Raw genomic sequence first — 71890 nt, 5'->3', positions numbered from 1 at the left:
ACTTCCAAGTACTATGCTTTAGTTCACGAGCCATTGGTTGTATGTCTGAATACAAGAGATCTATTGAAGAGGAGCTGGAAAGTAACTGATGATAACCACTGTGAGTTGTGTCCTGGTAGAGATTATGATGATCGTCAACATCTGTTCTTTGAGTGTAATTTTGGCCAAAGAATTTAGAATTACCTTCAGATTAAGTGCGAACCAGGAGATGATGTATTACAAGTGGCTGCAAATGCTAGGAGAAGCTTTAGCAAACTTTTTTTTTTCGTTGAAGTGGCTTTTATAGCTTGTTGGCACGTATGTAAATTGAGAAACGGGAAAATCTTCAGAGATGAAAGACCCAGATTTGCTGCAGTAATTTCATCCATGACATGATTTTACATGTGCATAGGTTCTCAAGCTAAATTGCTGATGATGTAAAGGTTTGATTATCTAGCTTGCCTTAGGTTTGTTGTTTTTCTTTCTGGTTTTACATATAGTTCTCTCTTTAATAAAGTTTGAGCTGTGGGGCTTTTGCCTCACCGTAACCGTTCCAAAAAAAAAAAAAACTCAAGTCACGAAGATGTCTAAATCTATTGGGTGAATGTGGAAAGCGTCAATATGAGCCCAGTACTCTGTCCATGAGGATCTGCTTACCAACTTTTCTATGTTGTACACCATACCTTGACTGATTAAAGTAAGATTTTATATTGACCACGGTCCCTGAAATATTCAAGAAACAAAATGATATTCTATGTTGGTATAGTAAGTTTTTTTTTCACATCTTTTTTGTAAGAAAATGTGTTGTGTATTAGTTTTACTGTTTTGTAAGAAAATGATATTCTATGTTGGACGACTCGAGCTACAGCTGCCGATCAATTTGGAATTAGAGAGTTTCTTGTAAGAATTTGAATTGTAGAGGGTGTCTTTGTAAAATTGATTTAGCTGAATCGTTACAGATGCTTGTGACAAGCTTTTTGGAATGGCGGGAATCATTTTGAGTCACTCCCTTTTGCAAGGCCGAGAGGGTTTCACGGTCACGTTCGGCTACGTTACCGAAAAATTTGGGTTTCCCATTTTGCCCCCGTTCGGACACGGTGTCGCCTCTCTCACCTCAGGTCGCATTCTTCAACTCTCCTCCAACGCTTGCCTCGGTCCTCTCCCTCTCCAACGCCCGCGTGACCGCCGTCCTCTTCCTCTTGCATCGTCGCCTCTCCCACGCTCGTCTAACTACCGTTGCCTGCGCCAGCGAGGTCGATCGAGTTCAAGATGCGATTTTTTTCTCCGGCTGCTGGATCAGCCGCAGCGGTGCTCGATCTGTCGGGCCAAGGGCAGGGCCGAGCTCGAATCGTGGCGTTGTCCGGCGGGTACTACCAAGAATGCGCGGCAGTGGAATCCGTGACAGGGAGACGCGGGGAACTGCTGCCCGGATGTCTTCGTGTTCCTTGGCTCCCGTGGTGGCAAGGAGGCCGCCGCGTACTGGCGCGTCGACGTCAACGAGGTCGAGGGCGCCAGGGTACTGGCGCGTCGACGGCAACGAGGTTGAGGACGCTCATGGTGGCTGCCGACTGGAGGGAGAAGGACACCATGGGGTGGTGGGGGAGCTCGCCATCGCTGGCCACGTATGTGCCTTTTTTCTCTTGCTTGTTGACGAGTAAAATCCCCACTTATTTAGAGATACCTGTGCGATCCAGGATCTAGCAAATTAAGCTTGATTTGATTTCTGATTTCTGAAAATGCTCGCATTATATTCTTATAAGCCGCCAGTCAAGATTTGTACCCCGAACTTGGAGTTGCCTTGCTGGTTTTATAGAGGTGCCTTCTACTCCATTGTTCATATCTCTTGTGCATAGTGCTATGTGCTTACTCATGCTTAGAGTACTTCGCAAAATACCGCGCTGCTAGTAACTTAATTTGGCTGTGAAAGCCCTGAATTTGATCTCAACTACGTACAAGGAGAAAAAAATGGCCCATCAATACACTGGCACTATATTGTGCCAAGCATGTTAATTCTAAAGTTCAGGTTTGGCCTGTTTGACATCCAGTAATATACTTTTTTTACTCTATAAAAAAATAGACGTCTAAAAAAATCGGTTAAAATTTCAATTAGCTCTCTTTTACTCTGTTTAGGTTCCAGATGGTATTGTTTAGGTTTCAGTTAACTCTTGTTTTTCAGAGACAAGTTTAGCTTTTGGGAAAAGAAATCCAGTCACTAGTAAAAATTATTTCCCTTTTCACTGTATCAGCGGTTGCTTGGGTGGTCTTTTAAGTTGCAACTTGCGAAGTCCCTGTATCCGTGGGTTGTTCTTGTCTTGGTGATTATGATATTCTGTTTAATCATGCAAGGTGTAGATAGGCTTATTCTGTGTAATCATGTTTTATTGACTCGATACTGAACTAATTGTACTGTTGTTGTTGCTAATGTGGCAGAGGAGAAGCTGCTGTTGCTGATGGAGTGTTGGGGCAGAGGAGAAGCTACTGCTGTGGCGGCGAGGAGGCGAAGCCGGTGAGGTGCTGCTGCTGCAGATCGCCGGCGGCAAGGTGCTGGGCGAGCAGGAGCATGTGGGGCGGCGAAGCGATGGGAGAGGTGCTGGCCGAGGTGCCTAGACGAGGAGCACCTAGGAAGTCGGAGGCGTCTGCATGGATGCAGACAACAGCGAGCGGCGGTCGGAGGCGGGGATGAAGTAGAACTGTAGAAAGGCGGCGTTGATTCTGGGAGTGGCCGCTCGATTCGGCCAGCTAGGAAGGAGAGGAAGAAGCAGGGGGCGACTTTGGGGAAAACTGATCGATCGATGGGGCTATAAAAGTACTTTCGGAATGTTTTGAGTGAGGGCTGTCGGAATTTCGTTCCCGGCCTTACAAAGCTGAACGCATGAATGCCTTGTGTCACACTTGTAACAAATTACAACAAAATGCCACTGCAAGATTTTTTTTTCTTCCGATACCAAAACTGGTCAGCACGGTCCTAGGTCCTCTCAGTTCCTTCTGGTACCTGAAAGTCTCTGCGCATGAGGCTATCTAGAACAGATTTCCCTTTATTGCTTGTTGTTACTACTTCAACAAACTTGCTAATTCTATGCTAACGAAAGAAGTGTTGGAGTCTTTGCAGTCTGGTGTGATACCGCCAGGGTGGAATGAGACTGCTATTATTCTGATACCAAAAATAAATAATCCTGAGTTGATCACTCAATTTAGGCCGATAAGTCTGTGCAATGTTTTGTACAAGATCATATCTAAAGTTCTTGCAAATAGACTGAAAGGGATACTGCCTGAGGTAATTAGTCTTGCCCAAAGTGCTTTTGTCCCAGGGCATTTGATAACTGACAATGTGCTAGTTGCCTACGAGTGTGTTCATACGCTCAAAGGAAGGAGACAAGGTAAAAACGGTTATTGTGCTGTAAAACTTGATATGCACAAAGCATATGACCGTGTTGAATGGAGCTTTCTGAGGGATATGATGGCAAGACTAGGATTTGCAGAACAATGGATAAATATGATTATGTCTTGTGTTTCTTCAGTCGGTTTAATGACGAGGAGACGGATACTTTTGTTCCTACTAGGGGGCTGCGGCAAGGGGACCCACTCTCGTCGTACCTTTTTCTGCTATGTGCTGAGGGTCTCTCAAGCTTGTTGACACATGAAGAGGCTAGTGGCGGTATTCAAGGAGTCAGAGTGTGTCGCGGGGCACCATCGGTATCTCACCTACTTTTTGCCGATGATTCTCTGATTCTAATGAAGGCGGATGTGCCTAATGCTGCTACTGTTCGGAAGGTGTTAGACTTGTACTGTGCCAGTTCGGGACAGCTGGTGAGTGACCCAAAGTCGAGTATATTTTTTAGCCCCAATACAAGTGCAGAGGATAGGGAGGTTGTATGTTCAGCGCTCCATATAGACTCAGAAGCTCTAACCGAGAGGTACTTGGGCCTCCCCTCACATGTGGGGGTAGATCGATCTGACTGTTTCCAACACTTAGTGGACCGTGTGTGCCAAATTATTAGTGGTTGGAATCTGAAGAACCTGTCCATGGGCGGGAAAGAGATTTTGCTGAAAGCTGTCGCTCAAGCTATTCCATCATATGCTATGTCTGTGTTTAAATTGCCAAAGGGAATTTGCAAAGCAATAGCGGCGGCAATAGCAAGGTTTTGGTGGGGTGAGAAAGATGGCAAAAAGGCTATGCATTGGTATTCTTGGTGGAAAATGTGTACTCCAAAAAAGCAAGGTGGCATGGGGTTCAGAGACCTACACTGTTTTAATTTGGCTATGCTTGCAAAGCAGATATGGAGATTAGTAGAAGCACATGAATCTTTATGTGGTCAAATTCTTAGAGCAAAGTATTATCCATCTAGGGATCTGTTGAAAGCAGAACTAAAGAAGGGGGCCTCCTTCACTTGGCAAAGCCTGATGGCGGGAATGGGGACATTCAAACGAGGCTATATATGGCGTGTGGGGAATGGCTCAGAAATTAGTCTGGCATGACCCGTGGTTGCCAAACAACCCAGATAAGAAGATGTCTACAAGACAAGGTGGTATCATGATTGGGAAGGTACATGAGCTGATTAACCCAACGACAGGTACATGGGATGTCCAGCTACTGGAGGACAACTTCTACCCAATCGATGTGAGACGAATCCAGGCTATACCCCTACCACCTTGGGAGATTGGGGACTCTATTGTATGGCATGGTACCAAAAAATGGGATTTTCTTAGTAAAATCGGCTTATCATATGGAGTGGCAACATCAATATGGTAGCAGGACTAGGAGAAGAGATGAGGCAGGGAGCTCTGCTATAAACCCTGTATGGGACATTTGCTGGAAATTGATAGTTCCGGCCAAGGAGAGGATCTTCACTTGGTGGGCTCTGCATGGAATCATACCATGTATGTGTACCCTTGCTAATAGACACATTGGTGGATCTGGTCAATGCCATGTATGTGATTGGGGTGCGGAGGACATTGCGCATATGATGTTCAAATGTGATCGTGCTCTTGAAGTATGGGAGGTGCTCGGCTTAACTAATATTATTCAGAGTGCAGCTCTAGAAGACCGATCAGGAAGTGTGGTTCTGGAACACCTTCTTCGGTCGAGACAACCAGCTATCCCAGGTCTGAGCGGATTAGAAGTTAAAGAGGTGATTGCCACAGCGGCTTGGTTCATTTGGTGGCGGCGAAGGGAACTCAAGCACAACGGGACAGCTCCTATTCCCAGCAGACTGGCGCTATCAATCAAGGCGATGGTGTCTAACAGCCTCCGGGCAAAAAAGAATATGAGTGGAATGATAAGAAAAGGTTGGACTAAACCTCCAAGTGGAAAAGTTAAGCTAAATACTGATGCGGCTATTAACCTGGATACTAGGACGGCCTCGACGGGATGTATTATTCGTGATTTCCAAGGTCAGTTCCTAGCTGCTTGTAGAGTGGAGATCGAGGGTGTTATTGATGTTGCAACTGCTGAAGCTCAGGCTGTGCGTGATGGACTTCGGTTGGCTGAACGCATTGGTTGCAACAATATTGATATTGAAACAGAATCTCTCGAGGTGGTTAATGCCTTCCATAATCCTTTTGGAGAACATAATTGTTGGAGGGGCTTTCTTAGATGAATGTCGGATTATGATGGCAGGGTTCAGCTCTACGACCATTGGACATTGCCCCAGGGAAGCAAACAAAGCAGCGGACCTCGTAGCTAGGACAGTAGATTGTGATAATGTAAATTTCTGGCTTGAGAGCCCGCCTGTTTTTCTGTATCCACAATTAGTGGATGATGTAACGCTACTGTGATTGTGGAGCAGCAGGTCCCAGATGCACTCTTTTCCTTCCAGGGTACCGAAGGGGACTGGAAGGTTTTTAATGAGGCAGCCTGCTGACTCAATATATATTTGTTCAAAAAAGGTGAACGCATGAATGCTTGTTGTTACTACTTCAACAAACTTGCTAATTCTATGAACAAGGAAAATTTTGTTGTTGTGTCGGGCTTCACGGGCATATCAGTTGGAGATATATCGGGACGGGAATGGAGCGGCTTGCCTGCTCCGTGGCTCTTCTCTGATTCGTGCTCCGCGCTGAAAGCACCGACTATCAAATGATCCCATTTGCTTCCTCCGGATGCATGCTCTTTTCTTGGTTTCCTCCAGAGGCATGTTATTTTCTTGGCTTCTTAGCAGACATGGTCCGAGACATGGTCTGCGGGGGAGAAAGCAAAAGGTCGGAAGGACCTTGCAGTCCACAGTATGGTCGATCTGCTCCTGGTCCGAGTTCAACCAGGAAAAGAAAAGAGAGAGCCGGCCGTTCACGCCTCACATTTTTTATTCCTTTTCTTTGCAAGGAAAAGAACATGCGGGAGACGAAAATTAGACAGACCGTTCGATCGGCATGCGGGAGAGGAAAATAAGAAGGACCATTTGATACGATCGACACCTCGCTAATCGGATGCCGCTGGAAGCCGATGAAGTCACATACCGCCAGCCACTATCGCACCACCTTCGATCGCAACAACGACATGGATGACTTGATGCCGCTAGCACCAGCCATGATCATGCATGACTTTACGCCTCCTGATGAGACGCCCTGCATACCGCCGGCTAGGCATGACTTTATACTTCCACATAAGATGTCGTGCTTAGCACATGCTCAGACGAATCGAACTCAATCTAAAAGTGGAGGGCGCCTCTCATGCCGTTGCTGGCCTCGAAGCTTAGCGGTCTCAGAAGAGGGTGTCCCATACCTTTATAGTCCCCCCTCGCCCCCTATACACTAGTAGAAAACATGCCTTTGGTCCAAAGCCCCTGGGAGCTTTAGTCCCGGTTAAAAAACGAACCGGGACTAATGGGGGGCATTGGTCCCGGTTCGTTTGGCGCGGGGCGACGCCACCATCTAGTCCCGGTTCGTTTGAGGCCTTTGGTCCCGGTTTGTATTACAAACCGGGACTAAAGGTCTTGCGTCAGGCCACGCCACGGCCCGTGCACCTTTAGTCCCGGTTTGGCTTACCAACCGGGACTAAAGGCACAAGAGAGGTGTATGTTGCTTTGTTCTCTTCTTATGCACAAGAGGTGTTCGATGAAATGCCTAAGAGCTTTTGCCACTTGAATTCACACAAAACAAACCACACTTAAAGCTTGCTCCTGTCTTTTTCCTTCTCCATCGAGGTTAACAACTTTATCCTTTCATCTGTCATTGATGAAATGCATGTGTATATATACATCGCTTCACTAATCATGATGTTTTGTAATGGTTTTTGATAAGCTTAATTATATCATGCAGATGAATCGGCAATGGATGTACATTGACCGACGCCTTCACGAGTTCACTTCGGGCCTGAAATTTTTTATTGATGTGGCTGAGGAAAACAAACGGGGTGGTTTTATATATTGTCCATGTGTTAACTGTCAGAATATCATAAATTACTCTTCCTCGAGGACCATTCACACCCACCTGCTGCGGTCCGGTTTCATGCCCCACTACAATTGTTGGACCAAGCACGGAGAAAGAAGGGTTATGATGGAAGACAATGAAGAAGAAGAGGATGATGACAACTATCCCATGTTCGCTGAATACGGTGATACTGCAAAGGGGAATTGTTTTCCATCAGAAGGCAATGAAGATAATGAAGCAGAAGATCAAGATGCATCAGATGAGCCTGCTGATGATCTTGGTCGGGCCATTGCTGATGCAAGGAGAGACTATGAAACTGAAAAGGAAAGGTTGAACTTCGACCAGATGTTAAGAGGATCACAACAAATTGTTGTACCCAACTTGCGAAGATGACCAGAAAAAGCTAGGTAGCACCGGAATTGTTGCAATGGAAGGCAGAGAACGGTGTGACTGACTCGGAGTTTGAAAAGTTGCTGAAAATAATTAAGAAGCAGCTTCCAAGGGGCAACGAATTGTCCGCCAGTACGTACGAAGCGAAGAAGGTTGTCTGCCCTCTAGGATTAGACGTGCAGAAGATACATGCATGAATTAATGACTGCATCCTCTACCGCAGTGAGTATGGGAATTTAGATGCATGCCCGGTGTGCACTGCATTGCGGTATAAGATCAGACGAGATGACCCGGGTGATATTGAGAGCGAGCGCCCCAGGAAGAGGGTTCCTGCAAAGGTTATGTGGTATGCTCCTATAATACCACGGCTGAAACGTTTGTTCAGAAAAAAAGAGCACGCCAGGTTGTTGCGATGGCACAAAGAAGATCGGGTCGCAGTGGAGAAAAATCGATAGAAATTACCCGTACTTTGCAGAGGATGCAAGGAACTTAAGGTTTGGTCTAAGTACAGATGGCATGAATCCTTTTGGAGAGCAGAGCTGCAGTCATAGCACCTGGCCTGTGACTCTATGTATCTATAACCTTCCTCCTTGGTTGTGCATGAAGCGGAAGTTCATTATGATGCTAGTGCTCATCCAAGGCCCGAAGCAACCCGGCAACGACATTGATGTGTACCTGAAGCCATTAGTTGAAAAACTTCTACAGCTGTGGGCCATAACATGTGTACGTGTGTGAGACGAGCACAAACAGGAGGAATTTGACCTACGAGCGCTGCTTTTCGTAACCATCAACGATTGGCCTGCTCTTGGTAACCTTTCAGGACAGTCAAACAAAGGATACAATGCATGCACGCACTGTTTAGATGAGACTGACAATGTATATTTGGATAAATCTAAGAAGGTCGTGTACCTGGGGCACCGTCGATTTCTTACGCGTACCCATCCCGTAAGAAAGAAAGGCAAGCATTTCAACGGTGTGGCAGATCACCGAAAGAAACCTACCCACCGTGATGGTGCTGATATATTTGGTATGGTCAAGGATCTAGAAGTAATCTTTGGAAATGATCATGGCGGACAGTCTGTTCCGAATGACGCTGCCGGACACACGGCCATGTGGAAGAAGAAATCTATATTTTGGGAGCTACCCTATTGGAAAGTCCTAGAGGTCCGCTCTTCAATCGATGTGATGCACGTGACGAAGAATCTTTGCGTGAACCTGCTAGGCTTCCTGGGCGTGTACGGGAAGACAAAAGATACACCAGAAGCACGGGAGGACTAGCAACGTAAGAAAGACCCAAGCAAACTGCATGAGACAGATAAAGGACGTCATTACGCTCTTACAAAAGCAGAGAAGGGAATCTTTTTTGAATGCCTGAGCAGTATCAAGGTCCCGTCTGGCTTCTCCTCCAATATAAAGGGAATACTAAATATGGCAGAGAAAAAAAATTCAGAACCTGAAGTCTCATGACTGCCACGTGATAATGACGCAATTGCTTCCGATTGCATTGAGGGGGCTTCTACCGGAAAATGTTCGAGTACCCATTGTGAAGCTATGTGCATTCCTCAATGTAATTTCTCAGAAGGTAATCAATCCAGAAAGTCTACAGAGGTTGCAGAATGATGTGGTCCAATGTCTTGTTAGTTTTGAGCTGGTGTTCCCACCATCCTTCTTCAATATTATGACGCATCTCCTCGTTCACCTGGTCGATGAGATTTCTATTATCGGTCCTGTATTTCTACACAATATGTTCCCCTTTGAGAGGTTCATGGGAGTCTTAAAGAAATATGTTCATAACCGTGCTAGGCCAGAAGGAAGCATCTCCAAGGGCTATGGAACAGAGGAGGTCATTGAGTTCTGTGTTGACTTTATTCCTGACCTTAAGCCGATTGGTGTTCCTGAATCGCGGCACGAGGGGAGACTGAGTGGAAAAGGCACGCTAGGAAAGAAAGCAATGATAAGTACGGACGGACATTCTTTCACTCAAGCACACTACACAGTTCTACAAAGTTCCACCTTGGTGGCTCCGTATATCAATGTACACAAGAATTTTGTACGCTCCCAGAACCCAGGGCAGTCGGCCGACTGGATTATACGTGAACACATGGAGACTTTCGGTGGTTGGTTGCAAAAACATCTCATGAATGACACCACTATTGGAGATCAGCTGTACTTGTTGGCCCAGACACCATCTTCGACTGTATTGACTTTCCAATGGTACGAGATAAATGGGAATACATTTTACACGATCGCCCAAGATAAAAAGAGCACCAACCAAAATAGTGGTGTCCGCTTTGATGCAACAAACAACAAAGGCCAAAAGGACACATATTATGGTTACATAGAGGAGATATGGGAACTTGACTATGGACCTTCTTTTAAGGTCCCTTTGTTTAGGTGCAAATGGGTCAAGATAACAGGAGGCGGGGTTCAGGTAGACAAGTTGTATGGAATGACAACAGTGGATCTCAACAATCTTGGGTATAGAGACGAACCATTCGTCCTAGCCAAGGATGTGGCCCAGGTTTTCTATGTGAAGGACATGTCTACCAAACCGAGAAAACAAAAAAATAAGCAAACGAATACATCATACGATGAGCCAAAGCGGCACATAGTTCTTTCAGGAAAAAGAAACATCGTGGGAGTGGAGGACAAGACAGACATGTCAGAAGATTATAATAAGTTTGATGAAATTCCGCCCTTCACAGTGAACATTGACCCAAGCATCAAGTTAAATGATGAAGATGCTCCATGGTTACGGCCGAAGCGATCATAACAAGGGCATACACGAAGAAGGTTCATGGCACACATGTGTATCTCAATATGGCAATCAATTTCCCATTTTTTTTGTAATAATGTAATTGTATGTAATATATTAACAGTGGAGATGGTTGGCTTGTTTTTACTAGTTAAATAGAGGTTGTGACGTACCATAGGGAGATTCCCCAACACTGTTAGAGGAGATGGATGCTTTCACGGGCTTGCAGGAAAAAAATTCCGAGGCGGAACTTCCGAAGATGTCCTATGGCGTGTGCACCAACGACATCTTCGAGAAACTCCGCCACAGGAGATTTCCCAACCCTTTCCCCCACACTGTTAGAGGAGATGGAGGCTTTCACGGGCTTGCAGGAAAAAAAATCTGAGGCGGAACTTCCGAAGATGTCCTATGGCGTGTGCACCAACGACATCTTCGAGAAGCTCCGCCACGGGAGATTTCCCAACCCTTTCCTCCGGCTATGGGGACGAAACTCCCTACCTTCTACGTTGGCTTGTTGAGCTGCTTGCCATGGTGATTATCGACGCTCCTTTTATAGGCACGGCGCCGCTTCTCCTTTGTCTTGTTCCTCCGACAGGGCGTCATGCGCTACATGCCTTATCTCATCGAGCAGTGCGTCCACCCATGCGTCCTTATCCTGCCGACAGCTTTAGTCCCGGTTGCACCCACCAGCCGGGACTAAAGGTTACCCACACGTCCTTATCCCACCGACAATTTTGTTAGATGACACAAAAAACCACCTTTAGTCCCGGTTGCACCCACCAGCCGGGACTAATGGTTGCCCACACGTCCTTATCCCGCCGACAGTTTTGGTAGATGGCTTTTTAAACCACCTTAGTCCCGGTTGCACCCACCAGCCGGGACTAAAGGTTAGATGGCCAGCTCTGGCCTCCTCTTCTTCCTCCTCGTCATCATCATCGGCGTCATCCACGATGAAGCCATCCATCTCGTACTCGTTTTGTCCCTCCTCTGATCACCACCAGCTCTAGCTTCCTCTTCTTCCTCCTCCTCATCATCATCGGCGTCATCCACGATGAAGCCATCATTCTCTCGTACTCGTTTTGTCCCTTCTCTGGTCACCACCAGCTCTGGCTTCCTCTTCTTCCTCCTCCTCCTCATCATCGGCGTGATCAATGGCAAAATGGTTAATAGTTTGAATAGTTAGAATAATTATTTTAGAAAACATCAAATGCTTTTAGATTAATTGTCCAAATTCAAACACTTTTCATGTTGAAAACTTTATCGGAATAGAAATTATGCAAAAGATATAAATTAATACATTTTAAATTAGAAATAACAAAATGGTTAGTAGTTTGAATAGTTAGAATACATAAGTACTTTTTATGTTGAAAGTTTTGTCACATTCAAAATTATACATAAGTTATTTAAATTCATATTCAAATACTTAACATAAGGAATTTAAATAATTAAATGTTCATAATGAATAAATTATACTTTTATTACATAGAAATTTCTTTTCTGAACATTTTGATATGCCATATGTTATATTTTGATTTGAAATAAGGCGGGAAACGAAATAATTTGAAAATACCAACCGGGACCAAAGGTAGTTTTACGCGCGCAGCGGAGCATACACGGCGAAAATACCCCTTTGGTCCCGGTGCATGCGACGAACCGGGACCAAAGGTTCCTTCCCCTATAACTGTAACGCCTCCTTCTCCGCGCAGATCATCGCGCGGAGAAGGAGTTAGCGCCGCCAGGCTGCCGAAATCCCCTGCCGCCGCCGCGCGCCCTCCACCTCTCCGGCCACGCCCACGCCAACGCCGGCCTCTTCCTCCCGCCGCCACGCGCCCTCCACCTCCAGCCACGCCCACGCCACCGTCGTCCACCTCCGGTAAGTTTTTTTATTTTAGCAAAAATTAGTACTGAAATTTATATGTTAGAAAAATTAGTAGTGAAATTTATATGTTAGAAAAAAAATTAGTATTAGTATGAAATTAATATGTAGTAGTATTAGTAGATTTTTTTTTAGTATTAGTAGTGAAATTTATATGTAGTAGTATTATTAGAATTTTTTAGTATTAGTAGTGAAATTTGTTAGAAAAATTAGTAGTGAAATTTATATGTAGTAGTATTATTAGAATTTTTTTAGTATTAGTAGTAATATTTGTTAGAAAAATTAGTAGTGAAATTTATATGTTAGAAAAAAAACTACTACTACTAATACTATATATATTAGTAAATATTAGTAGTAGAAATATTTAGTTAGAAATATTAGTTAAAAGAATTTGTTAGAAATATTTACTTACTAAATATTAGTAGTAGTATTAGTTAGAAATATTAGTTTATAGAACTATATTCGTAGTATGTATATATAGTTAGTTTATAGAAATATTATGTTTGTTTAATTATGTTAGTATATATATGATTTAGTTTTCATAGCTACGATGTCGCGCCCGCCGCGTCGTGGACTGGGCTCTGGCCACGTTCTGGACCAGATTAGGATGACCGAAGTCCGGGACTGGGCTCCGCCGGGCTGGCACTGGGAGGTGTTACCTTCCGGGGCGCGCACCTTGGTGCGGAATCCGGGTTCCGTCGTCGACCCGGATCTTCTTTGGTGGCGGTCACGTGGGCCACGATCGGTGCGGAGGGAGCTGGCCCCCAAGGAGGAGGTACATCGCCGCATTAGAGAGGAGGACGAGCACGTTCGCCGTTACATGCATGTGTTGAGCACTACATTATCCTTAATTAAAAGCTATATATGTAACTCCAATCTCTGTTTTGTGCATTATACTTAATTATTATCTATATATGTGATTATATGATGGTTCCTATAACTTGCAAGTCGTTGCAGAAACTATGGACGCTCACAGAGACGAAGTACAAGAAAAATTGATGGCGGACCTCATAGCCGGTGGAGATGCCGATGTCACCGCAACGTATTTGAATGACTCCGGTGAGGGTGCGGAGGATCTTGAGCGAAGAGAAGATGATGGCTCCGGTGCGGGAGAAGATAATGGCTCCGGAACCTTAGTTATTTCAAAGTCCACCAAGGTATATAAATTAAGCCGCTGCTGACTAGATGCATTAACTGATTTGTATATATATATTGACGATGAATTCTTTCTTTTTTAGCCCTCCGGATCGAGCCAATCTTCTGTAAAGTCGAAGAGAGGCCTGGCCAAAAAGTTGACCGATGGTGTTAGGTTCGACATCATTGAAATCGCTAATAATGGCCGACCGACTGCTCCCGAGAAGGCGGAACAATTATTTGTAAGTCAATGCGGAGTGGTTGTTAGGGACTGCATCCCGATCACCGTTCGAGACTGGCACAAGCCAAAGGCTGAAGAGGTTGAAGAAGGTACTTATGTCGATGATATATCCAAAAACAACCTTTGGCGTCAACTCATGGCACATTTCAACCTACCTCCAGAGCAGAATCCCGATATAGCCAGAAAGATGGAGGAGAAAGTCAAGGAGTTTGCTCTAAAGAAGATGGCCGAACAATTCATGAACCATAAGAAAAGATTGTACCGGTTGTTTGTCAAGCAAAACAAGACTCCGGACTTCACTGGAGCGTATGAGAAGTTAAAAGATCACTGACCCGAATTCGTGAAGTTCAAGCAGTCAGATGAAGCTAAGAAAAGGTCAGAAACAAATAAGGCAAATGCTGCGTTGAAGAAATATCACCAAGTTACAGGTCCAGGTGGCTACAAGGCTAACATGCCTAAGTGGGAGAAAGCTGAGGCGGAACTGATCAACAAAGGGATCAGTATAGGGACAGAGGGTTGGGCCGAACGGGCGAAGGAGTGGTTCTACGGGGTTGGGGGAAAGTTGGACCCAGAAACAGGGAAGTGTATTTATACAAAAAGAACATCTCAAAAAACCTGTTGAAGACCTTGTAGCTGCACATAAGGACGTGCGGGAGGGGAGGTTCCATCCCGAAAGAGAGATCGCCGAGCTGACACGCGCCCTTGGGAATAAAGAACATGGCGGACGAACACGAGGCACAACAGGCTCCGTTCCGTGGAAGTATGGCTTCCCCGAGGAAAGGAAGAGATTTCCTGATAAAAGCCATGAGAGGAGAAAGGCAAGGGAAGCAGACCGCATATCGTCCTTAGAGGAATATGTGAGCGCCCTTAGAGCCGAAATTCAAGAAGTACTTAGCCAGCGATCTCAGGGCAGCATGAAGATCCTGCTATCGACCCGCAGCAATCTCAGCACCGAAAAAGCAGCGTGGCTTCCACGCAGCTCGACGCAGGTGATGATCAGGTGATGTTGGCTCCTCGCTACCCCATGGATGATATCACAGAGAGCCATCCTTGTGAGCTGCATGTAAAAGTTGTGAACATATCCATGAAGGCGGCGGTCGGCTATGTCTTACCTACAACAACTTACCATTCCCGTGCGGTTCCAGATGGCTATGCTGTTGCGGGGGTGGATGAAGTGATGGCAGGATATGAGCCGGTGATGCTTGACCATCATGCAGGTGAAGATAGGGAATTGACTGAACTGGGAGAAGCCATTAGAACCACCGTTCTATGGCGAAAGGAATACATTGTGTTTCCAGGGTCGAAGCCAAGCACGCCACCTCCAGCTCATTCTCCGCCGCCTCCGCTGTCTCCACCGCCTCCGCAGTCTCCTCCGCGTGAGCATACTCCGCCGCCTCCTCCTTGTCAGGACACTCCGCCGGCTGTGCTGCCTAAGCAGAATCGGCAAAAGAGGAAGACTGCCCCGAAGAAGAGATCATCAGCTTCGAAGAGATCTAAGACTCTTGAGTTCTTACCGTACGAGAGGATCGATGAGCAAACCGATGAAATCGTAAAGGCCTGTGCGAAGGAGCATTTTGCACCGAAGAAGCCTCAGCCAAAGCTGTTTATACCACCGAATACAGTGAGGCACTTTGCCGAGACGAGAGCAAAGCAAGCTGAGTTGGCAACTGATTATGACCGCTCTCTTGGACAGTCCTCTAGAGCGGATTACGAGAGAAAGTATGGAAGTAGACCCTTAACAGGGAGAACAATTGCCCAGCTCGGACAATAGGAAAACCAATCGCTACCCCCCTTGGTCGTGCACCCCTATGATGATCCGGAGACTAGAGAATTGATCGAACGGTCGGCTAGACATCTTGGAGCAACCGTTCAGTATGATGACTACTTCCCCATGGCTGAACCCACATACAAATACAAATACGGTCTGCCTCTCGTCAGTAATGACAAGCTCCCGCTTCTACAAACTCAAATGCGAAAATTGCATGACTGGTACATGCAAGCCTCTACTAACTCGGAGGCCTTCCTCATAGTGGGAATTAAAGATGAGCATTACTTCCGGGGAAACGAGGAGATAAACATTGAGTTTGAAGAACTATTTCAGTTATTCAATCAAGACGCCCTCGACAAAACTCTCATGAGTTGCTACTGTCTGTAAGTGATTTATTTATGTAATTAAGTCTCTAGCTCAGCTCGTTCAATGCACTAACAATTATCCTCACTATATTCTTTTATACGCTATATATTATGCAGAATGAAGATGCTCGAATGCAAAAGAGGCGGACTCTATGACATTGGGTTCATTGACCCAAACACCGTTCATGAAGTTACGGTAAACAAATTCCCCAAGGACATAGAGGAAAACTTGCTAAGGTTTTTACAGAAGCAAGAAAACAAATCGGAAATATTCTTTCCTTACAACTTCGAGTGAGTGTTATAACTGTCTTACATACATTCGATTTCGCTTACTCGATGTGAAGTCTAACTAATCCGGCGAGTTATGCATGTGCAGCTTCCACTATATTCTCCTAATCATTCAGCTTGACAAAGGAGTAGTACTTGTCATGGAATCGAAACGTAAAGAGCATGGGCAATGGGTGAACCTGGGTGCCATGCTCTAGAGGTATCTTCTGTTCGGCATCTTCTGTTCTCATTTCATGATATCAACTAATTAATAACTCATTTACTCATTTTTTTCTTTGCCGGGCAGGGCTTGGAAACGGTTCATCAAGACTGCTAGGGGTGAATGGAAACCGGAGCTTATATTTAAAGATCATCCTGTAAGTAGTACTATAGCTATGCCCGCGAATCTCTTTGTTTTTTTGTTTCATTACCATGCATTATCATGCTTGATTATTAGTTTGATCGAACTATTTTTCGTAAACTGTTTGAAGCAGGAACCTGAGAATAACTTATGTGGATACTACGTCTGCGAGTTCATTCGCGAGATGGCCTGTCACCGGGAGCCGGAAAAGATTTTACATGCCCTTCATGTACGTGAACAATATTTCACAATCTTATTTTATTACCACCAATTGTATTGAGTTCCATTCATATATATTGATCTCCTTTTTTTCAAATTAGATGGAACGCGTGCGGAACTCTCTCCTAACGGAGGATCGCATACAAGCAATTCAAGAGGAAATTGCGGGATTCTTAGTTAGGGAGGTCACAGCTCCAACTGGAGCATACCATCGGGAGTTCATATATGACATTAGAGATACAAAATAGAGATGATAAAGAGAATCAACTTTATATTGTAAACATGCATTACGTGTACTGTATTTCATGACGATGTTGTGGTTTCTTGAATGATGTATGCATTGCAGATTTGAATGAATAACATAAAACCCTGTTTCTCTGCCGCGGCAGAGAAACGCTACTCCACCCTAAACCTCTGCAGCGACAGAGAAACGGCCAGTTCCTCTGCCGCGGCAGAGACCCTTTAATCCGAGTTCGTATGACGAACCGGGACCAAAGGTCCTCCACCACGAGCCCCCTAGCCGCACCACGTGGAGGACCCTTTAGTCCCAGTTTATTTTTGAACCGGGACTAAAGGGGGAGACCTTTAATCCCGAAGGCTTAGTCCCGATTGCAAAACCGGGACTAAAGCCCCAAATGCACCGGGACTGAATGTTCGTTCTCCACTAGTGATATCTATATATAGTGGCCAATTGGGAGGAGAAAAATACATAATTAAATAAAGAAATCTCTCTCTAGTTTTTTCTCTTCGTGCGGTTCTCCGAAGAACTGCACATGCACAGGGAGGGAGACAACCCTACCAAGTACGAGGGAACGCTACTGGGATCTGGATCCGGAAGATCTACTTCCGCAACTTCGTTGGAACGGAGCCGGGAGCGTTGTTCAGTACCGTACGTGTGCAAAACTACAAGGTGCTAGACTTGCGGCAGTCCACGTTGTACGAGAGGACTTCTACTCGACCTTGAGGTCGGCGTCGTATACGAATACATCATCAACATTCTAGCGGAACGTTTACCGCTCATGTTCCTGACGTACCACTGATAAATAGAGAGAATCACCAGAGGGTTGATAGCTGTCACGAAGGTGAGACTACATCTTATAGACAGTACTAAGGCTCATAAACTCATAAGCAAACTGAGGTTGAACACTCCAAAAAAGAACTTCAACAACCTTGACATCCTCATCACACCACTTAGTATAAGTGGCTAGATCATCAACAGGCACCAAGGGCATCTGAGTGGGAAAATACATGCTGATCATAAGTCTCATCTGTAGCAGTCTTGGTTGCATCCTTAGTAGCCTGGGAAGCATCAGCAGCAAGGACCTATGACATGGGAGGTGTAACAGCCATAAGAGCAGCAGGGCGCGGTGGACAGGTGACAAGGGTTTAACTTGTCAATGCCTACAGATTGTAGACTAGGGTTTCGCGGAAAGTAGAGGGCAAGTAGATCTCGAAGGTTTCAGCCGAAAAGGTGCTCGACTGCTAAAAACTAGGGTTGTGTTGACAATGAATCGATCCTCTCTTTCTCCCTCGACTCCCCCTTATATAGGAGGCGGAGCCGAGGATTTCGTGATGTACAAGTTACAAACAGCGGGAGACACTTTGAGTTCGTCCCGTATAATTACAAGTCTGATTCCTAATATATCTCTAACTTCCATATCGACGCTTTATTGGGCTTCCAAGCTTCGTAATCTTCGAGTCGTGGGCCTTCAGCGAACCCCGGGTACCTTCTTCGGCAGGCCCATCCGGGATGCCTATGTCAGTAGCCCCCGAGATTTTGCTCGAATCGTAGAATAGAGTAAAATCTCCATTGTAGAAACAATCCATAAGTTCATCGGATTTCTATAATATTTTGCTCGAAGTATTTATATCTTGTACAAGGATAACGGTAGATGGGGCTGGTTCATCTGACGGATCAGGTACCAGTTAACTGCTCTTGTGGCAAACCCGCAAAAACCTACTTCAAGGTCAAGTCCCTGGACTCGACCTCGGGATACTGGGGTAATTCAACATGCGTCGCTTAAGGTCTTACCATATGCCGAATTCCAGTTGAATTTTATCGAGTACCTAACGCGTCCGTTAGGATTTTTCTTCGCGTCTGTTGACACGGATGAAGTAGTAGAGCGCATTCGGGTGCGATACCACGCCGCACAGGACGGATCCCGGGGACTTACCTTCGTAAAAGATTACGGCATTCAGAAATTTTATCGTGGCGGACGCGTTCTGAGAATATATTGTCGAGCGCCTTTTCCGGCTGTTGGAATGGCACATTTATTCGAGTCATATGATGACATAATATCTTGACCTCCCGATGGGAGTATATTTTTGAGTTGTATGAAACTCGAGAATGTATTGATCTAATGTTTCATCGGGTGCGCGACCAGCGCTCCCGATGGGAGTAGCCCCCGAGGCTACGGCCAAGTGCTTGTACTTGGTCGTAGGCTCAAATTGTATTGCCTTTGTCGCTATTTTTATTTCTCTCTATCTCTTTTTTTTACTTGATGCAGCTCCTTCTCTTTTTCTTCAATTTAATCGGGTGCGCGATCAGCGCTCCCGATGGGAGTAGCCCCCGAGGCTACAGCCAAGTGCTTGTACTTGGTTGTAGGCTCAATCTTTGCTATATTGTCACCAATTTTATCTTGGGTTGCTCTCCCTTATTCTCTTATCAAGTATGAACAACACTTCTGATAAGAGTAGCCCCCGAGCATATGGGCAAATGCTTGTATTTGATCATGGGCTCTCGAAGTTTCTCTGCTGTTCCACTCGAAAGTTTCTTGTCGCTATATTTGATCGAAGTACTCGAGGTTTTTTCCTTCAGAGTGATATCATTGCTGATGACAACCACGACCTCCTGCTCGAAAACCACGGCTCCTGTCACGTTTCTGAATTGTGGGTCCAAAGTTCTGCACGATCGACACGTTGCGCAAGTGGGGAACACGTCCTCCGTAATTACCGGCACGCGCGCAGTAACTCCATGTCCAGTAACTTCCTGCTGAAAAGACGATTTTACCCTTGTTGACACGCGTAAGGCACGGGATTCATTTCCTCTTCATCCAACGGTGCGACGGATCATCTGCCCGCTATAAAGCTGCCTCTTCATCCTCATTCTCCCCCTTCGTTGCGCCGTTCATCTCTCTCCTCTCTCCAGTTCTGCCATTGGCATCCCCAAGTTCTTCACGCTCGCGCCTCCAATCACCTTCTTCCTTCACCAAAGCTCGTTTCCATGCCTCCGCGAACGAAGCTGACCAAGCAGACCGCTCCAGGGACCAACACGCCGGAGGAGATGGAGATCTCCGGATGGGAGAGATCCAAGATCTCAAACCAAGATCAAAAGATCCTCAAGAAGCTCGGGCTGATGAAGAAGGATAACGCCCTGATCTTTCCTGGCGACGAAAGTTTCCCAACGCCTGGGATTGGATACCGGGTAACTTTCATCGACCACCTCATTCGCGGCCTTTCCACCCCCATCCACGAGTTCCTTCGTGGACTTCTTTTTGTCTATGGGATTCAGCTACATCAGCTGACCCCTAACTCCATCCTCCACATCTCGATTTTTATCACCTTGTGTGAGTGCTTCCTCGGGACCCATCCTCATTGGGGCCTGTGGAAGCGCATTTTCTATCTTCGGCGCAACAGCTCCCGCAATGTCGCCTACAATGTGGGCGGCGTTGTCATCTACGTACGTCCCGACGTTGACTACTTCGACGTCAAATTCCCCGACTCCGTTCAAGGGTGGCGCAGGAGATGGTTGTACGTTCAGGAGGAGTACACCAACTCTCAAGACTATAACATTGCTCCTTTTGATGGTGCCGCAAAAATCCTCAAGCGCCGATCCTGGGACGCTGAAGCCACTCCCGAAGAAAGGACGGCTACTGAAGCTCTGATGAAGCGCATCCAGCAACTCCAGAACACCCATGGTAAAGAACTGTCGGGTGTTCAAATCACTGCTTATTTCCTTAGGATTAGGGTGCAGCCTCTGCAGGCTCGCAAAAACCCCCTCTGGATGTATGCTGGCGTGAAAGACGTTGATCGCGTATCCAAAGATCTCTCTATGAAGGACTTGGAGAAGCTCATTCGACGTTTTTCGTCGCTAAGCAAAAAACACGAGGTGCCAACCTCTTGTCGCGTGGAGCCGTATAGTGGCAGCCACGCCCTTCCCGAAGTAAGTATCTTTTTTCTTCGAGTCGTTCTTTTATTTGTCGACTGCTTCCTCTTTTGCTTTCTATATTGACCTTGATCTTGTGTTTTCATCATACAGAACCATCAAGTTCTGTCTTCTCTTCCTCCCCTTCCTGAAGGTGGAGAGGTGGATGAACGAGCTGTTGTCACCGACGACTCGCAAGACCCCTCTCGTCCTGAGAGTGAAGTCACAGGATCTCACAAATCCGCGGCTTCTTCCGAAAAATCTGAATCAGAGCCTTCTGAATCGGGTTACTCTCCTCCCCCCGCTGTGTCTCCAAGGAGCAAGAGGAAAAGGGATGAAGTCGAAGATTCTGGCACCTCCAAGCCTATGGAGCCTACTGCCGAAGAAACGTCACCCGAGGAAGAGGGTGCCTTTAACCCTTACGACGACGCAGGCTCCGTTAGCTCGTAAGCTTCTTTACTGTTATTTCTTTTCCAACTTTGTTTTTTCATTGGCGCTTATGTTTCTGTGTTGACAGTGGCGAAGAAGAGGAAACAAAGGAACCTGAGGTTCATGGGACAGCTCTAACGAGTACCTCCCAAACCTTGGTTCTTTCTGAAGATCGCCGTGCTGCCGAGGAATCCTCACCTCCCCCTCAACAAGACATGGAAACCTCGCCTCCTACAGCCAGCCCCCGAGCGCCCTCGCCAAAGAGAGCAAGGATTGGGGCTGGCGATAGTCATGCGATTGTTGCGGGGGGTTCTTCGACTTCTGCTTTGGACGATGTAAGTCTTCTTTTCCTTCTTGATTTACTATTTTGCTTTGCTAGTCTGTCTTTGATCATTTGTCGAGTTTTCTCCCTTCTGAATTTGTTTTTTGATGCTCTTTGTAGCCTGTGATGAAGCACCTCATCAAGCTTGGGACCCAATTTATTGGGTACCGCGATGCGGCCGAAGACATGAGAGGTGACACCTTCTTTGTTCTGGATAGCCCACTTTCCTCGGCAAACCTCCTTTTGTTTTTGACGACAGATTTTCCCCTTTGGACCTTTTTTAGCAAACCTCGACCGAGCCGAGAAACACGCTGAAGAGCTTGCTGCTAAGCTTGAGCGAAGCGAAAAGGCTCGCGAGAAAGCTGAACAGAAGCCGCCATCGTTGAAGATCTTCGCCAGAGGCGTCACAAAGATGAAAATGCTCTAAGTGACAAGGTCTCTCAACAGATAGCGCGCGAAAACGCCATCATAGCTCGTTTGGAAACTCAAAACCGATGGTTTGTTAGTAAGTTTTTACTCTTATCTTCCAAGCTTCTTGTGGGATTGGTTCTCTGCGTATTTTGATGAACTCAAATTTTGTTCCAGCAGGAAAAATGTGTGAAGATTTCACCTTGCATGAAGCTGAAGAGGATCGCCTTCTCGACACCCTCTCAATCCTTGAGCTGCACGGGGATCTGGCGCGCACCAATATTTCCGATGCACGGGCTGCGTTCACGTGCCTCTTCCCCCATTTCTTCCCCAAGCAAACGCAGCCGCAAATTTTCTCCGAGCTTGTCAGACGCTTCCTTCCTCAGGAAGACCTTGCGTTGGCTTATCGATAGGAGAATTTGAAGGTCGGAGTCGAAGGAACCATTGCTCTGATTGCCGATAGCCACCAAGATGTCGACTGGGCAAAGGTTGGCGACCCCAAGGGAATGAACAAGGACAAATGGAAAACTCTAGTGAAGGCTGCAAAGCCTCACTCAAAGAAAATCCTCGCCTTCTTGGGGCATAAACCCTCTACATCTGCTAGCACTGCCAAGCCGGAGGTCAAGTAGACCAACCTCTCTCCTTGTTTATTTTTCCTTTTGTATGTGTCGCTGTCCTTATGACTTGCGACTATCTATGTTGACTCAATAGGAGTTGATTTTTTGTAAGAGACCCCTACTATGTAAATATCTCCAGTATTAATGAAAAAAGGTGTTCCTTGCGGAGTGATTGATGTCGATATTTCTTCTTTCCAGTTAGTTTTTGATAACTATACCGCAGCTACTGGGCCTGCCAATTCTTCACCCGCCACATCTTACTCGAGAAGAACTTCAACCGACGATTTTGTAGACGGTTCTTATGCTGATCCTTTGCAAGAATTAATTGAACTTCGACTACAACTCCAAGCCATGAAGAAACAAACCATAACTGTAATGGACCAATCCCGTAAATCCTCCGAGCGCGAGAAAACTGCTGTTCGACAAGCTCAGGAAGCTTTGGAACTGAAGGAAACTGCGGTAGCTGAAGCTTCACGGCTATCTCCCGAGAAAATTACATGCTTGACCTGATGACTGACGCAAGTCTAGATATGGCGGGTATGCTATGATTCATCTCGCTCTTTCTTTGACAATACTCGTATATTTTGTCATATGTTGCTTTTCCTTTTTGGTTCTAGGTTCCTTTATTGATGCTGTTGCCGAAGATCAACGCGTTAATCCTCGAGTTGAGGTCCTTCTTCGGCTTGCTCAACAAAACAATATTGACTTCTGGGCTGAAGCAGACCGCACTCGACGAATTGTACGATTTCAAGACCGCGCGGCTCAGGTTCGGGAGTATCTTGAATTCTGCACGAAGACGCTGGCCATGGTTTACAATGCCATGTTTCCTCGAAATCTTCAGCCTGAAACTCTTCCTGACTTGATGGACAAATTCAAGAGTGTTCGTCGAATCCATGGATTTGTGAAGGCCCAATTAATGGCTGGTGCTAGATTTTCTTTGATCATGTTGCAAATCTGCTACCCGAAGTTGGATGTGTCCAACGTTGTTGACCTCTGCCACGCCAAACCGAGAAAAAGGAGAAGGAACATTGACAAGATCAACGACGTGGTGACACCCGTAGCTGAGAAAATGATTGAGGATCTTCTTCGGATGGACGCCGCTTTCTTCAAGGAATACCATTATGCTGATACCATGGGTGCTTCATGAGGATGAAAGAATAAATATAGATGACTTGATATGAGCCCTGTCTTCTTTTTTCTGCTGTCGAGTTTTATCCGTATATTGCGAGAACCATGTATAGTCAAAGCAAGTTTGTTTTTTCTTTTTCTCTAGCCCCCGAGTGTTTCGGCGGGTGTATGTATGTTTATTATTCGCGAGGTGTTTGAACCAAGGCGAATAGTTTTTGAGATATATTGTAAGGATCAAGTATATATTGTTTAAATCTGCGGGTTTTAAGCCCCCGAGTCTTGACGAAGAAGATATATATCACCAATATTTTTACTATATTGCAGCATCGCGAGCCCGCCTCATTAAAAACCTTTCAGCCCCACTCGGTGCCCTGAAAGGAAAAGAGTGCGTCTGAAAACTCGCGAGCTTTTCAGTACATTGTGTGCTTACATGTGTAACTCTATTTTGGCTTCTATGCGTAAAAACGCCGGAGCTGTGCCACATTCCAGGGGTTTGGTTCTGCGACCCCTGTCTTCTTGTCCTTCAATCTGTATGCTCCTCCTGCGATCACCTCGGTGACAATGTATGGTCCTACCCAAGGAGACTCGAATTTTTCATGGCTGTCCTGTGTGAGCCGAAGAACCAAGTCGCCAACTTGAAAAGACCTCGGTCGCAAGCGTCGACTATGGTAATTTTTCAGATTCTGTTGGTATGTGGTGACTCTCGACAGTACCTCGTCTCTGGCTTCGTCGAGTGTGTCGACATCATCCTCCAGCGCCTTTCTCGAGGTTTCTTCATCATATTCTGCCACTCTCGGAGAATTATGTTCTATTTCTATCGGGAGTACCGCCTCAGCTCCATGGACTAAGAAGAACGGAGTTTCTTGTGTCGCTGTGTTGGGTGTTGTTCGTATGCTCCATAGCACGCTAGGCAATTCATCTGGCCAAGTGTGTCGAGCTTTCTCCAATGGTGTTATCAGCCGTTTCTTGATGCCGTTACAGATAATGCCGTTCGCTTTTTCGACTTGGCCATTGGTTTGCGGATGCGCCACCGATGCGAAGTGTAGTTTGATGCCTACCTCTGCACAGTTTGCCTTGAATTCTTTGGAAGTAAAATTGCTGCCGTTGTCCGTAACTATGCTGTTAGGGACACCAAATCGAAAAACTATGCCCTTGATGAAGCTCACCACCGATGCTGCGTCTGCCGAAGTTACTGGTACTGTTTCAATCCACTTGGTGAATTTGTTGACAACCACGAGCAGATATACGTATCCTCCTGGCCAAGCCTTGTGTAGTTTCCCCACCATGTCGAGACCCCATTGTGCGAAGGGCCAAGCCAGAGGTATTGGCATCAGCTCTGCTGCCGGAGAATGAGGTTTTGCCGCAAATCTTTGACACGCATCGCAGTACGCACTATGTCTTTTGCATCTTCTACCGCTGTTAACCAAGAAAACCTGCCCTGAAGACTTTGGCTGCTATTACTCGACTGCTTGCATGGTGGCCGCATACTCCTTCGTGTACATCCTTCAGTATAACTCTTCCTTCCTCGGGTGTGACGCACCTTTGCAACACTCCTGATATACTTCGCTTGTACAGCTCTCCCTTGACCACGGTAAAGGCTTTAGATCGTCGGATGACTCGTCTTGCCTCCACCGGATCTTCGGGTATCTCTTTCCTTGTGATATATGCCACATAAACCTGCATCCAAGGAACTTGTATCATCATAACTTCTTGCGGTTCCTCCTCATCTTCCGATGCGTTTGTTTCTAGAGCCCCCGAGTCTTTCTCAGACTTCTCTTTTTTCTTCGCCTGCTTCGGTGTTTTCTTCGCCTTAATTGATCTCTCGCTTATTTCTTCCCAAAACACACCAGGTGGTATTGGTAAGCACTGTGACCCGATGTTTGCCAGAACGTCGGCTTCGTCGTTGCTGAGCCTGCTGATATGATTAACTTCACAGCCATCAAAAAGTTTCTCGAGTTCATTGTACGCCTCCTTGTATGCTATCATGCTGTCATTGACCGCATCGCACTTGTTCATCACCTGCTGAGCCACCAACTGGGAGTCGCCGAATATTTTTAATCGAGTTGCGCCGCACGCCTTTGCCATCTTCATCCCGTGTATGAGGGCTTCATATTCTGCCTCATTATTGGAAGCATTGGGGAACGTCATCCGCAGTATATATTTCATTTTGTCGCCTTGGGGTGACACAAGTATCACGCCTGCTCTAGCTCCTTCCAATCTCTTGGACCCATCAAAGTTCATATGCCAGGTGCTGGACAAATCCGGGGGTCCCGTGTTTTGTAACTCCATCCATTCTGCGACAAAGTCTGGCAGAATTTGTGATTTTATTGCCTTTCTTTTTTCATATATGATGTCCCGAGGGGAAAGCTCGATTCCCCAAAGGGAGACACGTCCTGTGGCTTCTGGATTGTTTAGGATGTTCGAGAGAGGTGCCTCATTGACTACTATTATCGGGTGTGCCGAAAAATAGTGCCGTAACTTTCTTGCTGTTATGAATACTCCATATGCGAGTTTCTGATAATGCGGGTAACGTTGCTTGGATGGTGATAGTACCTCGCTGATGAAGTATACTGGACGCTGAACTCCATGGATCTTCCCTTCTTCTTCTCGTTCCACCACAAGAACTGTGCTGACCACCTGAGGTGTGGCCGCAATGTATAGCAGGAGTGGTTCTTTTTTCCTTCGGAGCCACCAACACTGGAGGTGTCGAAATTGTGCGCTTCAGATGCTCGAAAGCTTTGTCTGCTTCTTCGTTCCACTCGAACTTTTCTCCTTGCTTGATTAGCGCGTAAAAGGCCAGCGCTTTTTCTCCTAACCTGGCAACAAACCTGCTCAAAGCTGCGACATGACCCGTCAGCTGCTGTATCTCCTTGAGCTTGGTTGGCTTCCTCATTGTCACGATGGCCTGTATTTTCTCGGGATGCTTCGATTCCTCTGGCTGATACCAAGTACCCCAGGAGTTCTCCCGCAGGAACACCGAAGGAGCATTTCGTCGGGTTTAGCTTGAGGCGAAACTTGTCGAGGTTGTCGAAGGTTTCTCTGAGATCATCAATCAAAGATAACCCTTGCTTTGTCGTTATAACGACGTCGTCAATGTATACTTGAACGTTCTTGCCGATCTGTGTGGCGAGGCACTTCTGCATCATCCTCTGATATGTGGCTCCCGCGTTTTTCAACCCGAAGGGCATTGTTCTGTAGCAAAACACGCCATAGGGGGTTATAAAAGCTGTTTTGACTTCATCCTCTTCTTTTAGGCGGATCTGGTTATAACCAGAATATGCGTCCAGGAAGGAAAGACGTTCGCATCCCGCTGTGGAGTCGATAATTTGATCGATCCTCGGGAGAGGAAAGTGATCCTTTGGACAATATTTATTGAGACACGTGAAGTCGACGCACATGCGAAGGACATCGGTGTTTTTCTTCGGGACCAGAACTGGGTTAGCGACCCATGTGGCCTCTGTATGTAGCTCCTTGATGAAATTTGCTTCTTGAAGTCGATTTATTTCTGATAGCATAGCTTTGCGGTTTGGCTCCGAGAAACGCCGCAAAGGTTGTCGGATGGGTCTAGCCCTTGGATCCAAATTAAGGGGGTGCTCGGCAAGTTCCCTGGGTACTCCCGGCATGTCACCGGACACCATGCGAAGATTTCCCAACGCTCACGGAGGAACTTGACGAGCACGCTTTCCTATGCGCTATCCATATTTGTTGCGATGGCTGTCGTCTTCTTAGGATCCGTCGGGTGAATCTGCACTTCTTTGGAATTCTTGGAGGTGTCGAAGGTTTGCTCCTTGAGCGGCCTTCCTCCGTCGGGTAGCACGTCGTAGTCAGTGGTGAGTCGAGAAGCTGCGTACTCAGCCTGCATCCCGAAAGTTTCGGAAAGCTTATGAAAGTCCTTGTCACATTTATCTGCTAGAGCAAAACTTCCCTTCACTGTGATTGGACCTTTGGGACCAGGAATCCTCCATAGCAGGTATGTGTAATGCGGTACAGCCATGAATCTGGCATACGCGGGTCGTCCCAATATAGCGTGATACTGTGATGGAAAATCGATAACCTCAAACTCCAACTTCTCCCTTCTGTAATTTTCTCGAGTTCCAAATTGCACGTCGAGGTTGATCTTTCCCAAAGGATAGCTCGGTTTTTCTGGTGTGATGCCATGAAAACGCGTATCTGTTGAAGTCAAGTTTGCTAGGGATATGTTCATCTTCCTCAAAGTATCTGCGTATATGAGATTCAAGCTGCTCCCTCCATCTATGAATATACGCGAGACCTCGAATCCTGCGATCACTGCCGGTAAAATCATGGCTGCTTGTCCTGGTCGTGGTACTTGGGGTGGGTGATCTGCTTGAGTAAATCCTATGTCCTGGCCCGACCAATTGAGGTACTCGATGGTTGGTGGAGGCATCTTCTCTGCCATATACACCTGTCGCGAGATTACCTTTTGCGCCCTGTTCGAGGGTCTCCCTTTTTGAATCATCGACACTGCTCCTGTTGTGTCAATGTAAGGACCGTTGTTTGTTGGAGCTGCCGCCAATTGCAACTGATGTTGATTTTCGTTAGTAATTGCGGGTGGAGGTGGCAAGTGAACCTCACTCCTTGGCCCCCTGTTTACTGCTTGTGCATTTGCGTGCTGCGCATATCTATGTATAGCTAGGAATGTTCGGTAGTTCTTCTGAAGGTGCCCTGACTGTCTTTTTCCATCACTGTCGACGAAAAAGTGCATCTGGCATGGCCCGTTCAAAAGATCCTCAGGTGATATATTGTTTGGACTTGGGAACCTTGGTCTGCTATTTTGTCTGCTGGAGCTTGATGCATCTCTGTACTCATTGTGCTGCTCGCCGCTCCTCTGGTGATCATCTCGATAGTTTCCTCCACTGTTTCCTCGGAAGCCAGCCGCCACTTGGCTGGGACCGTCGTAATCTGAGAACTGACGAGAATATCGTCGCCTATTTTGATTATTTTTGTTGCGATCTTCTTCGGGTGACCTGTGCCGTTTATTATGAACAGCATCTTCACCATCTGCCCAGCGATTCGCTATCTCCATGAGCTCTGCTATTGTTCTCGGGTTGGAACGACCCAAGTCTTCAATAAGGTCACTTCTTCGGATCCCTACGACAAACGCATCGATTGCTCTTTCATCAGATACGTTCTCTACCGGATTTTTTATGATGTTCCACCGCTGGATGTACGTCCTCATTGGTTCATCATATTTTTGCTTGCAGGCCCTCACCACTTCTATTGATGCAGGTTTCTTGCACGTTGAACGAAAGTTTTTTATGAACTGGTCCTCGAAGGTCTCCCAGCTATCGACGGATCCTTCCGGTAACTTCTTGATCCACGATCTTGCGGCTCCGCTGAGGTGCACTTGAATGCTCGGCATAGCGGTTGCTCGAGTTCCTCCTGTTAACTTCACCGTTTCCGTGTAATCTGTCACCACCCTCCGGATCTTGCAAACCGTCAATTTTTTTGTAATTATCGGGTAACTTGAACCCAGAAGGGACCCGAGTTTTTCGAACTCTTCGAGTAAAGCAAGGGAGCCCGCACATATCCTCATTGTCGGCTTCCGGTGACTGCCGATGTTCTCTTCTCTCCTGCCGTGCTCTATCGACTCGAGCTTGTATTGTTGTGTCTCCCGCGTCACCTGTCCTTGGAGGGTCTCGCGTCACCGCCGCAGGTCGAGGACTATTTCGCCTTGGGGCACCTTCAGGTGGTGTAATTGAACTTGCGAATGATGTTCCCATGACTCCAACTCCTGCCATGGCCATTTGATACAACGCTTCTCTTGGATCTCCAGGAGGTGGCCTGGATGCCAATATGTAGGCCTGAGTCGCCATATATCCCGCCTCCGGTGTTTTGGGGATGATGTTCCCTCTTGTGTCTATCGACATAAAGGACATGTCGAGGTTCTGTATCAAGTTATCTCTTTCATGCTCAGGCACATTAGCTAGCCGAGATCTTGTCCTTGTGCGTTCTGCCCGGTGATTGTCCCCCGAGGTTCCTGAGTGTTGGCTCAGATTAGCTCTGCGCCTACTCGATGCTGAGGCCGCAGCTTTCCTCTGTTCTAGCACAGCTTTTTCTTTTTCGATTTCTCGCCTAGCACGGGCGAGTCTATATTGATATGCTTGCATCTCCTGTAACGTGGCTGTGGTGGTTATCGGCTCTGTGCCGTTCATGGCTCTTGCTGCTCTATCCTGTGCAACCTGCGGAAGTTGTAACTTCTCCCGCGGTGTGGGCCCGACGTATTTGTTTCCCAATCCTCTCGCGAGATCAGCGGGATCGACGTATGGATTTCCCAAATCGTCGAAAGCCTCTGATGTTTCGTCTTCCCTGCGACTTGAGTCACCAATTGCACAGACTTGATGATATATTGCGGCTCTATTTTTCTCATCTTCGGGTTCGGTGACACCGTCGTATAGATCGGCGAGGACCTCCCCGATGGAAATAGATCTGTCGATGAAGTCGAAGCTATCGATGCTTTCTGAGTCGCTGCTCAGATCGGATCCTGCAGACGACCCGAAGGATATGCTGCCAAATAGATCGGCGAGTTCCCCACCAATGGCGGGCTTGATGAAGCTTGGCGGCGAAATCTCCTCGTCGCCTGACTCGAACGGCGATGATGAACCCGAAAAATCGGAATCGACCGCTAACGGTCCCGACAAAATCGGTGCCGCGAGACGACGCGATCCTTCTTTTCCGACGCGGAAGTGAAAACTCCCAAGCGTCATCTCCATTGGCTCCTCCATATCGGCATATGCATCCAAACAGGTAGGAGGGTGAGGAACAAAATCAACGAGACCAGTTTCGATCTGTTTACCTCCGTCCATCGCGTTACTTGCCACCGATGATGTCGACGATGTTGAACGTGCCATCGAGATCAGCTCCTTGTCGCCTCCAATTCCCACAGACGGCGCCAATTGACAAGGGTTCAACTTGTCAATGCCTACAGATTGTAGACTAGGGTTTCGCGGAAAGTAGAGGGCAAGTAGATCTCGAAGGTTTCAGCCGAAAAGGTGCTCGACTGCTAAAAACTAGGGTTGTGTTGACAATGAATCGATCCTCTCTTTCTCCCTCGACTCCCCCTTATATAGGAGGCGGAGCAGAGGATTTTGTGATGTACAAGTTACAAACAGCGGGAGACACTTTGAGTTCGTCCCGTATAATTACAAGTCTGATTCCTAATATATCTCTAACTTCCATATCGACGCTTTATTGGGCTTCCAAGCTTCGTAATCTTCGAGTCGTGGGCCTTCAGCGAACCCCGGTACCTTCTTCTAAGGCCCATCTGGGATGCCTATGTCAACAGGAGACCTTGCCAGTGAGAAAACCTCAGAGTCGAAGACCGCGCATATGAATGCGCATGAAGCCGGCAAACTCAGCATAGTTCACTACTAGAAAAAAAAGGCTTGCAGTGGTGCACATAAAAAGTTCAGTAGTGGCGCACCTAAAAAGCTCAGCACAGTGCCATTGCTAAGGGTTAGTAGTGGCACACCATGTGGTGTGCCACTGGTAATCCCATATACCAGTTGCGCCACTACGAACCAAAAAAGGTGCACCGCTACTAACCCAAAAAGGTGCGCCACTAGTAAAATTTTGAAATCTGGATCTGGATCTAGATCTAGATCTAGATCTAGCACCATATTTTTCATGATTTTTTTACTCGTTCTTTTGCTTATTTTTGTTTTCCAAATTATTTGTCTCGTTCATCTAGCACCATTTTGATGCTCGTTTTTAGTTTGGACCGTGGGAGAGGTTGGAGAAGAGAGGGAGGAGAGGAGAGGATGGAGAAGAGGAGGTAGGGACGCCAGAGTTTTTGGAGGAGAGGAGGCCGACCGGAGAAGAGGAAGGGGCACCGGAGTGGTTGGAGGAGAAGAGGAGGAGGAAAGGAGGAGAAGGAGAGAATGGGGGAGAGGATGGGGAGGAGAGGATGGAGGAGAGGAGGAGGAGAAGAGGAGGGAGGAGAGGAATCTATGGAGGAGGGAGGTGGATAAGATGGTAGTGGGGGCCGTCCGCTTTGAATTTTGATGGAGGGAAGGTTAGTAGTGGTGCACCTCTAGCATTAGCTGCTATACTTTCTTTTGAAAAAAATTTGCCCCCGAAATCTAAAACCTGAAAAAGTCCTATTTCCGTTTTGAATTTGAGGAATCTAAAAAAAATCGGATGTAAAATTTTGCGTAGATACATTTTGATATAATTTTTTTTTATCGGGGTCGTATGCAACCAGAAAAGCTGTTTTACCAAAACATGATGTCATTTTGCATAATATATCGAAATTTATATTTTCTTAATTTTGCTAACAACTAGATGACATAAACATTGGAGGAATTAGCCGTCGGGGTGCCAGAACTGGGCTGCCCGATGGGATCTGGGCATCATCGTCCTAGACGAGGACGAGGACAGCCGTAGCGACCTTGGGCGAGGCTTGCCAAGGCGAGCTTGGGCGAGGGGTAGCAACCGGATCCAGTGGAGGATAGCGATGGGAGGACCTCGATCTGCTCCAGCCGGAAACGGGAGAAAGCGAGCTCGGCTCGAAAGGGAGAAGAGCAGCACACGGCCAACCGAAAGAGCAACGATGGCGGTGGTGGAGAGCACGGAGTTGCAACATGCGAACTAAGAGACCCTAGCTGGATTCTGATACCATGTTGGAAATAAGCAAGTGACATTCACAAGGGGCCAAAGCCCAATACATGTACAAGAGTGACAATGTGCATAAACCCTTATTCAATGTGGATATACAAGAAAGACTATACATCTCTAACAATGTTCATTAGATATTTTCATGGATCTTTTGTGTAAGTAGAGAGGCTGTCGTGCTCGTATCCTTTGTCTATACATCCAAATATGTACTCCTCTTATACGTTATCCTTACATCTTAATATAGACCCCTACACTACGTCATTTGTTTCAGAAAGAAGAAGAAAAAAGCAGCTCATCTTAGAAGAGCTCTAAGTTCCGAGGGTTCTTGTTGGGGTTCTATTCGTCGTTATCTTTCCAACAAAATTGGTTTCATCTCAATCGGAGTTCGGGAACTTTGTCAAAGTTAAGTTCTTTCGAGAAAACTGCGTTTGAGGGGTTCTGGCGATTTCGGCGCTGAAACCGGTGGTGCCGGCTCTCCTGCCGGAATATCTCGGCGAGCCGAAATGGTTCCGGTTTCACCGAAACACGTTCCAGTACGCTGTTCTGGCAAAACCGGTTTCATTCTGGTGAGCCGGTCTCGTTCCGGCGAGAGAACCGACGTGCCGGTTTCAGAACCGGTCCAGTCTCGTGTGCTGGAGATTTCCGGCGGTGGTTTCGGTTAGCCGGTTTGCTCGCCGGAACATTCCGATGTGTGAACCGGCGGTGCCGGTTTTACCGCCGGTACGAGTCGCATGAATTCCCCAAACAGCTAGTTTTCTCCCTTCGACTATAAATTGTCCTTCTTCCTCCTTGAGGAGAAAAGGCCAACCATTCTATTTGCTCTCTCTCTCCTACTCCATTGTTGAACCTCAAAAGCTTGCTTCCTCTCCATCCCTCCTATGATTCTTGCATATTCTTGAGGGATTTGAAAGAGGAGATCTAGATCTACAACCCCACCAATCTTTTCCTCCTCTTTGTGAGGGGAATTCTTGGGATCTAGATCTTGGAGTCATTTGTTGATTTCCTCCATTGTTCTTCCTCTCTAATTCCTCCCTAGCACTTGTTGCTTTGGTGGGATTTGAGTATGAGGGATTTGAACACCTTTGGTGTTCTTGCTTTTGCATCCTTGCATAAGTGTTGAGCTCTCTATTACGATTTGTTCGAGTGAGAGACCGTGAGCTTGTTACTCTTGGAGGGGTGACCTCCTAGTTGGCTTGGCGGTTGGTGCTCCGGTGACCTCTTCGTGGAAGATTATGAAGAGGCCCAGGATTCTCCTTCGTGGAGCTAGTGAAGTGGTTGTGGAGCTTGCCATCTCCGGAGTGGAGGAAAAGCTAGCCATAAGGGAAAGGCCTTTGACCTTCGTGGTATTGGCTTGGAGAAGAAGGTGAGCCTTTGTGGCGTTCGGGAGACCTTCGTGGTAGCCCGCACTCTCCAACGTGACGTACCTCACCTTGTGTGGGGGAACACGGGAATACATCTTCGTCTCCGCGTGCCTCGATTATCTCTATACCCGAGTTTACTTTCCTTGTGATAGCCATCGTGCTTGATGTACTTATATATTGCTATCACTTGTGTTACATATATCTTGTGCCTATCTTTCTTAGCTTGAGTTGTTGTTGCACTTAGTTGAGCCTAGCATATTTAGGTTTTGTGCTTGTAAAATAAACGTTAGTTTAATTCCGCATTCTTACAAGCCAAATCCGTAATAGTTTTTAAAACGCCTATTCACCCATCCTCTAGGCGATATCTCGTCCTTTCACTAACGTCGTCATCTCAAACCTGCGAAAGCCGGGCCACGGGTTGCCAACAAAAGGGAGAGGAGAGACAAAAGAGAAAAGAAAGGCGAGGGTAAGTACCATGGCACGTACTTGCGAGACAAGACCGGCTGTGCTCGTCGGTGGACAACATAAATTGCCCGGCTATATGGTGGAGTTTAGCGGCAGCAAAGCTTGTACTAACCAAAAGAGACACGCTACAACATCCGTCTAATCGTAGAAGATGAGAGAGCGCATAAGGTAACAGCTTCTATACTCTGCAAACAAAACCCAGCCGATGCATCCCCCTTCACAAAGGAAGAAGTACTAACAAGGACACTCACACTGTTGACAAGTTTTATTAGGTATCAGTTGTATTAATGCTAAATTACTACGCAAGTTATTAACAAATTATTAGCAGCAACATAAAGGTGTAAGTTGTTCTATGATCAAGCCATACAACTCCAAATACATAACTAAAATGTAGAAAGATGTACACCTTGACAAAGATGTTGAATCAAAAACCATGGTGGATCAAAACCGTGTTGAATATAACGATAACGACAGACCGGTTCAATTAACCTCTCACCGTCCGATGGCTTCTAGTCGGCAAATCGCACCGATGGTCACATAGAGCGGGCAGAGGCACGCTGCGTCCCTCCAAGTCGTCCATTAACCTGCTCTAATATAAGATATAATTTTTTTTCGAGGTGGACGGGGGGGGGGGAACCCCACCGCTTGTTATTCATTCCCGAAAATGGCCAAGCAGCCGGTCCATGTACAAGGGTGAGATATACAGGGGGGAGAGAGTGTCAAGCAACCGCTCGAGCAAGAAGGAAGGCCCGTAGGCCATCGAGTGACGTGCGATCAGCGGGGCGAAGCCGCCATCTCCAAAGGGTCAGGTCGTCGCACACCTTCCGGAGAGTCGAGGTGGTGGAGTGGGTCACCCTGTTGAAGACGAGGTCGTTGCGGGACTTCCAAATGGACCAGAGGATCGCCGCCACCCCAAAATGCCAAGCGCCGGAGGGTGACGGTGGAGGTGCCGGAAGGTCCCAGATGGAGAAACTGCCCGCTGGGATTGGGACATCCAGCTGGCCCCAGATCGCCGTAGAAACGGGACAGTCGAAGAACAGGTGCCTCCCAGTCTCAGGGGAGGTGCAGGCGGCACATATGTCGGAGGGGGCGCAACTCTTGTAGAAGAGGTTCACCCGAGTGCTCAGGCGGTCGATGTCGACGAGGTACGCGAAGATCTTGACCTTGGTAGGGATCCGGAGGGGCCAGGTCAAGCGTGCGGTAGTGTCGACGGGGTGAACCGGCGAGAGGGCGCGGTAGGCCTCGCGCGAGGAGAACCTGGGGGTCGAGGGAGAGTCGATGGCGCGGCGATCAGGTCCTCCTCGAAGCGAGGTGCCGTCGATGAAGCGGCGAATCACAAGGAGCTCGGACTCCGCCGCGGCAGTAAGGCGAGTCTGCAGGCCCAGCCCCTGCGAGACCACCGTGGCCACCGAGGCGTGGCGGCGGGTGCCGTGGGAGAAAAGGGCGGGGAAGCGCGTCGCAAGCGGCTCCCCGGGGAGCCACTTATCCATCCAGAAGGACGTGGAGCGGCCGTCCACCACTGTCGCCCTGGTGATGGCACGGTAGAGGGGAAGACACTCAGCGACGATCTTCTCCAGGAACGAGGGGGGGCGGAGAAATCCCCCAAGTCACGACCTGTGTGAGAGTAGAACCAAGTTTTCCAGGGCAGGGGGTTAGATTGGTGTAATTTATGGACAAAGTTGAGGAGCAAGCACCTGTTCTGCCGGTGGAGATCCTTGATGCTGAAACCGCCCTCCTGCTTAGACAACAAAACTTTATCCCAAGCGATAAGACAACGAGCACCAGAACAGGAATCCTTCCCGGTCCAGAAGAAAGCACGGCGCCTCTTATCAATACTCTCAAGAACACCACGCGGAAGCAAATACGAGCACATGTAATAGGTAGCGAGATTTTTCAGAACAACATTACACAACACAAGCCTACCCCAGAGGACAGAAGATGTGCACGCCAGCCAGAAAGCCTACAATCAAAGGAGAGGACAAGGGGGCAAAAGCAGAGGCAGGAAGTTTGGTGGGCGAGAGCGGCAGCCCTAGGTAGGGCTGAGGGAAGGAGGAGATGGGGCACCCAAGGAAAGTCGCCATGGACGCGGCGTCGCCCGACCCAACGTCCATGGGAATAAAGCAGGACTTGTGGAAGTTGATAATAAGCCCCGTGGCTAAGGCGAAGTCGTCCCGTAACCTCGCTTAAGGCAGGCAGCAACCTCTGTAGAGGCTTTGCAGAGGATAAGGGTGTCGTCGGCGCATTGGAGGACTGGGCACGGGGTGTCAGGGGAAAGGGGGTGGGCAATGGTTCCAGAGGCCCAAGCATTGCGAATCAGGCGTTGCAGCACATCAGCCACGATGATGAAGAGGTGTGGGGATAGGGGGTCGCCCTGACGAAGGCCATTTCGACACCGAATCCAGCATCTCGGGACGCCGTTTAAGAGGATTGCAGTGTGCCCCGTATCAAGAATACGCTCCATCCAGAGACACCAACGCTCGTCGAATCCCCGGGTCTTAAGGATTGCTAGGAGGCTGGACCAGTTTACCGAGTCGAAGGCCTTACGAAAGTCAATTTTGAAGACGAGGGTGGGGGCCTTTCTGGAATGGCAGCAGCGGAGGAGGTCAGCTGCATAGACGATGTTCTCGGAGATGTGGTGTCCCGAGAGGAAGCCCGTTTGGTCGGCATCAACAAGCGCGTGGATGGTGGTCTGCAGCCAAGTCATAAGCACCTTGGTGATGGCTTTCATGACATATGACGTGGGCATTACCCTTCAGGTAACTGACATTGCCCTATACCGCACGGCCCAACTGGAGGCCCATAAAGACAACCAATGGCAAGGCGGGCCACTAGGACGGTGCTGGAGGAGATTCCCTGAAGAACAAGACAGAGAAGAGCCGAACAAGGAAAGTTTAGGGCTAGGTCTTTTGTAAACCTAGTCGTACCCGGACAGATCTCTTGAGACCTGGCCTCCTATATAAAGGCCAGGAGAGGGGCTGCCGAGGAACGGAATCAATCTTAGCAACTTTAGCCACCATACGTCTGAAGCTAGGTCGCCACAACACTTAGCCTCTCGACGAGACCACAGCCGAACCCTTCGGCACCCCATTGTAGCCCGATATTTTCATAATCAAGATCAGACAGGCAGGACGTAGGGGTTTTACCTCATCGAGGGCCCTGAACCTGGGTAAATTGCTCTCCCCGCTTGTCTGCTAACCGATGTCTCGTGTCAGCCTACAGGATTCCATCAACCCTAAGCCCCAATCGGAGGGCATTGCCGAGGAGTACCCTCGTCAATTGGCGCCGTCTGTGGGAAGCCTGTTGGCACAAGGCAGGTCATCGGCAGTACCAGTCACGTCTGCGGCGTTCGTGCTCGAGTCGTCAACGCCGTCAGATCCGAAAGATTCAGTCCGCTGCGGGTCCTTCGAGTTCGTACCGCACCCCGAGGCGTCGCATCTGATCTCTGCAGCATCGCGCGACAACATGGATACTACTTTCGGTGGTGTTCACTTCATCATCGATTCCAGAGGGTTTCTTCGCCTCCCTAGTTCAAACGCGTCAAGCCCAAGGACTTCGGTTCCAGAAGATATCACGCCAGCAGTAACCTCGGCAGTCCTATCCAGGAGTGCGGGAGGGGACAGCCGAGGCAGCTTCGGCGCCACAGAGGAGCAAAGGAAAAGACGAAGGAACTCACGTCACGAAGAAGAAGAGCAAATCGCGACTCGCCCCCGACAGTACGGACGAGGGCGCCACAACCGCTCAATCGAACAAGAATCGCCTTCACACACCTTACTTATCGGCCACGGAGCAACTTGAAGCACCATGTTACCTGCACTCTTATATCGATCCAAAGGACAGCCTTGAAAAATCGAGCCATCTACTCAGAAACTGTCGGCAGTTCCTAGAAATTCGGCAGTTCTGCGACGACCTTAGGGCTGAAGCCGCGGCGAGAGTCCATACGATGGAAAGAAGAGCCGGATCCCACTATCATCCGCCAGAACCATACGTACCAGAACCATACGTACCAGAGCCATACATACCAGCAGGAGGATACGAGTATGTAACAATCAAGTATTTCCTAATCTCGTGGACAGGTCAACATGATCCGTAAAACCAGCTTTTCAAAGAGAGAGGTCAAGAAGTTCTCACGAGAAGTCAAGTACGCAGTAAGTTGCCATGGTCGACACACCCGAATTTATCGACCGGTCGATCAAAACATATCCTTCAAAGAAGGCGGATCACCCGAAGGCCGTTCCAAGGCCTGGTCATGCAGCCCTAGTCCTTGAGGCGCAGATCGGAGGATACAATATGAGCAAGGTATTCATGGATGGAGGAAGCGGCCTAAATCTGCTATTCGCCAGCACGATGAGAGCTATGGGCCTAACAATGGACATGCTAAGGGAATCGATACAGATTCCATGGCATCATACCGACTCGACCCGCCTATTCCCTCGGCAAAATATCGCTGGACGTAGTTTTTGGCACGCCTAGCAACTTCAGGAAGGAGAAAATCGAGTTTGAAGTAGTTGACTGGGAATCTCAGTATCACGCCATCCTCGGCAGACCCGCGTTCGCCAAATTCATGGCAGTACCTCATTACGCGTACCTAAAACTGAAGATGCCAGGCAATAATGGGACGGCAATAACCATCCATGGAAGTTTCTCCCGTTCGTATAGCTGCGATAGGGATTTCCGGAAGATTGCCTCGAAGTTTGGGACCAAGGAAGAACTTAACGCGATCGACGCTATCACAGCACCACTCAAAGCCACCAGCCGACAATCGAAGCATAAGATCCGACGAATTTGACGTCGCCAAGGAAGCAAAGAAGCAGCAGGTGCACCCCTCTGACCCGAAGAAGACAGTCAACACTTCGGCAGACCTCACTGTCGCATAGGAAAGCGCGCTCATCGAGTTCCTCCGTGAGCGCTGGGAAATATTTGCATGGGAACCATCCGACATGCCAGGTATTCTCAGGGAACTCGCTGAGCACGCCCTCAATGTTGACCCAAAAGCCAAACCAGTGCAACAGTCGATGCGCCGGTTTTCTGAGCCAAAGAGAAAAGCAATCGGCGAAGAGGTTAGTCGGCTCCGCAAGGCAGGATTTATTCGGGAGCTCAAGGAAGCTGAGTGGGTGGCCAATCCCGTCATGGTGCCGAAGAAAGACACAACCGCTCTTCGCATGTGTATCGATTACACGAGTCTTAACAAGCACTGTCCTAAGGATCACTTCCCGCTGCCTCGTATCGACCAGATAGTCGATTCCACAAACAGGTGTGACCGTCTCTCTTTCCTCGATGCATATTCCGGTACAACCAGATCAAGCTCAAGAAGGAAGACCAAGAGTTAACCGCGTTCATCACCCCGCACGGCGTTTTCGCTACAACGTCATGACTTTCTGGTTGAAAAACGCAGGAGCAACTTATCAGCGGTGCATGCAAGCCTGTCTCGGAGAACAGATCGGAAGGAATATCGAGGTCTACATCGATGATATCGTGGTAAAGACGAAGCACGCCGCCACACTCATCGACGATTTGCGGGAAACCTTCGACAACCTCGACAGGTATAAAATCAAGCTGAACCCGAAGAAATGTTTCTTCGGGGTGCCAGGAGGGCAAGTGCTCGGGTACTTCATTTCGGCCAGGGGAATAGAGGCCAATCCCTTGAAGATCAAAGCTATTCTCGACATGGAGCCGCCAAAGAATTTGCACCAAGTGCAGCAATTGGCGGGACGATCGGCAAGACTCAAGAGATTCATTGCCAAACTAGGAGAGAAAGCTCGCCCTTCTATAGCCTCGATGAAGAAGTCGTAAAATTCGAGTGGACGGATGAGGCGCAAGAGTCCTTCGACAATCTGAAGAAGATTTTATCGACATCTCCGGTCCTTGTAACTCCACGCGAAAGGGAAACACTGCTCATGTACATAGCAGCAACGGTGCAAGTCTTCAGCAGCGTCTTGGTTGTCGAGCGAGAAGAGGCAGGGAGAGTTCACGGCGTGCAAAGACCCGTCTACTACCTCAGTGAAGTACTCACGCCAGCGAAGCAAAGATACCCTCATCATCAGAAGTTGGCATATGCGGTATGGAGAACAGCTCGCAAGCTACGCCATTATTTCGCGGAGCACCCGATCATTGTCGTAAGCGAGGCACCGTTGAAGAATATACTCACCAACCCAGAAGCCACGGGTCGAGTGTCCCAATGGGCCATCGAGATAGCGCCACACGACATAACCTACGTCAACCGGACGGCGATCAAATCCCAAATCCTCCCAGACTTTGTGGCAGATTGGATCCAAATACAAACACCGGCCGCACCCGACATGTCCGGATCATGGACAATGTACTTTGACGGGTCCAAGCGGAGTACAGGCGCAGGGGCAGGGGTGATACTGATATCGCCACAAGGAGACAAGATGAAGTACATCTTACGCATGAATTTCCATCTGCCAACAAATAATGAAGCGGAATACGAAGCGCTGTTGCACGGAATGAAGATGGCAAAGGCATGTGGAGCAACTCGCCTGGAAATTTATGGAGACTCGAACCTGGTGGTACAGCAGTCGATGAATTTATGTGACGCGGTCAGTGATAACATGATCGCCTACCGACAATTATACCAGAATATGGAAGCCAAGTTCGAAGGGTGTGAACTTAGGCACATCGGCAGAGCCAGCAACGAGGAAGCCGATGCTCTGGCGAACATTGGATCCATGTGCTCCACCATTCCGGACGGAGTGTTTTATGAAGTTATCACTCAACGATCGATAAAGGAGAAAGTGTCGGCATCTCCGAAATCATCGGTTGACGATTCAGTAGGCAAACCCGCAGCAAACTGCCGAAAAAACTCCGCCTCGACTTGCGGAACAGGTCCTCCTCCTCGAACCCCTGTGGACCAAACCATTCTTGGCGTACCTGACAGAGCAGCAGCTACCAGAGGATCCGGTGGAAGCAAGACGAATTGTGAGACGATCAAAGGCTTTCACTGTGATAAACGGAGAACTCTATAAGCGTAGTATCTCTGGTATCTTTCAGAGATGTATTGCCATTGACGATGGAAAGGCACTGCTACGCGAGATACACGAAGGAACTTGCGGACACCACGCCGGTAGCAGGGCCCTTGTGGCAAAAGCCTTCAGAGCAGGATTTTACTGGCCAACGGCGGCATCGGACGCTCGAAATCTGGTTATGAAATGCGATCCCTGTCAGCGTTTTGCACCGAAACCACACGCGCCCGCAACAGATCTGATGACGATACCTCTGGCATGGCCCTTCGCACGTGGGGACTCGACCAAGTTGGACCACTGCCGAGATCGTCGCCTGGAGGTCACACGTACCTACTGGTTGCAGTCGACAAGTTCACCAAATGGATTGAGGCTGTACCTGTTCGAAATCAGAAAGCCGAAACCGCCGTCCAGTTCTTCACGGGAATAACTTGTCGATTTGGCATGCCTCACAGCATCGTCACGGACAACGGAACTAATTTTGATTCCAAAAAGTTCCGTAAGTTTTGCGATGACAAGTGGGATTAAGCTAAAATTCGCATCGGTGGCACACCCCGCACCAACGGCCAGGTTGAAAGGATCAACGGTCTAATAGGAGACGGCCTCAAGAAACGCCTTACAAAGCGCGGGCCGGAGCCTGGGTCGAAGAATTACCATCTCGTGCTTTGGAGCTTACGCACCACACCCAATAGGTCAACCAAGTACACCCCGTTCTTCCCGGTACACGGAGCCGAAGCAGTCTTGCCACCGATGTTCGGTTCGAAGCTCCCTCGGGTGACCGCGTACACGGAAGCTACCTCCAACATCGCACCGCAGATGCCGTGGACCTCCTTGACGAAGCTCGGGATATTGCTTTGGCAAGAACAACGGTGTATCAGCAGGCGTTAAGAAATTATCACAGCCGACGAATACGCAACCGAAGCTTCAATATCGGAGATATGGTACTGCGACTGAAGCAAGAGAGACCTTCGAAGCTCGAATCTCCATGGGAAGGGCCGTTCATCATCACTAAAGTGATACCAGGAGGAGCCTATCGACTTAAGAATCCAGCTTCGGGAAAAGATGTTGAAAATCCATGGAACGTTGCACATTTGCGACGGTTCTACGCATAGGATATAATCATCCCCCTCCTGTTATTCGGCCGCTCCTAAGCTTCTCTTATGTTATGAATAAAATTCTGATCAGGTTTTCTACCTTTATTGTTTCAGGCCTCATCATCCGAACAAATTGTTCGGGGCCCTTGCCGTTGGCTCTTACTCCCATCGGGAGCGCAGGCCAGAAGCACGCTCACACGGTGCCGTTAATTAAATACTCCCATCGGGAGCTAAGGTTAACGACACACAACAACCACGCCTGCGCGGTGTCGTTAATTAAATACTCTCTTCGGGAGCTAAGGTTAACGACACAAAACAACCCATCCAAGCCTCGAGAAAATACGCGAGTGCTGCAGCTGATGGGAGTACTATCACAAACAAGGCTCAAACCGGTGCACCGCGTGACGAGGCCAAGCGTCTAATTCCCTCGATCATTCGACGGGTGTCGCTCTTACAGAACTTACATATCGACTCCGCAATAAACTTGCACTTACAACGGAGTCGTCGGGTGAGCAGGCTGACTTGATCACTCGGCCGCCCCCGACAAAAAAGTTTCAACTGAATTAGCAAATTCATCAGAAGTACATACCGTGTAAAACACACATTAAATTATCCCTTGCAGGTACAAGGTCATTACATGAACGCATAAATTCATGGCAGGTTTCCCTGGTCCTCTCGGGCCTTCGTATCCCTCTCAATACTGTCTCCATTCGCGAGATGATAGTATACGCAGGATTTCTGGCAACATCGTAGTACTGGTCTAAACTCCTTCTGGTGTTCGCTATGGCCTCCAAATCTAAGGTCGGATGACACGCTAACACTGAAGCAAAGGCAAGTTCAGCACCGGCCAGGAGTTCTTTTCGCACCAACAGTCGAATCCTTTCAGGGGTCTTGAATCGAGTAAACAGGGCAGATAAAGTTTCGGGTGCTTGGTCCAGAGGAAACAATGTTCTCCAGACCATCGAGAGATGAGCATGGAACTTGTCGAAATAGTAGTGCACCTTCTCTGCTCGATGTTCAAACTTTGCCACGACAACAGCCTTCGGTCGATGGGACCACAACTCATGCTTCGGGTGAACGACATCGGTCATCGCTTCGATCTTTTCGTGGATCCTCTTGTTCTCCTCTGACTCATCGGAAGCTACGACTGTCAAGAGGCAAAGGTCAGCTAAAGGATGTTCAAGCTTCGATAAAAATCGACGGATGGACAGGCACTTACAGCTCAAGCTTTCAGTAGCAACACGGAGACGATCAAAAGCGTGCTGTTCAATTGCAGTCACGATTTCGCTCTTTCTTTTCACCAACGCTGCCATCGCGTGAAGGTTGGTAATATCTTTGTTCAATCGGGATATTTGATCACGCAAACGACGAATCAGATCGGAGTCATCGCTAGCCGAAGGATTTAAAGAAGGGTCGGCACAAGAAGAAGATGAAGGAATCGCAGACAATTCTCGCCTGTAATAGCATTAATAAAAACTCCCATCGGGAGCACTGGAGCGTATATATTACATTCAAAAGAGAGTTGGTGCTGGCAACAGAGCTAGAATAAAACAGGATTAAACTGTATCAGGCCTTAATTACAACTGACAGAGCAAGCATTCAAGGAAGAGCCGATGATGAACCAGGGGCAGCTTCAGACGCAGCTTTGGTCTTCGCCTCGTCAACCAGCTTGAGGAGTTGATTAGCACATATTACTGCTGATTGTTTGAAGGGCTCAAGGTTGATTAGGCAATTATTGTCATCTACAGGCAATGCCTTAGACAACTTTTCTAGTTCAGAGCCCAGCCCATGACCCATTAACAGCTGGAAAGTAAGTACCGCTCCAAACAAGCGGGAACGACGCTTTAGTACCTCTACAGGCTCAGAAGGGTCGACGAGGAAAGCATTCGCCATTTCGCCAAGAGTCTTGTCCTGCTTTATCTTTGGGAAAATCATCGAGAATAACCTCGATAACGCTCCCTTCGTTCTTTGCAAAAGCCCGAGAACTTGGACATTGGACTCAGCAGCAAGTGACAAGGCGTCAGACATGGAATCCTCCCGAAGTTTGCGAGCCCGATTAATGGTTATATCGGCAGCACCTGGAAGAAGATAGATAAGCGACCCAGATAGAAATACTGGAAAAAAGATATGCGTCAAGGAACTTACCCAATAAATTCGCAATGGATTCACGGAGGACGCCTTCTTTTTCATCGGCTGCGATTGCGGCCTCGTGCCTGGCATCTTGCTCATCTTTCATTTTTTGCTTCAGCTTCTTCAGTTCATCCTTCAGCAAGATGTTTTCATTCCTAGCATCGGCTGCAAGCTTCTTGGCTTCCAGCACCTGGTCAGCCGAAGTCTTGATGGTCTTCCGAAGATGGGCATTCTCAGACTCCAGACGGGTGAATTGCTCGGCAAAATCAACCACAGCTTCAACCGTGGCATAAATCGGCTGCAAGGAAAAAAGCCAAGAAACCTCAGTCGAATACGGAAATTCAACAAAAAGGAGGGAAGCCAACTCGAGTAAATCACTTACGTGCTCACGGCAGCCGATGAGCTGGGAACGTCGCCAGAAGGAATAACCCTCGACACCGGAATTTTTTCCACGACCGTCCTCGGGGGAGGCGCTGGTTTGGCAGGCGAAGGGTTTGGCTCCTTGGCTGATTCGGACTTCCCAGAGAATAACTTAACCCTCTTTGCAAGAGGAACATTGTCATCGTCGTCAGAACTACTTGGAAAGCAAGGATGATCAGCATGCAAGATAAAGAAGGATAGTTACAAAGAGAAAAATAGATACTCACAGCCTCCAGGTCATCTTCGGCAGCAAAGAAGCGTGTTGAGCCTTTCGCGGCAGGGGGAGGCGATGCGGTTTCATCGACATCATTATCTTGCCCGCTAGGACTCGATTCAGCCGTTGTGATAAGATCCTCATTTATCCTCTTACCCCGCCTCGCTTCGGTAAGAGCATCATCCTCGGGCTTCGTCCTCTTGGACGTCGGCCGTCAAGGAAATGCTAGACATCCTCAGTCGCCTCGGAGTCATCATCATCATCATCCTCTAGTTCCACGCCGCTTTCGGGTGAAGGAGGGTAGCATTGAGCCACGGTGGAGGCCTGTCAACAGGAGAAAAATCAGTGAAAAGTTGAAAAGCGGCACGATGATAATAATAAAAAACAAATAACAGTAAGAATTACCTCAGCCGGAAGGTGTTTGAGATCATATGGGGGACGAGCCGAGGTCAAAACAATGTTGTCCTTCATGCTGAGGCACGTCAGACGACGCACCTCGTCGCGAAGCTCATCATTCGATAGGTCGGCAGAGCTAACTCTCGACCTGTCATCCCTGCCAGTGTATAGCCACAGCTGATGGGGCCGGGACATCAGCGGTTGCACCCGACGTTGTAGGAACACTGAGACTACCTCAGTACCGCACATCGTTAAACCTCCTGTGTTCTTCAGATCCACGACCTGGTCAAACAGCTTGTCGGCTATGGTGCTTTCCTCAGAGACAGGCATTCCGCCAGACTTCTTCGGCTGAGCCACCAAGACATCTTCGAACGGAGGAAGATTGGAGCGTCGCCCAGACACCGGAGTATCTCGCAGATAAAACCATTTGTTGCGCCAGCCCTGGACGGACTCCTTCATCGGGTAGTTGAAGTAATCAACTTCCTTTCTGACAACAAAGCCAACGCCACCGACGATGGGGGGGCCATTGCTGTCATTGTGACGCTTGACATAAAAGATTTTCCTCCAAAGACCCCAGTGAGGATCAATGCCGAGGAAAGCTTCACAGACGGTGATAAAGATGGAAAGATGGAGAATGGAATTTGGGGTCAGCTGCCAGAGCTGGATCCCATAGAAGAAAAGAAGAGAACGAAGAAATTCGTGGGTAGGAAGAGAAAGCCCGCGAAATAGAAAGGCAACGAACATAACAGTAAAGCCCTTCGGAGGCTTTGGGCGAGAAGCTGAACCCGGGAGACGAATATCATCGTCAGACGAGGAGATGAGGCCGAGGGTGCGCAGCTTGTTCACCTCACGGTTGGAAATGCTGGAGGCGCCCCAATCGCGGCTAACCTTGGTCATGCCTGAGGTGTTGGCGCTCTTCTTCTTGCCCATGGCTCCCAGAGTTCTTTAGAGAAGGAACAGAGGTGAAAGGAAAGGTTGGGGAAGAAGATGAGCAAAGTGTAGAAACGTAAAAAGTGAAAGCAACAGGAGGACTCTCTATTTATGCCACGGGATTGATGGGAAATCGTGGCCATAACTCCATAGACATCGTGGGAAGTGGGCAAGATCTGGGCGTACACGTGCCGCTCCTAGAGGAGAAAGGAACCGGCGGCCCATTATTCCCACGATGTGCGAAAATCGAGGAGGCGCCTCGGTCGGTATGCATGCACTGGTCATTTCCTAAAAACTGCCCGCGCAGAGCTAGGGTGGGTCCATCAGGTCAAGTCTTGTCAATCAGACCACATCAGTGATTGCGTCATCAGTGATGTCATGAAGCCCGCTGAGGGCATCCGAAGAGAAACGAAAGGAATCGAGTGGTCAACTTGAGTCTACGCACGGATCGCAAGCATCCGCGCCTAGACTCTGTTGCTACTCCCATCGGTAGCGCTGGACGCGCACCCGATAAAATGTGAACTCGAAGATATTCCCGTGAAGAGATATTTGAAGAAAAGGACGGAATGCTTGGCTCGAGTCCGCACCCGGACACAAGCGCCCGTGCCTGCACTCGGGCTACTCCCGTCGGGAGCGCTGGACGCGCACCCGATAGAACTTTTTTGCACTCCAGGATCATGCCCGGGGACTTGATTCTGTGTAGGATAACGTTGTTTTGCCATCGGCAGTTAACCAGCAAAAGCTGGGCGCGTTACTCAATATCCTTTGCACGTTCAAACCTTACAAGCCGTAATACAAATGTATCGGGTGACCCATGAAGATCTGTAGAAAACTTCGGCAGAAGAAGGCGTTCGAGTGGCACAACTTGAGTCTATGTACGGATCGCAAGCATCCGCACCTAGACTCGGGGCTACTCCCATCGGAGCGCCGGACGCGCACCCGATAGAAGAAGATGATCCAGCTTACAAGGTGGACAAGAACAATCAGGGGAGAAGAACGTTCGATGGAGGCATGCTTTAGTCTCTACCCGAAACATCTTCGGCTAGACACTCGGGGACTACTGACGTGGGCATTACCCTTCGGGTAACTGACATTGCCCTATACCGCACGGCCCAACTGGAGGCCCATAAAGACAACCAATGGCAAGGCGGGCCACTAGGACGGTGCTGGAGGAGATTCCCTGAAGAACAAGACAGAGAAGAGCCGAACAAGGAAAGTTTAGGGCTAGGTCTTTTGTAAACCTAGTCGTACCCGGACGTATCTCTTGAGACCTGGCCTCCTATATAAAGGCCAGGAGAGGGCTGTCGAGGAACGGAATCAATCTTAGCAACTTTAGCCACCATACGTCCGAAGCTAGGTCGCCGCAAAGACTTAGCCTCTCGACGAGACCACAGCCGAACCCTTCGGCACCCCATTGTAGCCCGATATTTTCATAATCAAGATCGGACAGCAGACGTAGGGGTTTTACCTCATCGAGGGCCCTGAACCTGGGTAAATTGCTCTCCCCGCTTGTCTGCTAACCGATGTCTCGTGTCAGCCTACAGGATTCCATCAACCCTAAGCCCCAATCGGAGGGCATTGCCGAGGAGTACCCTCGTCAACATAGTTCTGGAGGGAAATGGGACAAAATTGAGACGGGTGAACCGCAGCATCAATTTTTGGGAGGAGCACCAGGAAGGCACGATTGATCCGGCTTAGATCGATGGTGCCATCATAGAAGGATGAGAACACGCCAAGGACGTCCTGAGAGACCGTTGCCCAGAACGTAGACAAAAAAGAGGGACCGAAGCCATCCAGGCTGGGACTGGAGAGCTTGTTCATAGTAGTGAAAGCATTTTTAATCTCCTCAGGGATGAAGGGTGCACTAAGACTCTCGTTCAGCGGGAGAGCGTTAGGGTAGAGGGAGGAAAGGTCGAAACACCAAGAAGAAGGAGTCACAGACCCAAGAAGGTTTGAGTAATAGGAGTGCAAGATGGAAGCTTTACCATGGTGGTCAGAGGTACCCACCCCATCAACCACGAGGGACGGAATGGAGTTACGTCGAAGCCTACAAGTCACCGAGGCATGGAAAAATTTGGTGTTCTCGTCGCCTTCCAGGGCATACCGAACTTTGGCTCTAGTCCGCCAATACAGGGACCTTTCTCTGATCGAGAGATGAAGAGCATCCATAGTGAGGGAGCGAAGGAGGTTTTCCGGGGGGGGGGGGGGGGAGAGGGGACGCCCTTCCTCCAAGAGGTCAAGGAGCTGGATAAGAAGACGGCAGTCCTTTTCCCTCTCGGAGCAAGGGGAAACACGTCTTGCCCATTCCTTGCATTTGGAACGGCAGAGCTTGAGGCGCGAAACCAACCGTGCAGTGGAATCTGCCCGGTAGGTGGAGTTCCAAGCGCAAGCTATACTGGAACGGAAGCGAGGATGAAGGGCCCAGGCGGGCTCAAACCGAAAGAAGCCCCCCCTTACGGATCGAGGTGGAAATCTTGGCCAAAAGGGGCACATGATCAGAGGTGTCACGAGAGATAGAGGATATGGAGGAGGAGGGAAAGCGAACATTCCAGGCGTGATTAATGAAAACCCTGTCGAGGCGGATAAGAGTGGGAGTGGCCCGCTTGTTCGACCAGGTGTACTTGCGGCCGCGAAGGGGGAGCTCAAAGAGCCCAAGGGTATTAATCGCGTCATTAAAAAGCTCTACCTCCGAGGTAGAGAAGTTAGCATTATTTCTATCTGACGGGTGGCGGGTGAGGTTGAAGTCACCGGCAATGATCCAGGGGATGTCATCACCGGGATCGTGTGTCGCAAGGTTTCGGAGGAAGGCTGGTTTCTCGGCGCCGTCGCAGGGAGCGTAGACATTGGTGAAGCGAAACAAACTACCGTCTTTGTTGATCGAGAGATCTAGGGAGAGAATATGCCGCGAGGGGGAAGCGTTGACTAACGTACAGAGGGAGCTATCGCAGGCTGAGAAAAGCCCCCCCCGATGCGCCGATAGCCTCAACGGATTCGAGAGAACAGAGGGAAGGGGGAGGAAGGAGGCGGCTTTCGAGATAGAAATGGGCCCGAGTTTCGACTCCTGAAGCCCAACTAAATTGGGCCGCGCAAAGGCCAGGTCAGCTTTTACATGGTCGCACTTGTCGCTGTCACCAAGCCCACGAACGTTCCAGGAGCCCACGGAAAAACAAAGAGGCCCATTCATTGATTCACATGGTAAGCACCGGGGTACAAGGCAAAAAAACAGAGGCGTGCAGCTTCAAACAGTGGCATAAGGCCAGAGAGGAAAGAAAACAAAGAAAAAGGTGGAAAACAGCTCCAAGGGGGTGCCGACACAGCGGACGGAGCAGAAGCAAATACTAAGCACGCAAGGGAGGAGCATCGGCCAGCAGCCACGAGCTGCACCCACGGAGAGGTGCAACCGGAGCTGGGGGGCCGCGCAGACGCTGTGCGTCATCATGCTGAAGGGGAGGGCACCGCCGCGGTATCGACGATGGCGTCGGGGTCGACACCGCAAGCCACCGCAAGCGCCTTCAGATGCTTCTGTTGCAGTGGTACGACCGAAGCCAGCAGCCTCAGCCGCAACACACAGCCGCGGCGAGCCACCCGAGAGGTCGTAGCGAGAAGCCTTGACGGCTTTGGCCTTGGAGAGGATGGAGATGAACTGCGACGCTTCCTTCTCCGCGAGACGGGAGCTCTAGCGGGCCTTGAACACAGAATCAATCGCACGCTTGCGGCGCACGCGCTGTTTGCGAACCGCATCCTCGTGCTCCACGTCGTTGGCAGCAAAAGCGTCGTCGGGGAAGCTACCCTGCGTGTTATCAGCGACAGCGGCCACCTCGCGCGCGGGATGCACATCCTTATCAGAGCCGCTGTCCTCCGACACGAGCGGCGTCGCCGACACTTGCAGCGTGTCGTACCACTGCAACAAAAGCGGGTGAGAACTGGGGCCAACCGTAACCGAAGCGAGGGCAGAAGGGGGCTTGGCAAAGACGGTTACCTAAGCAGCGTCGAGCCCTGCCTCAGGGAACTGTGTCGCCAGGCGATGGGCAAGGACAAGGACCCTGTCCCAGAGCTCGGTGGGCGGGGCTGAGGGACCAATGGGCAGGGGGAGCTCGAGTCCGCGGGGAGCCCGTCCAAGGTGGCGAGGGCAGCGGCGCGCGCAAGGTCAGCTTGGCGACACGCCACTATCCTCCCCTAGAGGTTGAGGACGGCGGAGGAAGGGGCTTGCTGCGTGGGGGGCGGAGGAGAGATGCCACGGATGGAATCGTCGTCGATGTCGCTCATGCGTGACTGGCGTCGACCACCAGCGAGGGCTTGGTTGGCGCCAGCGCTCAGGTGGTTGTCGAAGTGGACGCAGCCCGGAGCGCGCCCGTCCTCCTCGCAACCCCAGGTGTGGACGAGGTGGATGTCAACGACCGCCGAGCTTGCGCCGAGAGAGTCGCGGACAAGGAGGGTCGCCGGCACGTTGGAGGCGTTCTCGAGCTTCAGCACCAACCTCATCGCCGAGAAATCGCGCTTGTCCAGGCAGAGCGGGTCAATACAGCAGACGCTCCCAATGGAGCGGAAAGCCGTACGAATCCCGCCTCGTCCCGCATTCAAGCGGGAACCCGGTGGCCGAGATGTGTGCGAAGGAGGAGTACCTCCAGCGGCGGTTGCAACCATCCTCGGGGCGCTCCAGCTTGATCAGGTGCCCCTCGAGCTCGAGCGGAAAGCGCACCATGACCTCGTCCCGCATCTCCGGTGAGCCAAAGATGACGAAGAGAGCGCCGTAATCACTAGCAGCGAGCCTCACCAAAGGGTTCCCACCGCGTTCTTCCAGCGCACGGCGGAGGAGGACGCCGGGGCAAGAGCAGGGGGCTCGAACAGGCGTAGGCGAAGCGTTGGCTGCGCGCTATGCCGGTCGAGGGTGGCATGAAAATCTTGGCGTAGTCCGACCGCGGGCGCCTCAGGGAGGAGCGCCGCCTGCCCGAAGGGCGCGAAGGTCGGAGGGCCCCTATGGCCCAAGGCAGCTGCCGAGCCGGTGCGAGGGGTGCCCATCGACGCCAGAGAAGCTGGCGCAGGTGAGGTAGCAGCATGGCCACGGGGGTACGGGGTGGGCGGCCTGATGAGGAAGCCCCGCCGGAGCCCCGTGCTGGCGGCATGCATCGCCGGGTCGTCAGCAGGGCACGGGGTCGCGGGGGAAACCGAAGGGGAGCTCAACTTGCGCAACCTAGGGGACAGGGGAGGACAGGGGTCAGCCATGGAGGACAGAAAGGCGGCAGAGCGGGAGTAGGAGAGAGGTGGGAGCTCACATCCTTTCTTGCGGTGACCGAAACGGCCACACGCCTTACACCGAAGCGGGTCCCGACAGCCACCGACGAAGTGCTCCGGCGAGAGACACCGAAAGCAGAGATCTTTTCCTTTGACTAGAGAAAAGAGGAGGCGTCTAGGGCTGGGTGGGCTGCAGTGGGGAGGAGGGGAGGAGAGCAGAGCGTCCTTATAGGTGCGAGTGGATGCTGGCACAGAGCCAGACTGCAGGTGGAGGCGACGGACCGGTCCGCGGAGGGAGTCTCCGGCGAGATCGCGGCGCTCCCATGCTTTTTGATCGGCGTGTGGGCTGAAAACGAGGGCACGCCTGGGCCGAAGAAGGGGTGGGGGAAAACGAGGGTGGCCAGGACAGGACATCACGGGGGAAGGAGGCATCCTCACCGTCGTCACTCCGGCCGGCAGGATTCGCGTGAGGCTCAGAGTAGCAGCTATGGGAGGAGATGGGGAGGTAGGGGGTGGCTGTGACTTGGGAAGGGGAAGGGGTCGGGCTGAGGGCAGAAAAGAGGGACCGAAACTTCCCATCCTGGGATTGGCCGGGGCCACACGGTCCAAGCATGTGGTGGGCTGGTTAGCGGTCACATGCACCTCGGGCGGGTCAGCGGCCACATCGGCGGGGAGAGGGGCCAGGTTTGACCCAGGCCCGGGAAACCCTAGCCCATCCGAGGCGGCCGTGAAGACGACAAGCTCCCAGCACGGCGGCCAAGAGGGAAGGCGAGAGACAGCCTCCGCCGCCGCAGACGTGGAACGGTGCAAGTGGTAGGACGATCTCCCAAGACAGATCTCCTTGGTGGCCACAATGAAATCACGGACGATAGGGGAGGACGCGCACGCGGAGAACACCGCTCCGCCATGGCTGCGGACAGAGGAGTCCGGAAAGGAGGTGAACGTGAAGTTAAGGGCGTTGGCTACACAGAAGGCGTTGAATCTGGGGGATAACAGCATCTCCAGTCGCATCTCGCAAAGCGTCCCCCAAAGCGCTCTGGATCGAGCGTTTGGGGGACGTGTTTTCTTCGTGCCGCGTTTGGGGGGCGTCGCTGCCCAGTCGCGTTCCCCAAACGCGCGCCCCCAAACTTGTCCGTGTGTCAATGACGCGTTGGCCCCGCCACTTCCCGCCTCGCTTCTCGCTCTGTCCGGTGTCCCCGGAGCGTCCCCTGTGGAGCGGGAACGGGCTCAAGACGCCGGACAACATATAGGGCCGCGCCGGACGGAAAAAGTCTTTGGGACGCGTGACTGGAGACGAAAAAATGTCCGGCGTAAAAGAAAAAAACCTTTGGGAAACGTTTTGGAGGACGCTGCCGAAGATGCTGTAAGCTAGCAAGTGTCCGCCGACTGGAACTGGCTCCTCTAACGTTGAGGAGCAAAGTCAGTGAAAATAAGTGAAAATAGCGTTGTTTAAGCCAAAATAACGTGTGAGGACCCGTAGCAGTATTATCCCGTCAATTCCCCCAACCCCCTTAAAAGCCCCCCCCCCGCGGGCCAAGCAGAGCAGACCAAAGCAAAGCAGCGCACAGCAGGTCACAGCGCCGGCATGGACAAGATGAGCCCTGATGCCGTCGTGGCTGCCGTCCTGTTCCTGCTGGTGGCCGTCCGCGTCGCCGGCGTCACTTTCCCCCTCGACTCCGACGACGGTAATGAGCTGAATCCCCGTTCTTCCTTCCCGGCCGGTTTCATTCATAGTTCGTGTTTGCTTTGTGGCTGAATCGTAGTACATTCTGTGCAGCTGCAGCAGCAGCACCCGCGGCCGCCCTCCTCGACTGCCCGCCCTCTCCCTGCGCCTCGTCGCCCGTGCGCGCCGGAGCCGCCGTGTGTCAACGGCCGGCGGCAGCCTCCGGCCGCTGATCGGGCGGTCTCCGTGTCGGCTCGTCCCGCCGTGCCGGCCTGCCCGCCCGCCGTTCAACCCGTGCCCTCCGGCGACAACAGACGGCAGCGGCGGCATCGGCAACATCGTCATCATCGCCGCCGTCGTCTCCGCCGTCGCCGCCTCCCGACCGCCATCACGGCGCTCATCACCGCCCTCCGCCGCTGTCATCGCCGCCACGACGACTCCAGCGACGTGGAGTCTTCGTCGGCGGCGACGGTGTCCCTCTCCTCATCGTCGTCCGCCTCATCCTCGTCCGCCTCCTCTTCGCCCGCCTCCTCCTCGTCCGCCTAGGCTGCTCATGTCTAAATAGCTGCTACTAGTACAGCACTAGCAATCTCTACTTGTCCTTGAGTTCCGAGACCCCAGTTTCAGTTTATCTTGTGTGAGCAGTTTCAGTTGGCTTTTTTTATTATTACTACTACGTATTAAGGAGAAGAGTGTGTGCGCAGTGCGCTTTGACTTTGTCTCTCTTCTTTCCCACAAATGATTGTATAGGGAAAACCCTAGCCGCCGCCGCCAAGACCTCGCCCCGGCTGAGCACTCCACCCCCGCCGCCGCCGGAGGAAGCCGTCTCACGGCCGACGGCGCCGCCGTGCTGCAGCGGCCTCGCTGGCTTCGGCGCCGACGCGCGCCACTGACCTCCTGCACCGCCTCGTCCCCAGGGGAGACCGGCCTGCTTCCTGGCCCTCGCGCGCTGCTGAGGGGCTCATGCCCCGCCTCGACCCCGTGGAGGAGCGGCACGGCCCCCTGGCCTGGACCTCGCGCCGCGGCTTCACTGACCCGACCTCGACCTCAACCGCCTGTTGACGGCGCCGCCGTTCTGACACTCAGTTTGTCATCTAGTATTTCTTCTTTAATTCAAAATTGAGCTTGCTGCATACTCAGTTTGTCATCTATTTCTTCTTTGGTCTTCCTCATCTTTCTTGCATAGAAATTGCACAACATGAAATGCATGTTCCTGCAGGCCATGAAATGCTATATTTCTTCTTGTGCAGAATATAAGAAACATTTATTTCAGGCTGACATGTTTATGTTCTCTCCAAATGCAGAGATGAATAAGAAGCTCAGAAACATGTGCACAGATGTGCGGAATGTAGGGATATTTATTTCAGAATAAGAAGCTACTGCTCATTCCCAAATGCAGAGATAAAAATTATGCATAGTTCAGAGTGGCATGTTTATGTTCATCATATACAAAGAAACATCTTTTTTCACATCAGATTGGTTTGTATCATGATGTTATGGTTACTGTACAACTGTTTTTATGTACAGCCTTATTTCATTGTTAGAAAGAGAAAAGAGGTTTTCGCATCGCTACTGTCATGACAGTCCTGTTAAGCTGCAGCTAGATACTGTATTTTTTTTTTGTTCACGTTACATTTTCCTGTAAATATGATCACTAACTTTGTATCATCAACATGGAATGGAATAGCTGGTGCCGGTGGGTGCAGTGATGGCCAAGGCAGTTCCAGCAAGGATGGAGGAAATGTTGAGAAAGACGCGGCATCAGGTACACATATTTGGACATTTTTTGGCTAACTCCTTCCTGTTTATAATTTTACGAGGTATATCATTTTTCAGATTCTTTTTTCATATATGTATAGTAATTGCATTAGCTTTTTCTCCGTTGGAAAAAATAGCCGATTCCTTGCTGAATATACGTGATATTCATGTCCAATCCTTGATCTCTTGTCCATGACGAAGAGTGTGCGTACAAAGTCATAATCACGACTAAACTGGTCTTGAACAGTGAAGTAATATGCTCATGTGTAACTTCTGTTTCTCACGGTCATATGCTCCTTCTGTTAAGAGTGAAATCAATCTTATGCAGCGCAACTTACCCTGAGGATTAGAATTGTTGGTAAGATTAAATTATTCACCTCGGTGTGATTAAACCATGCACATGCTTTTCTCTGTCTTCTCTTGTGCCTCCAGGCATCGGGGGGTGGTATTTGAGCTTCCACATCTATATATGCGCTTCCAGTCCCAGATCTCTCCCTCCGCCTCAAGCTCCTCGCCTCTGAGGACCTCCACCTCAAGCTCCTCGCCTCCTTGGACCTCCGCCGCCGCCTCCAGGACCCCGTCTTCGCCGTTGACGTGCGCAGAAGGAGTCCCCTCCCTTTTTTCTCCTCTTGCACACTCGTTATTCGACAGAATGACTGCAATATATTTTGTGTCTGTCTGAACTTCCGGATCACTCAGGGATGGCTTCTGTGACACAAAATCTCTTGTTTGGTTGGTAGTCGTGTGTGTTATTGGTCAGTCACGCACCCATGCTAGAGTTTGCGTGGTACTGGGATAGATCATAGCTGCACAACCTTCTCATTTTCTTCTGTCCCTCCTTGTGACCTCAACAGATGGGATATACTGGTGTGTGTGCTTGTGCTGTCCTGTATAATTTTTCCTTGTTCCATTTGAGAGCTTATTTGCTAGCACTAGTACTATCGAACTTTACTTTATTTCCCCCCTGCCTAATTGAGAATTGTCTGTGCTGGTGACGGCTGTTGACATAAATTTGTACCTTTGGATTGTCAATTCTGCTTCCTGCTCAACTGCTCTAGTATTAATAGATGCTCTTTAGATTCATAGTAGCTAGGTAGGCTATGAATATTTCATGTCTTAGTCTGAGAGTGATATACTGCTCCTTTTGCTCCAGACGATGAATGGCTGGTTGTTGACCGACTGTTGGCACCGTGCCGAGATGGCCAGTGTCGAGTACTTCAACCTCATGTACCTTACATGTGTATTCTGCTGTGAGCTCGTGAACCTGAAACTTCTCACCATTTGCTATGTTCTTGCTCTGTAGCAGTTTTCATTTGGGAAGCAATATCTGATATAGTGAAAATACAAATTGGAGCTGACATTTTATCTATTGCTAGATTATGGATTGCTCCTAATAACCATGGTCATATTAACATGATTTCTTCCGCCACCGTGTGGTGCCTTTGGACTTACCGTAATGACATGTGTTTTCAGGGCAGGATATGGAAAACCATGAGGGATGCATGGGACAGATTGATCTCGACCATACATCGGTGGGCAATTCTATGCAAGACTGCTCTGGAAGTCACCTTGCAGCAATACATCTGGGATATGGAGCACAAGCGGGAGGAACTCCTTCAGATAGCCTGGCACTAGTTCCCTCAGGAGGCGAGTGGACGATGGCTGAGCTACAACGCCAACTGCTCCTAACTAACTGGTTCTCCTCCAGTCGCCTTCCCCAACCCAGTCCAAGCCGGCAGCGGGTCCAAGTGTAAGGCGACCTAATGAAGAGAAAGAAACTTGGCCTCGGCTGAGCTTTATAGTCCATGTTTTGGTTTGTTGTTCCTGGCTTATTAAGGCAGTAAACTTGGTTTGAGAAAAGAGAGGTAGCGGGCTTTGTCCCCTGGACTGTAATAAGCGTTGGTAGTTTTCAGCTGGTACAGCTTATTGTCTGCCCAGCCAATTTTCGTTTTGTTCTACTTTCTGCAAAAAAAGACTTTTGTTACTTCTGTTGATTTCATATTAATGGAAACGGGGGGAAACCCTTATTATTCTAAATGGATTGTTCTCCTTTGCAGTTGATGACAAAATATCTGTGCAAGACATGCGGTAGTCTCAAGACAGAACGGAGTTGTTTCATATGGCCCTATCCGCACGAGCGTATGAGGAATTCCTTGTTATTTCTTCCTGGCTTGATGGATTGAGTTGAACACATCTAAGAGGGATGAATGGAAATGTGTGTGGCAGAATGGAGTATTTCACTTCCAAGTACTATGCTTTAGTTCACGAGCCATTGGTTGTATGTCTGAATACAAGAGATCTATTGAAGATGAGCTGGAAAGTAACTGATGATAACCACTGTGAGTTGTGTCCTGGTAGAGATTATGATGATTGTCAACATCTGTTCTTTGAGTGTAATTTTGGCCAAAGAATTTAGAACTACCGTCAGATTAAGTGCGAACCAGGAGATGATGTATTACAAGTGGCTGCAAATGCTAGGAGAAGCTTTAGCAAACTTTTTTTTCCGTTGAAGTGGCTTTTACTACGTCAACAAACTTGCTAATTCTATGAACAAGGAAAATTTTGTTGTTGTGTCGGGCTTCACGGGCATATCAGTTGGAGATATATCGGGACGGGAATGGAGCGGCTTGCCTGCTCCGCGGCTCTTCTCTGATTCGTGCTCCGCGCTGAAAGCACCGACTATCAAATGATCTCATTTGCTTCCTCCGGATGCATGCTCTTTTCTTGGTTTCCTCCAGAGGCATGTTATTTTCTTGGCTTCTTAGCAGACATGGTCCGAGACATGGTCTGCGGGGGAGAAAGCAAAAGGCCGGAAGGACCTTGCAGTCCACAGTCTGGTCGATCTGCTCCTGGTCCGAGTTCAACCAGGAAAAGAAAAGAGAGAGCCGACCGTTACGCCTCACATTTTTATTCCTTTTCTTTGCAAGGAAAAGAACATGCGGGAGAGGAAAATTAGACAGACCGTTCGATCAGCATGCGGGAGAGGGGAGAGGAAAATAAGAAGGACCGTTTGATACGATCGACTCGACTCCTCACTAATATGGATGTATAATCCATCAGGTGTTTACTCAGTTAAGAGCTTCTATGCGATTGTCAATGATCCTGGGATCAAACGAATCCACACGCCAGCGATATGGAACATTACTGTTCCTCCCTGAATTCACGTGTTCCTATGGTTGTTTAGTAAAAATAAGTTGTTACCCAGGGATAACTTAGCTAAACGACGTCCGATCGATGACCTTACATGTGTATTCTGCTGTGAGCTCGTGAACCTGAAACTTCTCACCATTTGCTATGTTCTTGCTCTGTAGCAGTTTTCATTTGGGAAGCAATATCTGATATAGTGAAAATACAAATTGGAGCTGACATTTTATCTATTGCTAGATTATGGATTGCTCCTAATAACCATGGTCATATTAACATGATTTCTTCCGCCACCGTGTGGTGCCTTTGGACTTACCGTAATGACATGTGTTTTCAGGGCAGGATATGGAAAACCATGAGGGATGCATGGGACAGATTGATCTCGACCATACATCGGTGGGCAATTCTATGCAAGACTGCTCTGGAAGTCACCTTGCAGCAATACATCCGGGATATGGAGCACAAGCGGGAGGAACTCCTTCAGATAGCCTGGCACTAGTTCCCTCAGGAGGCGAGTGGATGATGGCCGAGCTACAACGCCAACTGCTCCTAACTAACTGGTTTTTCCCTCCAGTCGCCTTCTCCAACCCAGTCCAAGCCGGCAGCGGGTCCAAGTGTAAGGCGACCTAATGAAGAGAAAGAAACTTGGCCTCGGCTGAGCTTTATAGTCCACGTTTTGGTTTGTTGTTCCTGGCTTATTAAGGCAGTAAACTTGGTTTGAGAAAAGAGAGGTAGCGGGCTTTGTCCCCTGGACTGTAATAAGCGTTGGTAGTTTTCAGCTGGTACAGCTTATTGTCTGCCCAGCCAATTTTCGTTTTGTTCTACTTTCTGCAAAAAAAAGACTTTTGTTACTTCTGTTGATTTCATATTAATGGAAACGGGGGGAAACCCTTATTATTCTAAATGGATTGTTCTCCTTTGCAGTTGATGACAAAATATCTGTGCAAGACATGCGGCAGTCTCAAGACAGAACGGAGTTGTTTCATATGGCCCTATCCGCACGAGCTTATGAGGAATTCCTTGTTATTTCTTCCTGGCTTGATGGATTGAGTTGAACACATCTAAGAGGGATGAATGGAAATGTGTGTGGCATAATGGAGAGTATTTCACTTCCAAGTACTATGCTTTAGTTCACGAGCCATTGGTTGTATGTCTGAATACAAGAGATCTATTGAAGAGGAGCTGGAAAGTAACTGATGATAACCACTGTGAGTTGTGTCCTGGTAGAGATTGTGATGATCGTCAACATCTGTTCTTTGAGTGTAATTTTGGCCAAAGAATTTAGAACTACCTTCAGATTAAGTGCGAACCAGGAGATGATGTATTAGAAGTGGCTGCAAATGCTAGGAGAAGCTTTAGCAAACTTTTTTTTTTCGTTGAAGTGGCTTTTAAAGCTTGTTGGCACGTATGTAAATTGAGAAACGGGAAAATCTTCAGAGATGAAAGACCCAGATTTGCTGCAGTAATTTCATCCATGACATGATTTTACATGTGCATAGGTTCTCAAGCTAAATTGCTGATGATGTAAAGGTTTGATTAGCTAGCTTGCCTTAGTTCTCTCTTTAATAAAGTTTGAGCTGTGGGGTTTGCCTCACCGTAACCGTTCCAAAAAAAAAAAAAAACCCAAGTCACGAAGATGTCTAAATCTATTGGGTGAATGTGGAAAGCGTCAATATGAGCCCAGTACTCTGTCCATGAGGATGTGCTTACCTACTTTACTATGTTGTACACCATACCTTGACTGATTAAAGTAAGATTTTATCTTGACCACGGTCCCTGAAATATTCAAGAAACAAAATGATATTCTATGTTGGTATAGTAAGTTATTTTTTTTCACATCTTTTTTGTAAGAAAATGTGTTGTGTATTAGTTTTACTGTTTTGTAAGAAAACGATATTCTATGTTGGACGACTCGAGCTACAGCTGCCGATCGATTTGGAATTAGAGAGTTTCTTGTAAGAATTTGAATTGTAGAGGGTGTCTTTGTAAAATTGATTTAGCTGAATCGTTACAGGTGCTTGCGACAAGCTTTTCGGAATGGCGGGAATCATTTTGAGTCTTAATAATACTACTGCCTCCGTTCACTTTTGTGCCTTTTTTCTCTTGCTTGTTGACGAGTAAAGTCCCCACTTATTTAGAGATACCTGTGCGATCCAAGATCTAGCAAATTAAGCTTGCTGTGATTTCTGATTTCTGAAAATGCTTGCATTATATTCTTATAAGCCGCCAGCCAGTCAAGATTTGTACCCCGAACTTGGAGTTGCCTTGCTGGTTTTATAGAGGTGCCTTCTACTCCATTGTTCATATCTCTTGTGCATAGTGCTATGTGCTTAGCCATGCTTAGAGTACTTCGCAAAATACCGCGCTGCTAGTAACTTAATTTGGCTGTGAAAACCCTGAATTTGATCTCAACTACGTACAAGGAGACAAATATGCCCCATCAATACACTGGCACTATATTGTGCCAAGCATGTTAATTCTAAAGTTCAGGTTTGGCCTGTTTGACATCCAGTAATATACTTTTTTTACTCTATAAAAAAAATAGACGTCTAAAAAAATCGGTTAAAATTTCAATTAGCTCTCTTTTACTCCGTTTAGGTTCCAGATGGTATTGTTTAGGTTTCAGTTAACTCTTGTTTTTCAGAGACAAGTTTAGCTTTTGGGAAAAGAAATCCAGTCACTAGTAAAAATTATTTCCCTTTTCACTGTATCAGCGGTTGCTTGGGTGGTCTTTTAAGTTGCAACTTGCGAAGTCCCTGTATCCGTGGGTTGTTCTTGTCTTGGTGATTATGATATTCTGTTTAATCATGCAAGGTGTAGATAGGCTTATTCTGTGTAATCATGTTTTATTGACTCGATACTGAACTAATTGTACTGTTGTTGTTGCTAATGTGGCAGAGGAGAAGCTGCTGTTGCTGATGGAGTGTTGGGGCAGAGGAGAAGCTACTGCTGTGGCGGCGAGGAGGCGAAGCCGGTGAGGTGCTGCTGCTGCAGATCGCCGGCGGCAAGGTGCTGGGCGAGCAGGAGCATGTGGGGCGGCGAAGCGATGGGAGAGGTGCTGGCCGAGGTGCCTAGACGAGGAGCACCTAGGAAGTCGGAGGCGTCTGCATGGATGCAGACAACAGCGAGCGGCGGTCGGAGGCGGGGATGAAGTAGAACTGTAGAAAGGCGGCGTTGATTCTGGGAGTGGCCGCTCGATTCGGCCAGCTAGGAAGGAGAGGAAGAAGCAGGGGGCGACTTTGGGGAAAACTGATCGATCGATGGGGCTATAAAAGTACTTTCGGAATGTTTTGAGTGAGGGCTGTCGGAATTTCGTTCCCGGCCTTACAAAGCTGAACGCATGAATGCCTTGTGTCACACTTGTAACAAATTACAACAAAATGCCACTGCAAGATTTTTTTTTCTTCCGATACCAAAACTGGTCAGCACGGTCCTAGGTCCTCTCAGTTCCTTCTGGTACCTGAAAGTCTCTGCGCATGAGGCTATCTAGAACAGATTTCCCTTTATTGCTTGTTGTTACTACTTCAACAAACTTGCTAATTCTATGCTAACGAAAGAAGTGTTGGAGTCTTTGCAGTCTGGTGTGATACCGCCAGGGTGGAATGAGACTGCTATTATTCTGATACCAAAAATAAATAATCCTGAGTTGATCACTCAATTTAGGCCGATAAGTCTGTGCAATGTTTTGTACAAGATCATATCTAAAGTTCTTGCAAATAGACTGAAAGGGATACTGCCTGAGGTAATTAGTCTTGCCCAAAGTGCTTTTGTCCCAGGGCATTTGATAACTGACAATGTGCTAGTTGCCTACGAGTGTGTTCATACGCTCAAAGGAAGGAGACAAGGTAAAAACGGTTATTGTGCTGTAAAACTTGATATGCACAAAGCATATGACCGTGTTGAATGGAGCTTTCTGAGGGATATGATGGCAAGACTAGGATTTGCAGAACAATGGATAAATATGATTATGTCTTGTGTTTCTTCAGTCGGTTTAATGACGAGGAGACGGATACTTTTGTTCCTACTAGGGGGCTGCGGCAAGGGGACCCACTCTCGTCGTACCTTTTTCTGCTATGTGCTGAGGGTCTCTCAAGCTTGTTGACACATGAAGAGGCTAGTGGCGGTATTCAAGGAGTCAGAGTGTGTCGCGGGGCACCATCGGTATCTCACCTACTTTTTGCCGATGATTCTCTGATTCTAATGAAGGCGGATGTGCCTAATGCTGCTACTGTTCGGAAGGTGTTAGACTTGTATCGTGCCAGTTCGGGACAGCTGGTGAGTGACCCAAAGTCGAGTATATTTTTTAGCCCCAATACAAGTGCAGAGGATAGGGAGGTTGTATGTTCAGCGCTCCATATAGACTCAGAAGCTCTAACCGAGAGGTACTTGGGCCTCCCCTCACATGTGGGGGTAGATCGATCTGACTGTTTCCAACACTTAGTGGACCGTGTGTGCCAAATTATTAGTGGTTGGAATCTGAAGAACCTGTCCATGGGCGGGAAAGAGATTTTGCTGAAAGCTGTCGCTCAAGCTATTCCATCATATGCTATGTCTGTGTTTAAATTGCCAAAGGGAATTTGCAAAGCAATAGCGGCGGCAATAGCAAGGTTTTGGTGGGGTGAGAAAGATGGCAAAAAGGCTATGCATTGGTATTCTTGGTGGAAAATGTGTACTCCAAAAAAGCAAGGTGGCATGGGGTTCAGAGACCTACACTGTTTTAATTTGGCTATGCTTGCAAAGCAGATATGGAGATTAGTAGAAGCACATGAATCTTTATGTGGTCAAATTCTTAGAGCAAAGTATTATCCATCTAGGGATCTGTTGAAAGCAGAACTAAAGAAGGGGGCCTCCTTCACTTGGCAAAGCCTGATGGCGGGAATGGGGACATTCAAACGAGGCTATATATGGCGTGTGGGGAATGGCTCAGAAATTAGTCTGGCATGACCCGTGGTTGCCAAACAACCCAGATAAGAAGATGTCTACAAGACAAGGTGGTATCATGATTGGGAAGGTACATGAGCTGATTAACCCAACGACAGGTACATGGGATGTCCAGCATCGGAGGACAACTTCTACCCAATCGATGTGAGACGAATCCAGGCTATACCCCTACCACCTTGGGAGATTGGGGACTCTATTGTATGGCATGGTACCAAAAAATGGGATTTTCTTAGTAAAATCGGCTTATCATATGGAGTGGCAACATCAATATGGTAGCAGGACTAGGAGAAGAGATGAGGCAGGGAGCTCTGCTATAAACCCTGTATGGGACATTTGCTGGAAATTGATAGTTCCGGCCAAGGAGAGGATCTTCACTTGGTGGGCTCTGCATGGAATCATACCATGTATGTGTACCCTTGCTAATAGACACATTGGTGGATCTGGTCAATGCCATGTATGTGATTGGGGTGCGGAGGACATTGCGCATATGATGTTCAAATGTGATCGTGCTCTTGAAGTATGGGAGGTGCTCGGCTTAACTAATATTATTCAGAGTGCAGCTCTAGAAGACCGATCAGGAAGTGTGGTTCTGGAACACCTTCTTCGGTCGAGACAACCAGCTATCCCAGGTCTGAGCGGATTAGAAGTTAAAGAGGTGATTGCCACAGCGGCTTGGTTCATTTGGTGGCGGCGAAGGGAACTCAAGCACAACGGGACAGCTCCTATTCCCAGCAGACTGGCGCTATCAATCAAGGCGATGGTGTCTAACAGCCTCCGGGCAAAAAAGAATATGAGTGGAATGATAAGAAAAGGTTGGACTAAACCTCCAAGTGGAAAAGTTAAGCTAAATACTGATGCGGCTATTAACCTGGATACTAGGACGGCCTCGACGGGATGTATTATTCGTGATTTCCAAGGTCAGTTCCTAGCTGCTTGTAGAGTGGAGATCGAGGGTGTTATTGATGTTGCAACTGCTGAAGCTCAGGCTGTGCGTGATGGACTTCGGTTGGCTGAACGCATTGGTTGCAACAATATTGATATTGAAACAGAATCTCTCGAGGTGGTTAATGCCTTCCATAATCCTTTTGGAGAACATAATTGTTGGAGGGGCTTTCTTAGATGAATGTCGGATTATGATGGCAGGGTTCAGCTCTACGACCATTGGACATTGCCCCAGGGAAGCAAACAAAGCAGCGGACCTCGTAGCTAGGACAGTAGATTGTGATAATGTAAATTTCTGGCTTGAGAGCCCGCCTGTTTTTCTGTATCCACAATTAGTGGATGATGTAACGCTACTGTGATTGTGGAGCAGCAGGTCCCAGATGCACTCTTTTCCTTCCAGGGTACCGAAGGGGACTGGAAGGTTTTTAATGAGGCAGCCTGCTGACTCAATATATATTTGTTCAAAAAAGGTGAACGCATGAATGCTTGTTGTTACTACTTCAACAAACTTGCTAATTCTATGAACAAGGAAAATTTTGTTGTTGTGTCGGGCTTCACGGGCATATCAGTTGGAGATATATCGGGACGGGAATGGAGCGGCTTGCCTGCTCCGTGGCTCTTCTCTGATTCGTGCTCCGCGCTGAAAGCACCGACTATCAAATGATCCCATTTGCTTCCTCCGGATGCATGCTCTTTTCTTGGTTTCCTCCAGAGGCATGTTATTTTCTTGGCTTCTTAGCAGACATGGTCCGAGACATGGTCTGCGGGGGAGAAAGCAAAAGGTCGGAAGGACCTTGCAGTCCACAGTATGGTCGATCTGCTCCTGGTCCGAGTTCAACCAGGAAAAGAAAAGAGAGAGCCGGCCGTTCACGCCTCACATTTTTTATTCCTTTTCTTTGCAAGGAAAAGAACATGCGGGAGACGAAAATTAGACAGACCGTTCGATCGGCATGCGGGAGAGGAAAATAAGAAGGACCATTTGATACGATCGACACCTCGCTAATCGGATGCCGCTGGAAGCCGATGAAGTCACATACCGCCAGCCACTATCGCACCACCTTCGATCGCAACAACGACATGGATGACTTGATGCCGCTAGCACCAGCCATGATCATGCATGACTTTACGCCTCCTGATGAGACGCCCTGCATACCGCCGGCTAGGCATGACTTTATACTTCCACATAAGATGTCGTGCTTAGCACATGCTCGACGAATCGAACTCAATCTAAAAGTGGAGGGCGCCTCTCATGCCGTTGCTGGCCTCGAAGCTTAGCGGTCTCAGAAGAGGGTGTCCCATACCTTTATAGTCCCCCCTCGCCCCCTATACACTAGTAGAAAACATGCCTTTGGTCCAAAGCCCCTGGGAGCTTTAGTCCCGGTTAAAAAACGAACCGGGACTAATGGGGGGCATTGGTCCCGGTTCGTTTGGCGCGGGGCGACGCCACCATCTAGTCCCGGTTCGTTTGAGGCCTTTGGTCCCGGTTTGTATTACAAACCGGGACTAAAGGTCTTGCGTCAGGCCACGCCACGGCCCGTGCACCTTTAGTCCCGGTTTGGCTTACCAACCGGGACTAAAGGCACAAGAGAGGTGTATGTTGCTTTGTTCTCTTCTTATGCACAAGAGGTGTTCGATGAAATGCCTAAGAGCTTTTGCCACTTGAATTCACACAAAACAAACCACACTTAAAGCTTGCTCCTGTCTTTTTCCTTCTCCATCGAGGTTAACAACTTTATCCTTTCATCTGTCATTGATGAAATGCATGTGTATATATACATCGCTTCACTAATCATGATGTTTTGTAATGGTTTTTGATAAGCTTAATTATATCATGCAGATGAATCGGCAATGGATGTACATTGACCGACGCCTTCACGAGTTCACTTCGGGCCTGAAATTTTTTATTGATGTGGCTGAGGAAAACAAACGGGGTGGTTTTATATATTGTCCATGTGTTAACTGTCAGAATATCATAAATTACTCTTCCTCGAGGACCATTCACACCCACCTGCTGCGGTCCGGTTTCATGCCCCACTACAATTGTTGGACCAAGCACGGAGAAAGAAGGGTTATGATGGAAGACAATGAAGAAGAAGAGGATGATGACAACTATCCCATGTTCGCTGAATACGGTGATACTGCAAAGGGGAATTGTTTTCCATCAGAAGGCAATGAAGATAATGAAGCAGAAGATCAAGATGCATCAGATGAGCCTGCTGATGATCTTGGTCGGGCCATTGCTGATGCAAGGAGAGACTATGAAACTGAAAAGGAAAGGTTGAACTTCGACCAGATGTTAAGAGGATCACAACAAATTGTTGTACCCAACTTGCGAAGATGACCAGAAAAAGCTAGGTAGCACACTGGAATTGTTGCAATGGAAGGCAGAGAACGGTGTGACTGACTCGGAGTTTGAAAAGTTGCTGAAAATAATTAAGAAGCAGCTTCCAAGGGGCAACGAATTGTCCGCCAGTACGTACGAAGCGAAGAAGGTTGTCTGCCCTCTAGGATTAGACGTGCAGAAGATACATGCATGAATTAATGACTGCATCCTCTACCGCAGTGAGTATGGGAATTTAGATGCATGCCCGGTGTGCACTGCATTGCGGTATAAGATCAGACGAGATGACCCGGGTGATATTGAGAGCGAGCGCCCCAGGAAGAGGGTTCCTGCAAAGGTTATGTGGTATGCTCCTATAATACCACGGCTGAAACGTTTGTTCAGAAAAAAAGAGCACGCCAGGTTGTTGCGATGGCACAAAGAAGATCGGGTCGCAGTGGAGAAAAATCGATAGAAATTACCCGTACTTTGCAGAGGATGCAAGGAACTTAAGGTTTGGTCTAAGTACAGATGGCATGAATCCTTTTGGAGAGCAGAGCTGCAGTCATAGCACCTGGCCTGTGACTCTATGTATCTATAACCTTCCTCCTTGGTTGTGCATGAAGCGGAAGTTCATTATGATGCTAGTGCTCATCCAAGGCCCGAAGCAACCCGGCAACGACATTGATGTGTACCTGAAGCCATTAGTTGAAAAACTTCTACAGCTGTGGGCCATAACATGTGTACGTGTGTGAGACGAGCACAAACAGGAGGAATTTGACCTACGAGCGCTGCTTTTCGTAACCATCAACGATTGGCCTGCTCTTGGTAACCTTTCAGGACAGTCAAACAAAGGATACAATGCATGCACGCACTGTTTAGATGAGACTGACAATGTATATTTGGATAAATCTAAGAAGGTCGTGTACCTGGGGCACCGTCGATTTCTTACGCGTACCCATCCCGTAAGAAAGAAAGGCAAGCATTTCAACGGTGTGGCAGATCACCGAAAGAAACCTACCCACCGTGATGGTGCTGATATATTTGGTATGGTCAAGGATCTAGAAGTAATCTTTGGAAATGATCATGGCGGACAGTCTGTTCCGAATGACGCTGCCGGACACACGGCCATGTGGAAGAAGAAATCTATATTTTGGGAGCTACCCTATTGGAAAGTCCTAGAGGTCCGCTCTTCAATCGATGTGATGCACGTGACGAAGAATCTTTGCGTGAACCTGCTAGGCTTCCTGGGCGTGTACGGGAAGACAAAAGATACACCAGAAGCACGGGAGGACTAGCAACGTAAGAAAGACCCAAGCAAACTGCATGAGACAGATAAAGGACGTCATTACGCTCTTACAAAAGCAGAGAAGGGAATCTTTTTTGAATGCCTGAGCAGTATCAAGGTCCCGTCTGGCTTCTCCTCCAATATAAAGGGAATACTAAATATGGCAGAGAAAAAAAATTCAGAACCTGAAGTCTCATGACTGCCACGTGATAATGACGCAATTGCTTCCGATTGCATTGAGGGGGCTTCTACCGGAAAATGTTCGAGTACCCATTGTGAAGCTATGTGCATTCCTCAATGTAATTTCTCAGAAGGTAATCAATCCAGAAAGTCTACAGAGGTTGCAGAATGATGTGGTCCAATGTCTTGTTAGTTTTGAGCTGGTGTTCCCACCATCCTTCTTCAATATTATGACGCATCTCCTCGTTCACCTGGTCGATGAGATTTCTATTATCGGTCCTGTATTTCTACACAATATGTTCCCCTTTGAGAGGTTCATGGGAGTCTTAAAGAAATATGTTCATAACCGTGCTAGGCCAGAAGGAAGCATCTCCAAGGGCTATGGAACAGAGGAGGTCATTGAGTTCTGTGTTGACTTTATTCCTGACCTTAAGCCGATTGGTGTTCCTGAATCGCGGCACGAGGGGAGACTGAGTGGAAAAGGCACGCTAGGAAAGAAAGCAATGATAAGTACGGACGGACATTCTTTCACTCAAGCACACTACACAGTTCTACAAAGTTCCACCTTGGTGGCTCCGTATATCAATGTACACAAGAATTTTGTACGCTCCCAGAACCCAGGGCAGTCGGCCGACTGGATTATACGTGAACACATGGAGACTTTCGGTGGTTGGTTGCAAAAACATCTCATGAATGACACCACTATTGGAGATCAGCTGTACTTGTTGGCCCAGACACCATCTTCGACTGTATTGACTTTCCAATGGTACGAGATAAATGGGAATACATTTTACACGATCGCCCAAGATAAAAAGAGCACCAACCAAAATAGTGGTGTCCGCTTTGATGCAACAAACAACAAAGGCCAAAAGGACACATATTATGGTTACATAGAGGAGATATGGGAACTTGACTATGGACCTTCTTTTAAGGTCCCTTTGTTTAGGTGCAAATGGGTCAAGATAACAGAGGCGGGGTTCGTAGACAAGTTGTATGGAATGACAACAGTGGATCTCAACAATCTTGGGTATAGAGACGAACCATTCGTCCTAGCCAAGGATGTGGCCCAGGTTTTCTATGTGAAGGACATGTCTACCAAACCGAGAAAACAAAAAAATAAGCAAACGAATACATCATACGATGAGCCAAAGCGGCACATAGTTCTTTCAGGAAAAAGAAACATCGTGGGAGTGGAGGACAAGACAGACATGTCAGAAGATTATAATAAGTTTGATGAAATTCCGCCCTTCACAGTGAACATTGACCCAAGCATCAAGTTAAATGATGAAGATGCTCCATGGTTACGGCCGAAGCGATCATAACAAGGGCATACACGAAGAAGGTTCATGGCACACATGTGTATCTCAATATGGCAATCAATTTCCCATTTTTTTTGTAATAATGTAATTGTATGTAATATATTAACAGTGGAGATGGTTGGCTTGTTTTTACTAGTTAAATAGAGGTTGTGACGTACCATAGGGAGATTCCCCAACACTGTTAGAGGAGATGGATGCTTTCACGGGCTTGCAGGAAAAAAATTCCGAGGCGGAACTTCCGAAGATGTCCTATGGCGTGTGCACCAACGACATCTTCGAGAAACTCCGCCACAGGAGATTTCCCAACCCTTTCCCCCACACTGTTAGAGGAGATGGAGGCTTTCACGGGCTTGCAGGAAAAAAAATCTGAGGCGGAACTTCCGAAGATGTCCTATGGCGTGTGCACCAACGACATCTTCGAGAAGCTCCGCCACGGGAGATTTCCCAACCCTTTCCTCCGGCTATGGGGACGAAACTCCCTACCTTCTACGTTGGCTTGTTGAGCTGCTTGCCATGGTGATTATCGACGCTCCTTTTATAGGCACGGCGCCGCTTCTCCTTTGTCTTGTTCCTCCGACAGGGCGTCATGCGCTACATGCCTTATCTCATCGAGCAGTGCGTCCACCCATGCGTCCTTATCCTGCCGACAGCTTTAGTCCCGGTTGCACCCACCAGCCGGGACTAAAGGTTACCCACACGTCCTTATCCCACCGACAATTTTGTTAGATGACACAAAAAACCACCTTTAGTCCCGGTTGCACCCACCAGCCGGGACTAATGGTTGCCCACACGTCCTTATCCCGCCGACAGTTTTGGTAGATGGCTTTTTAAACCACCTTAGTCCCGGTTGCACCCACCAGCCGGGACTAAAGGTTAGATGGCCAGCTCTGGCCTCCTCTTCTTCCTCCTCGTCATCATCATCGGCGTCATCCACGATGAAGCCATCCATCTCGTACTCGTTTTGTCCCTCCTCTGATCACCACCAGCTCTAGCTTCCTCTTCTTCCTCCTCCTCATCATCATCGGCGTCATCCACGATGAAGCCATCATTCTCTCGTACTCGTTTTGTCCCTTCTCTGGTCACCACCAGCTCTGGCTTCCTCTTCTTCCTCCTCCTCCTCATCATCGGCGTGATCAATGGCAAAATGGTTAATAGTTTGAATAGTTAGAATAATTATTTTAGAAAACATCAAATGCTTTTAGATTAATTGTCCAAATTCAAACACTTTTCATGTTGAAAACTTTATCGGAATAGAAATTATGCAAAAGATATAAATTAATACATTTTAAATTAGAAATAACAAAATGGTTAGTAGTTTGAATAGTTAGAATACATAAGTACTTTTTATGTTGAAAGTTTTGTCACATTCAAAATTATACATAAGTTATTTAAATTCATATTCAAATACTTAACATAAGGAATTTAAATAATTAAATGTTCATAATGAATAAATTATACTTTTATTACATAGAAATTTCTTTTCTGAACATTTTGATATGCCATATGTTATATTTTGATTTGAAATAAGGCGGGAAACGAAATAATTTGAAAATACCAACCGGGACCAAAGGTAGTTTTACGCGCGCAGCGGAGCATACACGGCGAAAATACCCCTTTGGTCCCGGTGCATGCGACGAACCGGGACCAAAGGTTCCTTCCCCTATAACTGTAACGCCTCCTTCTCCGCGCAGATCATCGCGCGGAGAAGGAGTTAGCGCCGCCAGGCTGCCGAAATCCCCCGCCGCCGCCGCGCGCCCTCCACCTCTCCGGCCACGCCCACGCCAACGCCGGCCTCTTCCTCCCGCCGCCACGCGCCCTCCACCTCCGGCCACGCCCACGCCACCGTCGTCCACCTCCGGTAAGTTTTTTTATTTTAGCAAAAAATAGTACTGAAATTTATATGTTAGAAAAATTAGTAGTGAAATTTATATGTTAGAAAAAAATTAGTATTAGTATGAAATTAATATGTAGTAGTATTAGTAGATTTTTTTTTAGTATTAGTAGTGAAATTTATATGTAGTAGTATTATTAGAATTTTTTAGTATTAGTAGTGAAATTTGTTAGAAAAATTAGTAGTGAAATTTATATGTAGTAGTATTATTAGAATTTTTTTAGTATTAGTAGTAATATTTGTTAGAAAAATTAGTAGTGAAATTTATATGTTAGAAAAAAAACTACTACTACTAATACTATATATATTAGTAAATATTAGTAGTAGAAATATTTAGTTAGAAATATTAGTTAAAAGAATTTGTTAGAAATATTTACTTACTAAATATTAGTAGTAGTATTAGTTAGAAATATTAGTTTATAGAACTATATTCGTAGTATGTATATATAGTTAGTTTATAGAAATATTATGTTTGTTTAATTATGTTAGTATATATATGATTTAGTTTTCATAGCTACGATGTCGCGCCCGCCGCGTCGTGGACTGGGCTCTGGCCACGTTCTGGACCAGATTAGGATGACCGAAGTCCGGGACTGGGCTCCGCCGGGCTGGCACTGGGAGGTGTTACCTTCCGGGGCGCGCACCTTGGTGCGGAATCCGGGTTCCGTCGTCGACCCGGATCTTCTTTGGTGGCGGTCACGTGGGCCACGATCGGTGCGGAGGGAGCTGGCCCCCAAGGAGGAGGTACATCGCCGCATTAGAGAGGAGGACGAGCACGTTCGCCGTTACATGCATGTGTTGAGCACTACATTATCCTTAATTA

At 48.3% G+C, this 71890-nt stretch overlaps 1 protein-coding gene and 1 long non-coding RNA gene across 3 annotated transcripts; one reads left to right on the top strand and one right to left on the bottom strand.

Moving 5' to 3' along the window:
* Window positions 1-34947: 34947 nt before the first annotated feature.
* Window positions 34948-36974, bottom strand: LOC139835910 (uncharacterized). The gene is made up of 3 exons (XM_071825810.1): window positions 36756-36974; window positions 35923-35963; window positions 34948-35755 (listed from the first exon to the last, which is right to left on the bottom strand). Exons 1-3 carry the CDS (start codon window positions 36972-36974, stop codon window positions 34948-34950), a joined length of 1068 nt encoding a protein of 355 aa, XP_071681911.1.
* Window positions 36975-53847: 16873 nt separating this feature from the next.
* On the top strand, window positions 53848-57079 carry LOC139830040 (uncharacterized). Of its 2 annotated transcripts, XR_011752869.1 has the most exons (3): window positions 53898-55049; window positions 56196-56292; window positions 56516-57079. It is a non-coding gene; the product is annotated as an uncharacterized lncRNA (long non-coding RNA). The 2 variants fall into 2 exon arrangements; XR_007864203.2 differs by lacking the exon at window positions 56196-56292 and having other exon boundaries at window positions 53848-55049.
* The last annotated feature ends 14811 nt before the right edge of the window (window positions 57080-71890 follow it).

Source organism: Lolium perenne, chromosome 2 (assembly GCF_019359855.2).
Source record: "Lolium perenne isolate Kyuss_39 chromosome 2, Kyuss_2.0, whole genome shotgun sequence".
Lineage (NCBI taxonomy): Eukaryota > Viridiplantae > Streptophyta > Magnoliopsida > Poales > Poaceae > Lolium > Lolium perenne.
The sequence above is the reverse complement of the archived record's forward strand: the minus strand, read 5'-3'. Positions and strand labels throughout refer to the sequence as shown.

Coding starts and splice junctions, on each gene's coding strand:
- LOC139835910 (XM_071825810.1), bottom strand. CDS start 36,974: ATGCCCACGTCATATGTCATGAAAGCCATCACCAAGGTGCTTATGACT. Junction 35,964..36,755: donor TTCGTAAGGCCTTCGACTCG/GTAAACTGGTCC, acceptor TTGTCTAAGCAG/GAGGGCGGTTTCAGCATCAA. Junction 35,756..35,922: donor GATCTCCACCGGCAGAACAG/GTGCTTGCTCCT, acceptor TGCCATCACCAG/GGCGACAGTGGTGGACGGCC.